Source organism: Patagioenas fasciata, chromosome 2, assembly GCF_037038585.1.
Source record: "Patagioenas fasciata isolate bPatFas1 chromosome 2, bPatFas1.hap1, whole genome shotgun sequence".
In the NCBI taxonomy this organism is placed as follows: Eukaryota; Metazoa; Chordata; class Aves; order Columbiformes; family Columbidae; genus Patagioenas; species Patagioenas fasciata.
In genome coordinates this window covers 41,172,164-41,244,252 of record NC_092521.1, presented here as the reverse complement: position 1 = coordinate 41,244,252, position 72,089 = coordinate 41,172,164, and the positions used below count along the sequence as shown (strand labels likewise).

The 72,089-nt window shown below is 39.6% G+C and overlaps 1 protein-coding gene across 1 annotated transcript; it reads right to left on the bottom strand.

Annotated features, from left to right (window-relative positions):
• Positions 1–35,107: 35,107 nt before the first annotated feature.
• Positions 35,108–56,947, bottom strand: BPNT2 (3'(2'), 5'-bisphosphate nucleotidase 2). Its single transcript, XM_065830326.2, has 5 exons — positions 56,379–56,947; positions 45,259–45,418; positions 44,426–44,521; positions 42,434–42,595; positions 35,108–40,995 (listed from the first exon to the last, which is right to left on the bottom strand). The coding sequence occupies exons 1-5, from the start codon at positions 56,763–56,765 to the stop codon at positions 40,724–40,726; spliced, it is 1,077 nt and encodes a 358-aa protein (XP_065686398.1). The 5' UTR covers positions 56,766–56,947; the 3' UTR covers positions 35,108–40,723.
• Positions 56,948–72,089: the final 15,142 nt, after the last annotated feature.

Here is a 72,089-nt window from a genome sequence, read left to right as displayed (position 1 = left end):
AGAATGTTATGATGGCCTCTTAGATAAGTACTTTTCCTTTTCAAGTGACCTTATGTACTAGCTAGCCCATTCAGGGAAAAGATCTTTAGTTGGGCTTTAATTCTAGGTAGTCGTCTCACACAAACAACTTGTCTGGCTTGAGATCTGAATTACGTGATTGTACTGCACAGCACTTCGTTGCATCCTTTCAAAGGACAATTTGTGAACCACAGTGGGAGCAAATGCTGTAAGAAAGGCTTAAAGGGAATTATCTGCTCTCAGGCTCAGGATAAAGGGCTGAAAAAAAACAGGCAGTGATTGAAAAATGGTTAAAAATCAGCTTTTACAGAGCTCTTCTTACTGCTGGCCACATGTAAACAGAGTAAGGAGCTGAATTAAAATGTGCCATGAGAAACAGTTTCAGACACTCTTTGGGCATTTGAAAGCAAATTATATTTAAATCTATTTTATGCAGATAAATGCCTTTATGCTATTAGTACCACTTGAAGCAGCCTTAGTGAAAATTTGGATCTTTTTCCTTTTCCCAAGTGGGATGTTTTGGGAGGAGGAAGAGCAAGAAGAAAGGGGACAAACATGCTTATGGAAGAGAAAAAAGCCATGCAAAAGTCATAGTCTCTTCCCTTAGACTTACTTGTCATATTATCATGTGTTCCAAATGTTAGATTAAATGATCTCTTTCACCTAAGAGGGAAATTGTTATAAGCCCCCAGAAGAGAAGTTTAGAGAGCTGCAGCAGTTACACTGTTGTTATACCTATAAAAAGTAAAGCATCCATTTCTGTGTCAATGTGCTGCTGGAATCAAATTAATGTCTGTCAAGTCAAAAAGATCACAGAACAATGCATTTATTATGAGAACCATGGGTAATGGGCATTTATCAAGCTTTTAAATGTTTGAAATGTTTTAGCATGTGGCATCACTTTCTCAGAATTCAAGATTCAAAATTAGAGATAACCAGTATGTAAAGCACCATTTAAAAACAGCCTTCTACCCAGGTTCTTGTTTTACACAGCTATCTTATCAATTAAAACCATGGTCTACAACTGTGATGGCTATGACACTTTTGAAATATTTATACACATAAAATGTGAAGATATCCTCACTTGTCCAATACTTTTTGATGACTCAGTGTAAAGCCTCTACACATACACACACACACACACACACACACACACACACAAGTTGAGCCATCACTATGAATGTGAGCACATGCTTTTCTCAACCTGCTGTTTGCTTGAATCATTCTTGCCTGTATGAACTCTCAGATTATTAAGTTCTCAAGAATAGATCCTGGTAACACAGGGAGCAAACTTAGTCAAGAACAAGGTTAGAAAACTGTGCTCCAAAATCACATTTATTTGTACCCCTAATTTGAGAGAACACTTGGCTATTATGAATCATTAGAGTAGCTTGAATGATGAATCATTAAAACATGATGACAAGAGTTATGTCTCAAGGAGAGCACAAATGTTGAGCTCTGACAAATTTTAAAGAAATGATAGTATGGTCAGGATGATATGTACTGTACTGCAAGCAGTTATGTTCCTGTGGTCTCATTTAGAATCAGACTCTGCTGTTATTTGCATTCAATAGTGACAGTTAGTGAGACTGCTTACAGAGTTGTTCTCAATTACCAGAAATAATTTTTTTAACATAGTGCCCTTTATCTTTAATTATCGTATGGTGTTTGGAGATGTCATTATAAAATGGATAGAATAAAATCCTAAGCATTGCATTAATTAATACCAATTCAATTGGGAATTCACTGCTTCCTGTTCCCTTACTTCTTATCCATCACAACGACTTTCTCAGAAGGAAAGCATGAGGTGGTATAGAGGTAGCATGGTCCTAAGCATGCAAGCTAGAGAAACAAATTAAGAAAAGGGGAACAAAGTGCTCTTGTAGGTTGAATGCGGGGCTTGCACCCCGTGTTCATTATGAACTCTTGAATTCTATGAAAGTGCAAGATCAGATTCTCCATTTTGCAAGATGGAGTCTCTACCCTGGCTTTAAAATGAAGACTCATCACCAGTATGGTCAGAGGCATAAACTTCTCCCATCCATTTAGATTGTATACAGAAGCTTGGTCAGAGCTTCATAAGCCCTAAAGCTGCATCTTTGGATAAAAGAAAATATGAAATCCAGGTACACTGTTTCCCCAAATATATTGGTTGAGTTACAATAGCATGTGAGGCTTTGGTGACTGGAGCTTTGGTAGAAGAGAAACCAGGTATAGCACAGTAAAAGGAGATTCTGCTTCTAACCTGCTTTGTAATGGGAAATAAGAAATGTCAGAATACGGATGGGAGATTGATATGGCTAAGATTAGGACTGAAAGACTGTTTAAGGTGAAGCCTGAGTTATGCTCACTGTTTCTTGCCGAAGAAGCAGACTCGTCACTAAGGGATGCACTAAGATTCTAGACGCAGCAAAGCCCAGACAGGTTCAGGAGATGTTGCAGTGGCTGCTACTGCACAGCAGTAACCCAGTGTCCTGTCCTCAACAGAGGACAAGAGCCGATTTCTGCAGATGACCCTGCAAAAAATGGGCTGTGAGAAAAACTGATAGGCCTGGTTCTTGAGCCCATTTCCACCCCTTGAATTGGTTGTCATTGATGTGTTAGTACAACAGGTTATACAGTACAGAGAGTCTCTGTCCTCTAAATCACAAAAAAAACCCCAGAAGTCTTGCTGTAGCTGTAAAAATCTTAAGATCTTTAGTGCAAAAGACCAGAACCAGTAGATCTTCAGTGTGTGAAAGGAGGACAGGAAAAGGCAGAGGAAGTCAGTCCCAACTCAATGTCCCAGGAATTTGTCACATAAAATACTCAACTGGACCTAGGAAGCAGCATATAATTTATTCTACAGAGAAGTGTGAAATCCTGGGAATTTCCCTCAGATGACCCAGACGGAAAAAACCCTTCTAGTCCCTGTATTTGGTCAGTGGTTTAATCTCAAGCAAGAGGCAGGAACCAAAGTCCCATTTTCCCAGTACCACTGACTGGCCCACACTGTGGTCTAACCCTGCTGCTTCAGAGAAGGGCAAGTGAATAAATCACAAGAGCTTTGTTATTCCTTAAAGGCAGAAAAAGTCTTCCTGAGCCTTGCAGAAGAGCAGCAAAGCACTGAAGCATGGAATTAATTATGTACGGTAATTATTTGTTTTGGCAGTCTAAGACCTGATAGCAAAGACTTTGTTCAGATAGTTTAACTATTCAATAGATGTTATTACATTCACAGAACTCTGTCTTGAAACAAAAAAGCTTTCTTGCCTCTACTACAATTAAAAAGCTGCTCCAGAGCCTTCACTACTGTGATGATTTGAGCCTCCTGAGACCAGTCTAAACTCACTCATGCTTGGCATATACTCATGTGATGCTGCAGAAAAACTGTCCTTTATTGAAAATAATTATTTTCTTTCCATGATACTTGTTTCCATAGAATATGTTTAGAGAACTGTTTCTTTATATTGCTAAGCTAGTCTGATTTTTTGCAAATGTCAGACTTTCTGTACAGCCACTGGTCCAACCAACCCTTTTCTCTTTGTGTTTGCTTGAACTGATGTTTTCTGAGCACAGGTGTCCCTCACAACCTGCTTCCACAGGAGGCAGGTTGGGACTGCCCCAAAGAAACAGAAAGCCAGGCAGTTTCTTTGATTCTGTTTCTGTTCAGTCCTGCTTTCAGCTGTGCAGAACATTGCCACAGCAAAACACGAGTGACTGATGCTACAGAAGCTGCAAAGCAAGGGAAAAATGCCCTGCATATACAGTACAGATTAACCTGCTATAGGTCCAAGACTTGTACTGAGCATAGAAACAGCTGGGGTTTTCTGTTGGTCTTTTCCATGAGCATCCAATCAGGTTTTTTTTTTGTTTTGTTTTGTTTTGGTTTTTTTTAATTTTTTTTTTTTTTGAGAAAAACAGGACTTATAAAAGGCAAATAACCAAAATTAATCATGTTTCTATTGTTCATATTTCAGAAATATACATTTTTTTTAGAGTCTTAATTGAAAGAAAACAAGGGAAACAGCCTGATCTTGGTTGCATCAGCATAAATCTTTTCCAGCTGTAATGGTGTCTGTGGAGTTTATGAAAGGCTTATGTTCTGCTGACCCCATATTTCAGTGTGTATCCTTCTGTTCTGGCCTGTCACTCTCTCCTGACATGTTCTGGTTTTCCATCTCTCACCTTCTGCTCCCTTTCTTCTCTTTCTGTGTCTTCCCCTATGCTTTCCTGACTGCAACTTCTATGAAAGTTAAAGAATTTTAACTGAAAGCATGTTGCATAATTGGCCCTAGAAGGTTACTCTTACATATGTCCAAAGAAGAAGAGTCTATAATATCCCAAGGCAGGTCATCCCAGGATTCATCCCATAGCTCCAAAAGTTTTTCATTTCGTGTCACACTCAGTCTTCTTTATGAGATTCAGAAAATTATTTTCCCTGGGTTGTCATGGATTTTGGGGGCCAGCACTGCTAAACATTCATGAACAGGCACCAGTGTGTGTACCACAACTTTACACAGTGTATACAATGAAGGTAGATCAGGTAAGTATGTAACAGCTTGTGTTCACTAGATCCAGTAACTCTGTTGTATGAACACTTTCATACAACTATTTTCTGCTGAGCAAATCACCTTTTATTCATCTCCTAGTTGGAATGAAATCAAATTGTCTGCTGTCTTCACAAAGAAACCGTTGCTCTCACTAGATTTCACAGACCTGCATGCTTGCTTATAAGCCACTGTGTCGATTCCTTGTTGATGTCAAAAAGCTTAAAATCTGTTGTTACCATCGGATCCTATCCTTTAGAAGTCCATTAGTGTTCATGAAGACATCCTCAAGGAGAGAACTGGTTTTTTTCAGTTGTTTTTTTTTTTTTTTCCACCTCTTTGATATCTAGGAGCCACATAACTCATATGCTCAGCTGCATGTCGTGGCACAAAATTTTCATGAAGATTTTCAAAAGGATAAAGAAAGATCCATTTATACATCCATTGGCATGACAAAGCCTGTAGTTAATTTTGTGTCTTGTGTAACAAAAAAGAAACAATTGGTGGTTTCATTTAGGCACAGTGATTTTTCAGCAAGTATCAGTAACGTGACATGCAAACACCCAAGTGGAAAGGAAATGCTTATTCTGATCGAAGTATGAATACGCTGATGCGGTAAACTCACTGTTAAATGCAACAGGTGTTTAACACCTTCCCAGTAAATCAAAGCCAATGTGATAAATGATTTATGTGCTGAGAAATGTTTTTTTCTGGAGCTTGGTAGGCTTGACAGCACTCTAGTCAAGGTCCGCCTTAGCAGAGATGCCATACACATGGGCAATATCCATCCCTCTGCAATGAGAAAGCAAAGGAAAACCAGGTCTGCAAGATGAATTGTTTTCTTATAAGAGTATTAATTTTAAAAGCTCTTTCATGATGTGTATATTAACATACAAGCAAGGGAACCTTACTGCTTCATAGTAAGAAAGGAATTTGTACAAGATAGTACGTTGCATAGTTGGCAGTGAAGAAACCTTTCTAATCACAAACATCATAACTGGATGCTTTTGACTTCCATACTGTTCTTTAGGTATGAGTTCTGATAATATAACCAGATACGTTATAAAATGCACTCAAGAACATGGGAATGCTTTGGAAGTAAAAAACTCAACTCCAACAGTCATGGGGCTTGCAAGTAAATGCTTTTCCTGACATTTCAAACTTTCTTACCCTGAAATGATCTCCTCCATCTAGTGAATAAAATACATTTATCCATTTATCCAAAGGTTAAAATCTCCTGCAGGTAGTGGGTCTGTGTTTGTATTTGTGGGCATATAAGTGATTTTACAGGGCTCCACTGAGTTTCCTTAGTTTGAACAGTGGTTTTATCCAGAATCTCCAAAAATTCTTGAGAGAAAGATGTATACAAAGCATCATCAAGCTGGTGGTTATCTATCAGTTGCAGTCAGAATTACACCAGTTACTGCTGTGACTCTAAATCTCCCTGAACTCCCTATTTTCACTGGAGTATTAATTGCCTGTAAAAAGACAAGACATGCAGTTGAATGACTTTCTCTGGTGGGAATACAATAGTTTAATAGCAACGTAAAGACAAATTTAATATTTCGGCTACATTCAAATAATTTTTTACTTCTACATATTTGATTTGGTTTCTTTGTCAGCTCAAACTGCTTGCTGTATGTTGTCCAATTAAATCTCCAACTTTTAAAACAAAAATTGGCTCTTTGCATTGATTCTTTAGGTGTTTTTTCACCTGAGCTACACATTTGCCATCAAATTAAAAAAAAAAAAAAAGTATCCATATATAGATAGGTCCCATCACCTCTGTACATCGAAATCCTGTCTGCTGATAAACAGAGGTCCCTAAAATGAGGTTCATCACGTGTCAGGGTTGGTGGTTTCTGCTCCCACCAGAGGGTGAGGTGCACTATCCCAGTGTGCTCCCACACCTCCCATAGGAGGGGGGCTTTCTAAAGTCCCTAAGTCAGGCTCTAAGCCAGAGGAGGTTCATACACACCCTGATCTACTGCACACATCTGCTAGGCTTTCATCCCTTCATTCGAAGTATTTCCTTGGGAAATAATTTTTGCAACTGAATGATTGCTTATACTCTATTCTATTTCTGTATCTCTCTGGAAATAGTACTGCAATTGCATTTTCATGCCTTAATATTCTTACCTTAAGTAACCTAACCTGGTGAAAGCACACAAAATTCAAAAACTGTAGAGATATTGAGAAGGTAAATGCAGTAATTAAGGGAATTTTTAAACACTTCATTTGTAGAAACCATAGCATTCGGTAGATGACCTTGTGAGTTAGGTCATTGTGCAGCTGTACATCTCAGGGGACCATAAACTCAAGGGCAGAGACTGTAGCACAAACACTGTGCAGGAGAAAACCTCTGCAAGAGACTTGTGAACTTTTTATTTACTGATGGCTTTTATTTAAATTTGTTGAAGGGCAAAGGTGAACATTTACTGAACCCACATAAAACCAGATACAAATTACCATGCAGGGAAGCTTGTCCACTGCCTCTCTCAAATTTAGCAAACAGAAAATGTTTCTCCATATGGATATTGTTCTAAAAATAACTTTTCCCAAGTAACAACCAACTCATCTGTATGTTCATTTTTAAAGTGTAAGTATTCAAAATACTATGTTTTTCACACCAGTTATTGTTTAAAATGCTGAAGATTTCTTTCATTACTGAACATATCATATATGCTTCAGTTCAGTTTTGATGCTTCAGAGTTGATGTTTGCAACCTTGACTCTCAGAGGGGTCTCTGCTGTCCATATTTTTTTATTTATTTTATTATTTATTTATTTATTTATTTTATTATTAAATGGAACCTCAGAAATAGTGGGAAATGGATGGAGGTGTGGAGTAGAAAAGGAAGCACAGCAGAGTAAGCAAAATATGGGATGTATCAATGTCAATGCCTAGATACTAGCTATTTTGCACTGCTCAAGTGTCAATTTATGTAACTGAAAATCTTAGAAAAAACCCTCATACTTTCATCGTATTTCTTTCTCTAAAATATAAATACAAATGAATTTTAATAGCAGCAGCTCTTTAAAGGGACAGCTTCCTTTGAAAAATATAAACTACTTAGCAGACAAACTCACAATTTGTCATCACTATGACTCAATAAGAAGTCCAAGAGACTGACCAAATTCCTATGTAGGGAAGTCATTGCTGTTATTATGTTATTTCAGTCTGGCAGATTTTGGAACACAATTTTCAGAAACGTGAAACAGCCTGCTTTCTTTTATTTTTCAGATTGCTACATTTAGGAGAAGCAAAAGTCTTGATTAACCCTTTCGTATTCACCACTTGTGTGTTGATAGCATTTAAATGTAAAATTTCAGGTGCCATTTTTATTTTAAAATATTTTCCTCATTAACTCTTTAGAAACTATTTACTTTCTGGCAAATTAAAATACACTAGAAGGTCAGAAACACCAATAAAGCCAGTCAGGGTTGAAATCCCTCCACCCCACCCTCATTGCTCTTGACAGCATTAAGCAAGAGACAAAAAGGCAAAATGTTAATAACAGAGTGTCAGCCTGGATATTTGTCACTAACGTTGAATGTCCTTGCTCTTGTGTGTACTTTTATCAGTGCCCGTACATTCTGTCAAACATTATCTCATCCCTAGAAGAAAAATTTGTAAGAGAAAAACAGCACAATATCACTGACATGGGAGATGTCTTCCACAAGAAAATATCCAAAGAGTGTAATTATTTTGAGATCCCCATGGGGAACCTAAGGATTTCTTCACATCTTAAATCTAGATCTGAGGTTGCATTCATCACTCCTAGCGTTGGACTGTTCCTTGTGTGTGACACAAGAAGGACGTCACTAAGGGAAAAAATGGAATTTATGGCCTATAAAGTATTTTCCTAGATACCCTCAGAGATTCTGAACCACACGAGGTTTTCATAGGAAAAGCCTGTGTCCACTGCCACTTTTCCTGCAGGTCAGAAGATCTGGTCCCACAGTGTTCAGTGTGTTCCCACTGATGGGTTATTTTCATTTCTTGTTTGAAATTTCTATCTCAAATATTTCTCCATCCAGTTAACAAAAAGAAAATGCCATATGACTAACAAGGAGCAGTTGGGATGAGTTAGTCACATCATTAGCAACCTGGTCACATCACTAACCTAGTCAATATCATTTAACTAGTCACTCCACTTGCAGCTGATGTTGGATCTCAGGCAAAGCAGCAAAACGTGTTATTTAGTTAGAAATTTTAAAACCCCAAAGCTTCAGCCTCAAAACCTGTTTATGTTCTACTAGTGCTTTATAATCTCAAACCCTTGTTCAAGAGGATGAACTTCCCTTATTTCATCTTGTTTTAGCATTTACACTACAGCAAAAAATTTTCACATCAAAGGTATATGAAATTATCCTAATCTCTGTTCTTCTCCATGTTGGAATTGCAGCTTTGCAGTTGTCCCAATATGGAGATAAATTGATTTCACGTTTGATTGCCATGCATTTTTAATGCTATGTATTTGTTTTGCTTCAGCAGCATATTTACAATAGGAAATCCTTCTGACTGTTTTCCTTTATAACCAGCAAAGCAATTACGGGCAGCAGCCCTGAGTATCCATACCACTTGTTATCCAAATATCTTGTAGGGACAGTCTAGTTTATTACTGATGATTTTAGTGTGATTTTTGTGCTTTAGGTCTCTTTCTCATTTCATATGATGGACTTTTTGTTTTAAACCCTATGGTTGCTGTAAATATCTTAAACGTACAAGTACTGATTTATTTTTTTTCAAACAAAGTGTTGAATTAGTTGAAAAAAAGATCGGAGACTTTTTATGTGAATTCTCTGAAGTCTGCTGAAATTGTTGTAGATGTCCAATGACTTCAGCAACCTCCTGATCATGTCATATCTCTAGGATAAAATAGATGCCAATAATAAAAGTAAGCACCAATATGTTGAGAGGTCCTAGTGAAACTTGCACTGATTACTATGTAAGTGCCTATCAGCCTGTCAAAATTCAATAAGCGAAAAGGCTTGTAAAACCATATCTGAGTAACAATAGATGGAAAAAAAAAATGTAAAAACTCTGGTAGAACTAGTTACAGATAGCAGTGAGATATCTCTGAGTAGGAATGGTTTGTTTTTCCAGGCTTGGGGATTTTAAAAACCAGTTCATATATTTGCCATCACTTTGCTGCCATGGAAACATTAAATGATTAGTGTACAAACAAAAAGCCTTCATCGAAACAATACTGTTAAGAAGATTTCACTGCAAATATAAACAATTTGAGAGAGGATATGTGGTACACCTTTCCTAGACACAGAATTGGCTTCTGTCTCACAGACAGAACTCCCAAGGAATAAGGAACCCAGAAGAGCAAAATTCAGATCAGTATGTGGAAGAGGTTTTTTACAATAGATAAAACCTGTGATGGTTTGAAACATTTCCATTCAACCACATTAATTTCCTCTACCTCCAAACTAGTTGGTTTAGTAAAATTACTCCACAATATTTATATATTGATTTCTAGCCCCAACTGATTGAACTTTCCAGATTTCTGGATATTGAACAGACATCCACCGGATAAGTCTTCTCCCATTTGTTTGCTACACATAGCCTGGGAGAAATACTTCTAACTTTCCCATCTAATGAGCAGATCCAAATAAAGGTTACTGCATTGTAAATAATTTCTATGACATTATAATAAGGAAAAAAATTGTTTGAAAGAAAATATATTCATGGATCTCTTCATGACTGATCTTCACCTTTCCAAGAACAACCAACGCAATGAAATACCAGATTACTTCTGAGTCCATACTGAAGCAAATAGCTCATTGTGAAGATTTAAATCTGCACTTACAACTAATGCTAAAAGCCAAAAGTCACACTATGTCCAAACATGCCAATTTCCCCCACTTGTCTAGCAGGACTAAGTTCTGAGCTGTACAGCATAATTTTTCTGTGATTATTTAGATTATATTGACCCTTGCAGACATGAAATCAGGTGGATTTGGTATAACATTGTTCAGCAGCATGTCAAATTTTAGATAGTCCACATTGGCTGCCAACAGAAGCTGTAGTAATTTTGGATGACACTGTGGACAGGTTGAGAGGGGCAAAGGAAATAAAGGTCTATTGACCTTCCTCCTAAGAGAAGAAACTGGAGAACACTAGTTAAAACTGAATGTTTCCTTGAAGAACAATGACAACAACCTTACATGAGGGAGATCCTGACTGAGTCATAGTTAGTCCCTTCTTCAGAAAGTTGCTGAGCGTGAGTGAAGATATGCTGCAGTATACTGCAGTTATACTATAGTAGTAAAAAGATATAACATAGTAAGATTAATAACTCTGTATCTTTGGAATTTCATACACATACAGGATCTGGTAATGTATTGAAATTAGTAGCCAGTGCTATGTTACTGTCTTAATAGAATAGCAACATATGCAAAGTATAAAGTTCAAGTTTTCTAGCCATGGCAGCACCCTATCTGTGCATGTGAAAGGCTGCCCAGGGAGGTTGTGGAGTCTCCTACTCTGGATGCCTGGACGCCTTCCTGTGTAACCTCATCTAGGTGTTCCTGCTCCAGCAGGGGGATTGGACTAGATGATCTTTTGAGGTCCCTTCCAATCCCTAACATCCTGTGATTCTGTGATTCTGTACAGTAAGTACATTGATTGGAATAAAAGCAGTAGACGATGTGTGATGTGCCAAGTGAAGAAATCTACTACTCCACTGAATATTGTCAACTATGTTCCTCTACCTGCTGTGACCAATGCGTTTGAATGGACCCATGTGACAGACGGCTGTGGTACTCACATGTGCCCTTACCCTCTAGAATGAACAAAGGCCAGAAAAAAAGGGAAGACTAAGCAGTCATCAGGGAGAGGACAGCAGAGAGGAGATGACTGAAGACTGGGTGTGACTTAAGTAATTTACTGATGCTCCTAAATCGACAAGTTTGACTTGCAGCAGTGACCTAAGTCATATCTTAGGAAAGAAAATGAGGTTTAGATTATTTTGTGAAGTAGTCAGTGCATGCTTTGCAAGGAAAAAAAAAAAAAAAAAGAAAGCAAAAATGATAATATTAACAGTGAGACTCCATGCATTTAATGTTCAGTTAGTAAATCTTGCAGAAGTTCAAATCAGAGAGAGCTGGTTTTCTCCTAAATTTTAGTTTTTATTTAATCATGAAGAAGGCAAATCAGTGTTATTCCATTATTTCTTTCCACAGAGACACTCAAGAAAGCTAAACTGAATTAACTAAAGATTGAAATTTAAAACATGCAGACCAACTTGCATTAGACCTCTGTGTGGTAGTGCTCAGTAACAACTTTCATTTATAAAAATTTAATTTGCTTCTGAACAATCCAAACCATTTCATCCTGAGTGAAATTTCTTGACCAGAAGTCTAATATGTGCCTCATATTCATAAATTTGGATAAATGGACTGTTCCTTCTTAGACAAGCCCTGGGAAATTAGACCTCCACAGAAAAATTTAGATTATTTCTGTAGCATAGCAGAAATTTGTGCTCAATTATTGGTTTTAGTATCTTTTTTGAGTTATATATCCTATATATAGTTCAACACGAACACAACGAAAAAAGATAATACATTAGCTCAACATCAATGGGTTGACAATTTACAGGAAAAAGACTCATTAATAGTACATGAGCAACATTTTTTACAAAGCAGAGGATAAAACATAAAGCTGTACAGATGAGGATGGACTTTACAATTCTTATATCAGGCAAAGCAGCATTAAAGGTCCATTAGGAGTTTTCTCTTGATTTTTTAGCATTTCATGAGCCATGTAAAAAGCAGACTAAATTACTTTTTAAGGACTGGCTATAACAATGACAGATTTTTATGCACATCTTGCAGCAGGATACTGTGAATGATTCTGCAGCCGTGAAAAATCTAACTACTTATGGAGACAGTAACTGCAGAAAGGGAAATGGAGTAGGATGGATAAGCAGAAATGAGAGTCAAAACCATGACTTCACTCATATGCTTACCATGCAGGAAAGTATTAAGAGCTGTGTGGTACTTGGAAGGCTTTGTATAATACAGGTCCTATAACCCAGCAATCTTTTGATTTCTCTCCTCTTGGTGATGAATATTTAGCTCTGGAACTGCAGGAAGATTTTAAACCAAAAGGCAATATTTTCTTTGAGAAGAAATTGGTTGAACATACTAGGGAGAATGTCATTATGTTGAACCCTTTATGTTAAACATTTGAAAATGATCCTGACAATCTTAATGAAAAAATATTTTCAGTGCAACATACTGCATAGCACCAAAACAATTTCTTAGGAATGCATTATGAAAACTACATGCAAAGTAACTATTCCCCAACGTACTGAGCTAATGGGAAAGTCTTAGCACCCATTTTAAAGGCATCAGGACATGATTTTCAAAAAATCTCGAAGTCTTTTTCACATGAAAGGAGGAAGAGACGAAGAGGCGCTCCCTTCTTTGAAAAGCAATTAAAGGTGGGAGCAGGGTGCCTGAATTCTCTTTAAACAAAGAGCTGATCAAGTCTGTGAACATTATAGCTGGCATGGGAAACTAACTGTCCCTTCAAACAATACTAGGTAATAAAATAAATATGTGGGCTGAAGGTAAAAAATGCCTTAGGAAATGTTTCCGACTGAGTCTTAAAACTACCTGTGTATCAGTAACCCACAGGCAAGAATCTTCTCTCTGCACTCCCCAAACTCCCTCCTTGGCAGTCCCTTGGCACATCCTGACACATTGTCCTTCCCTATACCACAGAGGCACAACTTCAAGGTGTGGATATTAAAATGCCTACTGGTATCATGGCTATGTTCATAAATCAGGGCGTGCAGATACAAGCTGCTGTACAATGGCACAAGTTTATCCCAGATTTATCTGGTCCGCAAGATCACCAGTGTTTCACACAAGAATGGAAAACATAGGAAATGGCTGTTATTTCACCTCTGATTTAGGTAGATACATGTCTTTACATACAACAATACCCAATATCTGCATCAACAGGGAACACCTCACATATTACGGTGTAAAATGAATGGGCAATAATCTGCATTTGCTCCAGGACAATTTCCCCTATGTTGGGAAAAGCCTTCAGAGCATAAAGCTGGAGCACAGATTTTCTGTCTGATCTAAGGAAGGCAAGAGTTGCTTTTTCTCTGTTAACTGCTGACATGAAAAGCCAAAATGAAGCTGTTGAACATGGTTAAAATTCAGGTTTATTTGAAAAAGGCTATCCACAGCTTTCCTTCCCTACTATACAATGATCAGTAAGATGCCTGTCCCCTGGGACCAAGTCAGCCTGGTTCTGGAGGGATCAAAGCAATAGCTTGGCTCACAATATTTGTGAGCATTGCATTTTGCAATGCTTTACCTTTAGTTTTCCAAGGCTCTTGATACTACAAACTGAATAAAGACAAGTTTAATAAAACGGAATTCCAAGCTGAATAGAATGCTGTGTCCTATTCAAGTTAAAGAATAAGAAAATACACTAATTTCATATAAATTTATTCTGTATAAAGACATTTTCTCATGCACAAGCTTGAAGTTTTTGTTACAACCTTATCTCCTAAGAGGGCCGGTGAACATAGGCTCACATGTGGCAGCTGGAGGGCTAAAGTGGCTCACCTCCATGATATCTACCTCTCCTCTGGAACGGCTGATTCCAACCTAGAACTGCTCCCGCAGGAGGTTGCCTAAAATAAACTGGCAATTATTTTGGTGTGGTTTGCTGCACTGCCTGTGACACTGAACAGCTCTGGAGCTGTCAGACCTTCCGCTGAGCTATGACAGTGACAGGGTGGCACCTCTCAGAGGGGAGCTGGATAGGCAGGTTAAGTAAGTTACTCCATCACCTGACCCAGTTTAATCCACACTGTAAAATAGCATTATCACTCAGCATTCCTTCCTTAGGCACACAATTCTTGTTGACTTCAGCAAAATTTTGCGGGAAAGGCCCATAGTGCTGTTCATCTGAGACAGGCTGCATCTACACACTGAGGCTTAGGGTGTTTGAAAAAATATGAATATTAGGACTGACAAGGGCCAAAGAACAACTGCAAGCTGAAATAGCGTGCCATCTCAGAGACAGCAATTAGATGAAAATGAAACTTCTTTGCTTCACTTCTCTCTATTTATTCTCACAACATAGATCATATATTTTTCATTTTCATGAGAAGCAAATGTCTATGCAGATAAACATCTGCAGAGAGTGTAACTGGGATGCAAGGACCCACTTTGACTTCAGATATGAGTACCTTTTGAAGCTACCAGTTATAACACATATTGTAATGGTTCAAAAGTCATCTAATGGAATCTGTGTCATGTCCTGCTTCTCTAAAGATATGCCAGCCGCTTGACTCAAATGAAAAAAAAAACCAACAGATCAAGAACAGAGAAAAACATTTCTTATTTATTCTCATCCTTTGGCTGATACTTTCAAAATTACAGCAAACTTCACTTCTCATCAGATTTTACTTGTATTATATTTGTATTCTATATTTCTGCAACAGAACAATGAAAGCAAAGCAAGTGGCTTTGAGTGTGAAGGTTGAGCTCAAACAGTTTATTCACTCTATTCCTCATATCAATCTCCTGCCCATTTATTTGAAAATGTATCCCCTTGTTCACACAGAAATGATTGCAACTTGCAGTGCAATACAGAGTATTCATATCACTTGTATTTGCATATGAACCACAAACAAAGAAGACTGTCAACCTCCATACACAGAACACAGGAAAAGCTACTCTGAATAGAAATAATTTAATAGATCAAATCCAAGTTTAAAACAATGTTCATAAACATTCCATGGTATCTTGACAGTTGTTTTTCAAGAGGAAGGGATAAATATTTTTTTCAAAATAGTTCCACAGTTTGGAGAAAAATTGCCAGTTCCTGCTGTCCCCCCCATGGTTGAGACAGGCTCTTGACTGGCACTGTGGAATTAAAGTGGTCACTTCTCCAGGTTTGAATGCACAAGGTGCATTTCTGAGAGGAAGCAATTTATTGTCAAATTTGGTTGGGGAAAGAAGAAGGAAATGAGGATTAAAAATTTATTTTCTTGGTCCTGGTATTAGTCAGAGCGATCATCAGCAGAATTTAGGAAAGGCTAATACAGTGCTTGAATCTTCCCTTATGCTTGATCATAATCAGTCTTACAAGTTTTTCCTTCTAATGGTGCTTACACTGGAGATCAAAATGGACCCAAAAATCAGCCCATGCAGAAGGTCACTAATTTCAGTGGCAGGATTGCATGGCAGTAATAGACCTGACACCAAACAGATCCCCTTGCCCTCCCCTTGCCTCCCTGATTTTTCCTCTTACTCTGCTTTTTCCAATTATAAAGATGGTATAAACACAGGACAGCCTGAGAACCACTTTCCTGAGCTGTTTTAGTCAGAGGAGTCACTACTGCTAATGCTTTTCCACTAAGACTTAATAAAATCAGTGACAAGGAATGGAAACATATAATGTCATTAAAAGAGCCTAATAAGCTTGTTGTTCTTAACTAATCATATTTTAGGATTGTTTGTGCAAGGATACATACTCAGAGGGCCAAATAAGACAAGCCATTAAAATATGCCAGGATTGTTAGTCATTATAGCAGGCCAAAATCTCTTTAATTTTCAAAATTACTTATAGAGCATGGAAGAAACAAAACAAAGCAGAATGAAAGCCGTTTACAGGAGCTGTGTAATACGTGAATGAGTGTGGTACCTTTCCAAGAGTTTTAGAAGTTAGTCCTAGCAAAGTTGCTGTTCAGTGGGTGTCATAATAGTTATTGTTCTAGGACAAAGTTTTGCCTTCACTTTATTCTTTGATCATAAAATAAGCTATTGTTCATTGCCCTGCTATTTATTCGATTCTGCTCATGATTTTCTCTACTGGAGACTTTTGTAGAAAACATAGTCATTAGCACTCCAAGAAAATTCATGTATTCTGTCTCCAAATAATATGCATTCACTTAGTGTAAAATAAGATCAACAAAAGGAACACAATTTTTAGATTCTGGTTTTGCTTCTCTCTGGTTTCAGAGTTTAAAAATCTGCTGCATGAAATGATAGGACAGAGCAGTGATTTATTTTCCAGTTCCCAAAATATGAAAATTATGCCACTTCTTCTAATAAATGTTATGAAAGATGTGTGTCTATAGGAATACCCCCAGCCACCAGGATCCCTATAGAATATGAGGGAGCTGTTACTTTGGCAAGATTCAGAGACGAATGTAGCTGTCAGGAAGCTCCGTGCTTCAACAGCTCTGATATCTGAGGTGGAGGGATGCAAAATAGCTCCTGCCATGCCAAGAATATGGGTGTTGTGAAGCTATGGGGGGGGCATCCTGACATGCCAGAGTGACCAGGGGGTCATGAGAGATCTTTCTGCACCATACAGTAGCACAATGGCAACTAAAAAGTAGTAGGGTCACCAGCTGAGTGAGCTTTCCTTAGATAGAGTCACCTCATTTTCATCTGGAAATTTTGTCTAGGAAGAATGGAAACTTTATTTATTTGGGATTCCTGGACATCCTGTAGTATCCCTGGGGAAGAGTCCCTGACTAAGCTGATGTATATTAAGTAATCCCAGAGAAATATCTCAGGTGTATGCCCACTAGGTCCCCTGCATTCTGTGTATATAACCTGTGTATGTTCAAATATTTTGTGCAGTATGTGCATGGTTACTCTAAGACATGTAGATGTCCTGGACTCACTGCATATCTGCCATAGGCATATACTCACATATTTCTATCAGAGAGATGCATAAATAAGAATGTTCTATATTTAAGTTCATAATATGCATATCTTCATATTCAGAAAGTGTGTGGGTAAATGTATGTGTACATATGGGCACATATAGATACACACATATAGGCCTTGTTGATAGTAGTTCTTCAGTTCTGCCAGAACATGAAGTACTTTGCACATGAGTATTATTCCCTAGCAGGTGCCCATGACCCTGAGCACATCGATCCTCTAAAAAGCTGAATGATTTCACCCAGGGCAGACTGTTGAAGCGGGCTGGTAATACAGCTGAAGGTAATGCAAGATAAATACTATTGGCCTAATCTTAACCTTTACATCCAAGCAATTCTTTGGACCATCTATGAGTCAAGAATTCATTCAGATTATTTCTAAAGTCCCTACTAGACCTGATTGAGCCTGAGTCACAAATTGTTCTGTGTTTCTTCAGCTAAAATTGACCTGCTTTGGTCTACTTTATATATGTCATCTTTTGTGCTCAAACCATTTTTTCTGCGGTCTCCATGCTCTATGACACCTTTTGTGTCTGGGCCCCAGTAATTCTTTTCTTGGCAAGTCTTAATACATATTTCCTGCCAGTGCACTTTCCTGCAAGCTGTCTGGGAATAATTGGGTACAAAATAATATCAGTTCCATGAAAGAGTCTGTACAAAAGGATAAGTCAGGAAAAAAACTGGTCAATTTTTGTACTATTTAAATTACAAAAAATACTGACTTAATAATTGATAAAGACATAAAAAGAACAACACCAACAAAAAGACTGTGGTACACTTGAAAATTGTCTTTTTTTTTTTTTCACTGTTTTGAGATGTACGTCATCCCACACTTTCGAGCTGTTCTTTCATCCAGAACTGACTAAACATAGCATGATTAGCTCCTTCCAGCTCAGAGGATGCATATTTGGCATCCTTTCAGAGGACAGATAATAATAAGCAACTCGGACTTTCCAAAATTAACCAGGGACCACAGTATATAGTTTACAAGTGCTACTGAGATTGAAACAGAGTGAGATTTCCAAATGCTTATTTTGGCTTTGCAGTTCACACAAGATTTTAAATTATGTTATTTAGTGACATGGCTTTTCACCAGTTTTTACAAGACACAAGTTTTTACTTTACCAGAGTGATTTAAAATAAACTGCATGTCTATTATAGTCGAGGCATTTAAAAATTAAGGATGAAATTCTGTCCTTACCCATTTGTTATCATGCTTTCTTTCAAGAGTGCTACAGAAAATATGAGAGATGATTGCAGTGATGCTTTACATCTTCTTATAGCTATTCAAATCAAAAGTACTATACCTCTTTTATCAGACATGAAGTCTGATACTGAAGTTTTTAGCTTCAAACTTAGAGTTGTCTGCTTTCTGATTTCATACATGCATACTAAATAGCAGAATTAGGCCAGGAGCATTTATTGCATTGGGTATAGTTCCCGTAATAAATATTCAAAATACTGTGCACGTAGGCAGAAACTTTCTTTAAAGCTCCAGATCTAAATAAAACAGAAGAAATGAGGGAATGCATATGTTCTTTTTTAATGTTAATTGAGAATAATTAATCCATAATTAATCAAGATGGAGAGCAATGGCAGTGGCTCAGGTTGGAAACAAAAGCCAGCTTTATCCTAGAGAATTCAGTGTTTGTTTGTTTTTTCAAATGGCTTCTTAATCTGAGTAATGTGGTTACTTGGCTATTAGTATTAGTGTGAGAAGAGGGTGGTGGTCTTAATGACAGTTCAAGGTAGAGATTATATTACTAATAAACATGAATCACCCTTTCCCCTTGTTGAATATGTTTCCTCCTGGACTGAAAACCATTAGTACAAGTATAATTGACAGAGTTCAAGACTGTGGTTCAGTCTTCCACCCCTGGGATTAGAGAGGTTAAAGGCATGACAGAATCACATACTGTTCCCCTGGCAACATTTTTGGCATTGATGCTTCCAGGCAAATGACAATACTAGTGAATGTTTAAAGAACAGGATTTCAAATGTCTGTTGGAAATACTTACCAAATCCTGTTGCTGCCTAAGGGAGAAAAATAGTATTAATAAAATACCAATATTATTAATAATAATGTTCTGACTCATGCACATTTTAATTGAATTTTTAAGTGACTCGACACTGGTTTAACTGCATGTCGTGATTCATTTTGGACTGGGCATTATAATTGCATGTGATCTACTAGAGGCTTGAGGGCTGCTTTTTCAGGGGTAGTTTTGTTTTGTTTTGCTTTTCCTTTGTTATTTACCCTAGAATCACTGAACTGATAGTTTTAATCTGGGGACTGCTAGCCTGCATCAGCCTGAGACAGAGGAAGAGGGGTGTTATTTTGTGCTTTGGCGCATGTTACAGCACATGACATTGGATATCCTCCCTTGTGTCCATCCTCACAAGCATTCAAGTCCTACCTGTTGTGAGTTATGCAGCAGTGGTCTCCCCAGAAAAGCTGGATCTGCTTCTGGGCACTGAGGCTGGAGCATGGAGAGAGCAGAACTTTCTCCAGCCCCGAACCAGCATCTGTTGACCTACACTTGAGGAAAGTCTCTATAAAAAAGCAACCTCAACTAAACCATGTCAGTGGGTCTTTGTGGGAGGGGTAAGGAAAAGGCTTCCTCACCTGTTTTCTTAGAAATCCTACACAGTTGGACAGGGGGCCTCCACCTTTTGAAGCCAGCAGGAAAAATTTGCTCCTTCCTCATGCTATGGGACAGTCCCGCTGCGCAGCTTAGGGAGAACCCCCAGTGCAAAGCCCTTCCTGCAGCAGTTCATGCTCATCACAGATACCAGGGACATGACATTGGTAGCATTTTTTCTTGGTCTGTTCTTTACTGAATAAAGCCATTTGATCTTTTGCACTGTTTACTGGTTTAGCCTTACTACAGAGATCTCATTGGCGTGTTACCTGTCCTCCTTCACTACCACTGATTACTTTTCAGTTCATAAGTTGCTTTCCTGCAAGAGTATAAAAGATCACTTTTCTCCAGTAATGCTGAAGGCTCGACACAAAACTTCGTTGTTTTTCGTCCTTTAAAACCAGCCCAAAATACAAAAAGATAAGCAAATAAAATAGAGCAATACCGCAGAACTGAAAATGTTGATTAAAACAAGGAAAGAATGGAGAAAAGAGAAGTTAAATTGTAGGGAACAGGGAGCTGCACAACTCTGGGGCTGCTCAGGTAGAAGCTTTGTCACCCATGGACTTTGAGCTGATGCCAAAATCCTTACAACCAAGTGAAAGGTGACAGCCAAGGTCTGAAACATAAACAGCACCTCTTCTCACTGCAAATTTATAGCAGCAATGAAAATGATTGAGATAACTTTGTACTGTTTTTTCCAAATAAAAGAAAAATATGTAGTATTTTATTGAACGTACCCTTTTTGTTGTCCCAGTGCTGTTCTTCATTGGTAACTCCAAGTGGCAGAGAAATGATCATTACAAGTTAAAATGTTATTTGTGAAATAGAATGTCTGGCACAGTGGGCAGATAAAAGTGTGTTTTGTCAGACCCTGTGGTTGCTTATATCACTGCTTACGAGAGGGCTGTTGGGAGCTAACAGCATATTGAGGGAAACATTTCTCAGGAGTGCTCGGAGTTAAGGACCCCAAATCGGACTATTCACCACACAGTTTTGCCTTAGTGCATCCAAGGGTTTTCCTCCGTAGATGTGGAAAAGAGAAAAAGCTTATTCTTACAGATCTACAGCATGTTGACCCTTCTGGGAAACACTGCAGTCACTAGACAGCTTTTTGTTAACTCTGAACCAAAACCCGAGCTACCAAAGGAGCAGAAACTACTAATTATTGCTCAACCTTCAGAAATAGTTTCATAAATGAAAAGCAAGTGCTGAAGTGCTTAAGGGTTAAAGTGTTATGAGATGTGACTTGAGCTGGTACAGCATTGTATCACCATTGGAGCATACCAACAAGCTCCCAAATATTTTGACATCTTGACCAAGCATACACACAAATTTGTCTGCTTAAAATCACTGCATTAATCCAGCCTCTGGGCAAAGGTGACAAATAATACTGAAACAAACAACCATACTAATTACTAATACTTTTACACAGTAAACAAGTACATATATAACAACATTATTTTTTTCCAGCCCCAGAGCCATTCTTTTGCCTTGTAACAATGGTGAAGTCACCATTCTAATTTGTCTAACTTGAAGAGAGGTAACAGTATTATTTATGGCAGGTAGATGTCAAGAATTTTGTTTTCCGACTGGTATCCCACAGTTTCATGTGGTATGGCGTTTCTGCGTTGAAAGTCATGCTTGTCACCCCTGAGTAGGAACAGATCCACCCGACATCTGGATGCTCTGTCACCTGTTCTGCTAGAAATGGGTGATGAGGAAGAGAAACAGAAACTCAAGAGCTGTGACACATAGTATACAAAGTTTTCCTTACTTTGAATTAGAATCATAAGAAGGCCAAGCAGAGTCAAAACAAATATTATAGTCTATGTTTTAACATTTTAATTAAATACTCAGTAAACACTGTTATATGCTATTTGTTGGAATCACAGTTATTTAAAACTCCTGTCTTTGTAGCAACTTTACTCTAGGAAGTGTACAGGATTTCCAGTATTGTACAAAGTGTTGATTTTACATTCTATTTTGACACAAATGTTCGGCTTGGGACTTGCCTAGACAGAGGCATTAAAAAAAATTAAAACAATCAGGCTAATGTAGTGAAGTTAAAGAGTTTGGGAGCCTTGAATAAAAGCTTTCCTTTTAAAAGAAGCAACATTCCCTCCCAAAAAAACAGACACAAACCAAACGAAAACATTACCACACTATAACGTAATTCTTATATTTAAATAATCCTCACTGTGGTTGTTTTCTGGTCAAACCCAGTTTATCTTTCGGAAGGTCTGTGGGATTTTTTAATCGCTTTTTGAGCTCCTGTACAAACTTTTGTGTTAGAGTTTGGGCAGTAAGTAATCAAGGAGAGTTGAAGTGATGAGAGATTGGCTTCACTCCAGCTGAGTGGACAATTGCATCAGTAGAGCAATTTTTCCTAATTGAAGAAAAAGATGAGAGGTTGGTCAAGCAGCAAGAAAGAGGAAGACATCACAAATCCAAAATGTTAATTCCAGACCCACTGATATATCTCATCTCTGACTCCACAAAAATTGGGGGCAGGGGAAAGTCATCCAAAGGGTGTATTCATGGCATCTTGAAAACTATGACAGAAAGGGAATGAAAGTAAAAAAGGGGCTACTATTCCCGTCTGTGCCGTGATGCCACCCAACCTCACACACACAAAGTGGGTACCTGTTGAATTAAACCATACTGAAAGACCTCAGAGGAAGGACTGGTCTCAGGATGCCAACAAGACAGGACTTTCTTTTTGCAGAAGGCTGGTCTCTGGCTTTGTGATTACAAAGTAATTTCAAGCTTTACTGCACGGTATAGGTCAGGCAATAAAAATAAGAATGAGAGGAAACTTATAATATCTCCTCTGTCATTTGAAGCTGGTGCCAAGGCATAGAACTAGTAGTCACAGGTGGGTTTCTAGGTAGAATGTGCATCCAGTATACTACTACAACTAGACTTCTAAATAAAGTAGATGTTGATCACTGTAGAAGCCTATGGTTGCCTTTTAGTTACAAATACTCATGAAAGTATTTAGCACTTCTGGTATTAAAACTTTAGGTTTGCCTCTGAAGGTCTTTCCAATAGTAAATACCCATAGTTTCCTTCTGTACTCTAGCAAAGGAAAAGTTCTCCATCTTTGGGATGGAGATTAATTGCCATAATCCATCTCCAGCAGAAATGTAAATAAGGTGGACATAAGTTTATCTGGTTGAAGGTGACATATCTCCTGATACAAAGGTTCTCATGATTCTTTTCTGAGGAATACGCACGATTAAGGTTTTTCCCTCTTCTAGCAGGCAGTCCCTATTATACAGAATTTTTCTGAAATGTGAGGAAACACACAACATGCAGCTGTCAACAGCAGGCAAGCTGTAAGGCCAGTTCAGTCTTGTTCACTTACAAGGTTACATGGGGAATGAAATGGACTCCCAGAAATTCCTGGAAGTAACCAGAGAGCCAGCAAAGGCAAGTCAGGCTTGCCAGGGTGCAGGTGTGGACACACACAGCGGCACAGGTCCCAGTGCTCTTCCCATACAAGAAGATTGTGCCAAGCACCTTATCCTGGCAGGAAAACTGTTGTTTGCTGAGTTTGCCTTGCCACACACAGCCAATTTCCACACCCAAAGGGAGCAGCATCGGTGCTACAAGGCAGTTTGCCAAAGAAATACATATCAGCCTGGGAAATACCCTTGAGAGAGGTGTGAACCTGGGCTAAATGTACTCCTTTCAGCAGTGGAAACAGAGGTAGTTAATGGGAGCAAAAAGGGTTAACAATATCCCTGGGGTTTACGGGTCAGCAACTAAGATGTCCATAGGGTTTCACTGAATGCTGTGGTGACAAACCACTCTTAAGTCACTATGGGGATTACAGGATCAGATTCTGCTTCTTGTACACAAGATGGAAGACCTCAATATTGCTCAGGTTCTCAGATCTACCACCAGACTCTGTCTTGTATCCTGGCGAGGAGGAGAATCCAGTTTAAACCAGGTACATGGATGGTACAGCCCCAGGAGGCCTGAGGGCTGCAGGACAGTCCTTCTGCTGGGTCACTGTTGTGTTCTGATTCTCTTATTTTAAGACAAATTTCTTGTTCCTTGGGCTCTCAAAGCTCTCCATGATTTGTTGTGAGCCAGGAAGAAGCAACAAAGAAATTAATGCCTTACTCATATCAACAACTGAGTTTCTCACATTAGCCTTCGCCAGCAGTAAATTATAAAACAGAAGTTTGAAAAAAGCTTTTGCTGCCTTTTAGCAAGCCCTACAGCTGCATTCCTGAATCAGAGGATGGTGTCCTGCTGCATTAACATCTGTGCAAGAAACAATCCCTCCCACTCACTTCAGTGGGGACAGTTTTCCACATGAGATGTTCTTTGAGCTACAGCACTGATTTTGTTATGTTTCTCTGAGAGCACATTACGGTCCCCACAGAGGAAGCAGGTCTATTATTAGATTTCTGTGCCAATACACTTGTATTTCTAAAAGAATAAGAATATTAACTTGATGGCGTCAGTAAATCTGATGGCGTTAGAAGGACCTAGTTTCTAAATTAAGCTTCTTCATAGAAGAGACTGCTTGAAATAACTTCTGCAATTTTTATCTTTAGTATTCACCTCTCTTGTCAATGTATGCATTTGTAGTCTCTTCTCCTTTGCAAAAGACATCTTGAATGATTTTTAATCTCTCTGAAGCATGTTCACACAACCAATAGAAAGCAAAAGCAACAAGCTTCTGTACATCTCCCACCAGATACTGTTAGAACCCCTTTACACGTGGCCCAAGATACAAGAACTTTCAGGTTCTCCTGAGACCTCGAAGATTTATTTAAAAGAAGTTCTATTTGGAGAGCTTGGTTGGGGTCACGTTCATCTCCATACATGTCTCTTCTAGAAAATATTTACCTGAAGTTCTGACTATAAGAAACATCATGCGATAATGCAGTCACCTTTGCCAGCCTGTTTGTGTGAGTGTTTTATACAAATAAAGGTTTCTAGATATTAACAATGCATCAGTTCTGCTGAAATTAAACTTCTGTGTTCCTCATCAGTCATTTCAGTGAAAAGGCACCTGTGTAACAGTTAATCAGTATCTTTTTAAATAACACTCTTCTTTTTAAGTCATAGTCCTGACATCCCAGCAGAAGGCTAGGGAAATTCTTATGAAGCCAAACAGCACACTGCAGTCCGAAAGGAGAACCAACCTATGAGCATCCTATTTCCAGTTAGTTTGCCTTCATTCATAACAAATGCTAAGAAAAGAAAAATACTGCAAAACTTATAGTTTATAATATAGGAAAGCATGAGGTTTATTTTCTTTCTCTAAATAAAAAAAAAAAGTTTGGTGCAGGATAAAGTTCAGTATTTCAGCTTTTACTGATAAGGCTTTGACTCCATCGGGAAGCTGGAGTTGTTGCTAGCACCAGAATGGATTTATGACGATACTCTACTCCCTCCCTGTGGCAAAGTTTGATAGCTCACTAGTCACACAGCAATATAGAAAGGAATGGAGGTTTGTACTTCTGCTTGTTAAAGAGTTTTAATTAAAAAAAAAAAAAAAAAGGAATTATTATTAAGAACAGTTTCAGTGGCATTAATCATTTCATTACGGTCATTTATTTTTATTTGCATCTTCCACCTGCTTCAAAACTATTTCAGTCACCATATATTGCACTTCAGGGCAGGTTTTTGAAACATTTCCTGCTACTGTACTTCCAGACTTCAGCCTCACAGCTGTGTGGAAGAGGAAGAACCACAGGGAGGAGGGTTTGCACTGTAGGTGGTGGCCTTCAGGAGCCCCCACCTTGCACCCAGCCACACAGGGGGCTGAACGGGTCATTGTTGCTTGTGTTGGGCTCGTTGATTTGGATAATGCTGAAACCATGTGCCACTGCTGCAGGGCCTGAGATGGCACATCAATGTGACATCCCACTGTGCACATTGCTCTACTGGTGTGGTGGGACACCTGGATGGGTGTGGTGAGGCAACAGGATCGCTGTGGTGGGACACCTGGACCAGCACAGTGGGGCAGCCAGTTGGGGTTCTCTGCCCTGGTGCTGCTGGCTGCAGCAGATATGCTCCTCAGCTCAGCCCTGTGTCAAAGCTAGAAGTAGAATAATAAAAAAAAGAGGCAGCCCCAGAGAGCTTTTTCCAGGTTCTGTGCTGAAGTGTTTAATAGGAGGTCTACCCAGGTGTGTAATTTCCTTTTTGCATAAGGAAACTGGATCCCAGGATGACAAGTCAGTGTTTTCCAGGGGCAGAGAGTCACAGATAAACCATTCAAACAACCAACTTCTCTCTATATGAAGAATCCCAACAACCCACAACCAGAAGGCAGAATAAAACATGATGACTAAAAATACTTTAATTAAACACATCTCCAAACATAGACATTGGCAACCACTCTCTGCTTATTTTATGTTGTTGCTAGAAGATAGTGTTAAATTTTAGGCAATGTAATGATATATTTGTATAACCTCTATTTATTTATTTTAAATGCAAAAAATTTTAGTTTAATGTCATTACTCTCTTCTGACTATGAATTTTAAAAATACCTGAAATACTTTTTGAGGAGTAGATTCTCTATAATTTATTAAATCAAATATCTCAGATTAATCTGAAAGTATTTTATGTCTCCAGAAAGTGCATATGATCATAACCTAAAAGTCAATTATTACTGTATCCCAAGAAACATAACATATTGGTATTTTTAATAATGCAAGTAAGTACATAATTAAAAATGGAGCTGCATCAGTTTTAAAAATCTAGACCAGCGAAACTCTGACATTTTATTGCCTTTATTGCAGAGATTTACAGAATAGTTTTGTCTCTCCATTTCTTAATGTCTTAGTCTTCTACATCATCTGTTTTCACATAAGGGTTTTTTTGTCTTAACTGCACTAGACAGGGTATTTACAAAATAAGAGGTGCTGTTTCAGCCACTGTTGCTCACAACTTTCGTTTCTTACTTGAGCCTCAGTGTGGGCACAGATCTGAGGAAGATGGAGAAGAACATGGCACAGTTACTATCCTGAGCAGGCAGAACAATATCCTGAAAACACAGGAAGGTTTTGCATTGCCATTGCAACGGAGGAGGCAGCTTGCTAGAGACATGTTTTGGAAATCCTTAACTGGCTCAAAAGAGGAAGAGAAGAGGCTTGATTTTTGATACTGCATGGTGATGAATCATATGATTGAGAAAATACAATGGACTTCTTTGCAGACCCTAATGAGAAATGAAAAAAGCTGGGACATTAGAAATAATGTATTTTAATCAACACTTAAATGAAAGGTGGTCATTTAGGGAGATTCTTGACTAGCTATCCAAATCGGCAATAGTAAAATTAGAAAATATTCTGATAAAATATGTGCATGCTCATTGTGGCAGAGTTGGGAGAGGTGAATGGGAAAGTACTCCTGGTTGTACAGGGTAGCGAACTTGCCCAAGGTCACAGACAGGAATGTGAATCTCTAAAACTGCAGCCCATTGAATTCATGTTCTGACTTTTTTGTGAAAGTCAGAACTTAACGTTTTGTCAGCACCCAGGATCACATTGTTCTTACAACTGAAGCTGAGAGACTGCCAGTCCAAGCTCCGTTGGACACCGATGCTGCCAGATCACAAGCCCAAATTTGAATCAACAACATATTCAAGGACTGGATGGTCAGCCTGGGATTTTTCAAGAGTAGCACTGTGTAAGGATTGCAGAAGCCTCCTCACACAAGCATCTTCCAGAAGTCTTCTTATGAGACCAGTCATGAAGCTATAAAAATGATCTATGGTCGATTCCTAATTGTTAGTATATTGAACTCTTCTGTCAAGCAATATGAAGGTGAATCATTTTCCTAGACTGACATAATATAGGTGCCAGGAGAGCTATACATTGCTTCTTTACTTCACTGGAAATAGAAAAAGAATATGATCATACAATTGCATTTCAGGAGCTATGAGCAAAAAGTGACAGCAGGTCAGAGTCGTGCAGGCAGTTTTGTGGCAAGTGAGAACAATCCATCCTGTTCCCTCCTTCTGAGTGACTGCCTGGCCCTGACCTGAAACATTTCCCTATTTTCTGTTGGGTGAGTTTGTCGGGTGTTGCCCTGGAGAGCTTAAACAGCTCTGCACAGGGTCAGATGAGTGCTTGAGGCAGCAAGAAGGCAGAGGAGGGAAGCAGCAGATGAGGTCAGATGGGTTTAGGTTGCTGTGGCACCAAAAGCTTAATCTACAGCAGAGCAGCACCTGCTGCGAGGTGAGGCTAAGGGAGGGAGGAAAGAAGATGTAACAAGTACAAGGAAGTCTGACGCCATCCTTTCCTCTGTGTGGCAAGGAGTTGACCTGAAGCCTTTGCTGTCTTTCTGAGGGCATTTTCCTGGAGGTTTTCTTTGTTACATCTGCCTTGTAGAAATGGAGGGAGAGTAAACACAGCAAATATCCCAATGAAAGTTAGTCTCAGCTTCTCAGCTGCAGTGTCAAACCACATTTTCCTTCTGAGGGCTGTGCCTGAACAACTGGAATATTTCTGCTGGGCATGTGTACTCCACATAGCACAAAAAAACCTTCTATTAAATTCCATTATTTTCAACTAAGAAACAGATGAATTTTGAAATAGTCCCAGATTTGCCTGTTCTCCTTTCTTACTAATTAATTTTCCCTGCTAGTCTTGGCTTAGATAAAGTTTATGGAAGTAACTGAGTTATACAGACACTGTTAGTAAAGGACATATTTCTGTAAAAGGCTGAAGTTCATATACACTGTTCCTCACATTCTTCTGAACGGCTAGGCACTGTTTAAATAACTGATGAGAAATTTGCATCTAAAAACAAAACCAACAACAACAACAAAAAAAAAACCAAACCAAACCAAACCAACAAGAAAACACACACACAAAAAAAACCAGCCAACCAAGCAACAACAACAAAAACCAGCAAACGAGGCAAATATCAATCTGATGAAAAATCACTAAAAAATCCTGGGAATCAGGTCTCCTGTGAAGTTTTAATTCAGACCTCTCTCCTTCTTGCTTTAAGCTGCACGTGTCTACTTCCATAGTCATCCTCTGCTGACTTGACCCATGATTTGAAGAAACGCTGTACACTCATGGCTTTAAAGAAGGCAGAAACACATAGAGCCCTGACAGAGGATGTTCCCCACAACTAGTTGGACCTTTTAAAGCTTAATCTCACATGCTCAAGGAAAATTGGGAGGAAGTGCTTTCTAAGGGTCACTAGCCCAACCTCCTAGAAGGTTGCTCAAGTACGATTGTCATCAGCTCTAGATCTGGTTGCTTGTAGCTTTGCCCAGACAGATCTTGAAATCCTCCAAGTCTGGAGACTCCATAACCTCTCCTGGTACGTATTACCCTCACAGTGAAGAAATTTTTGCAAATGCCCTTTGTTACACCATCTACCACTGCCAAGAAGAGTCTAACCATGATATTTTTGTAGCTGTGCTTCAAGCTGCTATCAAATTGCTCCTCAGCCTTCTCCATAGTAAACAAGCCCACTGCACCTTCAGACTTCCCTGGTACATTGTGTGCTCCAGGACTCTGACCTTGTTAGCAGTCTCCTGCTGGAGACTCCTCAGTTTCTCTGCAGGTCTCTTGCAGGAAGGTGGGTGCAATCCTGGGCACAGTGTTGGGGTATGCTCTCACTATCACCCAGGACAGGAATAATTTCCCTTGATCTACTGGCCACGATACACCTGGCATGTGTTTTGACTGTTTTACAATGAGACAGCGTTTCTGGCTCATATCATGGTGTCCACCACGAGTTTGCTTTTCTATAAAAGGATCATTCCTTCACCTCACAAGAAAAAATAAAAGCATTGGGACATCTTTTTTTGACACTTGGCATTTATTGAGCGACTGTATGACACCTTAGCACTCTCAAAAAGAGTAAAATGTAACAGTAAAACTGCAGGTAAAGCTTAAACCTCATTGCCAGAGCACAGCAATGAGCTTATTAAGATTGACACAGGTATACATTTTTACTCATTTTTAAAGTTGTCATTGTAGTGTGCTCTAAAAGGAATTTTCTAAACATAACTCAAAATTTTCTAAATCAAAATGCAGGCAGGGGAGAACCAATTCTCTGTGAGTGCACAAGCCAAGTCAGCTCCAGACTCCAGGTATATATCCGCAAAGAGGATGAGCTGCTAATTCCATGCAATTTAGTCCTTTCAGTGAAAACTGGAGGACATGCTGCCCTTTTAGATAAATGCACTCCTGCCTCTGCTGCTTCTGTCTATAGCACAGAAGGAAAGAGCCGAGACCATTCAAGTTCACCTAACATCACCCAGTTCTTTCCCAGTTAATCTTCTCCCAGCACTGCTTTCCTCTTACCAGGTTACATACATGTATTGCAAACTTTGCAGAAAAGAAATGAAGCCGCATTTTAGAAAGGTTTTGATTTTTAGATCAGATATAAGTCATTTAATGCCCCACAAGAAGACAGAGATTGAGAACAGATTTTGTCTTTAAATCTACTTTCACCATCATAGAAATTTTCCACAGACTTGTTTCTTTTCCTTTTTATGTGCAAAGTATTTGGGGTTCCCAAGGGCTCTAAGAGAAAACAGAAAAGCAGTATTGTCTCTGAAGTCTCAGAGGTCTGACAGCTTTATTGATAAAAATGCTCAGAAATATACCTGTTCTACCATCCACACAAAGAAGGGAAACTCAAAAATTATCTTGCCAAAAAAAGTTTTTTCTAAGACAAAAAATGGAACATCATGATTCAGTTTTCCTTTAAATTGCCATCAAGAATTTTCTTTTGAGGTACTTCTGTGGGAATCCACCCTGGAAAGGTTTTCAAAAGGCTCAACTATTTGCAGTTCTCACTACAGACTCACAAATTGTTCCACTGCAGCAATCAGCTCCCATCAGAAAATACTTTTAAGAGCCTTCAAGACATGAAAAATTCCTGAGATAAAACTACTGTTGCCTGCATAAACAGCAAAGGTTTCCACTTTGGGGTATGAGAAGAAAACATGGTCTGAGCCCACCATATGTCCTGCAAACCCAGAAGGTGACTTGAATTCCTACCTAATACAATATAGTTATGCCCGTTGGCTAGTGCTCAAAACTTTTTTTTTTTTTTTGGGGGGGGGGGGCAGAAATGGCTGTACTGAGGCAGTAGGAAATGGATGTAATCCATCTTCTCAAGTGCCTCAAACCTGAGATGCTCCACCCACTCCATAACTCAGGGCACCCTAATAGCGATGTAGCCTCCATCCCTGTTGTCTGGGCAAAAGATTGCTAACACTCAAATGCCGAGTCTCTATATTTCAAATTATTTATTGGCAAGGCAGCCTTTTTAAAGGACTACTGCAACGAGCCACTTAAAACATGAAGCATATGTCCACATTGATCTGAGATAGTCCCTTGTCCGTTTTTGTTCCATACTTCTTGAAGGCAGAAACATTAACAAAAGTAGAGAATATGATATTTGCAATATTGTCCAGATTCTTAACTTTGAAAAGGTTAGAAAAAAAAATTAAAAATCCCCCCCTCCTCCAACAAACAAACAAAAACCAAATCAACAAACAAACCCAACAAAACTTCATGGCTGAAAAGGGAAGACATGGGAATAATCTGTTATTGTCAAGAATCTTAATATTTAATATAATGAAATATAAGATTTTTCCATTAAGAGAAAAAGATTTCTAGAGATGCTGCGAAGACTGCACTGTTGATTTTGAAAATCTTTATTTCATATTATTCATCCCATTTCATTCTATAGGGTCACTCATGAACTAGGACAGAGCAGACAAATAAGACAAAGAGATATGAGCAGGTTTTCCAACACTGAAAGTATTTTTGAAATATTAATTGTTCATTACAATTTCAAACAAACTCCCTGTGCTTTGTCTATTATATATTTACAGTATTATTCTGAAATATTGAAGCACACAAGAATGAACACTGCATTTTTAATTCATTTCTATGTTAACGGATGCTAGTTCAAGTGAAAAAAACCCACCCAGACTAAACCAAAATGCAGTGGCTAGGCTATGCCATTTTTCTGTTTTGACTTAAAGGCAAGAGTTTTATGAAATACTAGCTGTAGAAATTTTCTTCTTGGTTGTCACTATGCCATCATCATAACCTTTCATCTCATTTTGATAAGAAATTTGTAGTCTAAGTACTTGATCTGAGTCTATCTAAAATAATCTCACTGTCATCTCCACTTAGATCCTCCTCTGTCTCTCTCCTTCTCTTCCAAGTGTCCTGGACATGAGACTCAAGCCACAGAAATTCAAATCACATTCCCACAAGTGATTGGAGTGAGACAATTCAGGAATTATTCATGGAGTTTTTTCCCCCTTGACTGTAGTTTTTAATAAGAAGGCTGAGTTTCAAATGTGTGAGTTTCAAAATTGGGTAGTAACTGTTCTCATTTTCCTTTTTCTAGTGATTCAGCAGATGGGGCCTGAGGAAAATTGCTCCTCTCTTCCCAGCAAAATCTGTGCCAAGCTGAATGCAGCAGGAGTCATCATCATAACAGGCTCCTCACCAGGGAAATGATTTTCCATAGCACTTTGTTTGCCCTACTGCAAATTTCTGCAGGTGAAAGTATTAGACATGGAAACAGAAACCCAGAGGATGTTATTCAGTAATGACTTCTCTCTGATGACCCCAATTAGCGCACAGAATGACGAACTGCCACCCCCAGCCCTACAGTCACAACACATGCAGAGCAAAGCTCAGCCTAGTCCTGACTCAGGTAGTCACGGTGGCAAAAAGTGCCTGTGATGAGCACAGACCACGAGAGATTCAGTGATTCAAAGCATTTCAGTTGATGATGAGAACAGCTGTCCAAAAAACCAGAAAGCTTGTTATTTTTTAAAAAACAATCAAACACCAAAAAAACACCCACAACGTAACAGAGGCTTTCTTTTTTTCATTCTCTTTCATCTCCCAAAGTAGCTAAGGAACTTAGTTTTCCTATTATTTTCAAGTCTTGTACTTAAATATGCAGCTATATGTAATTAACAGAAAGAATTACTTGCACACACAAACGACAGCTCCCAAACCAGAAACATATTCTCTGCTGGATGGAAGTTCAAATGATATAAAAATATATGGCAATTTATATTAGCTAGAGAACCAGGTCTTGCTATTTTAACAGTAGTAAGATGGAGTGTTTCGATTGCTTAAGCAACAGAATAGGCTTTTTTATTTCTAAAACTAATTTTATAAAATTTGGTCTAGTGAGGGAGCACCTAGATTTTTAAGAAAGAAACCAGGAAAAAAGTGGGGGTTTACAGAGTCTCATTGAGTCTTGTGTATGTTGGGCAAGAATAAAGATATTATTTCCTTGAGACTGACATGCAGAAGTTGCTGAACTGATGGAAGTGGAGGAGTTGCTCCTCTAACAATATTAGATATGAGCAATTAACTTGAATTGGCAAGTGGAGTTTATGTACTCAAAATGGCACAAAGTTTGGATGTACAGTTGTCACAACTGACCTTATTTTCATGCCTTTGAGAAGCAAAACTGCTAGGAAACAAGGATGCAGACAGATACTTTCACAGGAAGTTCACACCATGACTTTCAAACTCTAGTTAGAGATGTGTGTGAATGCATGGGTTAATTTTTGAGGAGCCTGGAAAGAGCTATTAAAAGAAACTATATTGCCAGTATCTTAAACCCACTGTACATGAAGTGTGCACTTTTACTGCAATACTAAGTCACATCAAAAATACAAAGAAAGCATGCATTAGAAATCACAAGCAGCTGCCAAATTGAGCAACAACAATTCAATGCAGCCCTCTGGATCAGACCCTAGAACTCCGTGGGTGCCTTCTTAACTAAAAACATGCACCACATTGGAGAAAAAACGGTGAAATACTTTCCTCCAAAAAGGAGATAGGCATGAGATAACCATAGTTCTCCAAATCTTTCTGGCTCTTCAGGGCATTCATGAAAAGACAGAGCCCTCTACTGGCCTCTGTTTCTTTTTCCCTCCCAACTCCTTTAGCATTAGGGATACAAATGTCAGTGCTGAAAGTTATTCTGGTATAGATCACCTTCTGGGTCTAAATCTATCAGGATGGAGTGCAATTCAGGTTCCAAAAGCCATTGTTATACCCGCATAAAACTGTTCTTGTAAAATAAGATTAGTGTCTCATCAGAATAGCACGCAGATCTCTGCCAGTTCTGTCCTGTAAGAAACATTAGATACAAAAGATACTTTTGCTAAAATCATTGAAAATCTTAGCTTCTGATGACAACATTTCCACCAGATTCAGGTACTAATATTTCAGAAAATGATGGCAAGCATGTTAAAACACTTGCCTTTCCCCTAGTACAGAATCCACATGTATTTGATCCTCTTTATTTATTTTAGTTGAACACTATCCCCTTGCAGAAAGAGTGTGCCCTGTGTTACTTGCTCTCTGGAAACACAAAAACACCAAAATAACCCAGCCAGGGTGGAGATGAGAGGAGCACAAACATGATGTATTCATAACTCTACGATATGCACGTCCCTTTGGAAGAAAAAGGTGTATTTTAAAAAATGTGTAGTTTCACTTCAGTCCATATCCCTAACAGAATTACTACAGACTAGCACAATGCTTGCTGTACTTTTCAGTTAGATCATACCACCTAATCTGGAAGAATTCTTGTATTTGGAGTCATTTTACTAAAGATGTGTGATTACTGAAGGGTCACCAAGTTTAGGCCCAAAGCAGAGATGATGGGCAAAATACCATATTGATGTAGGACATTAAAGCACCTTTCAACTTATTCCATGGTTTGACTTAGAAAGAGTGGCACACTAATAAAAAATGGATAGCAATGGTAGTTACTACTCTACTACTATGATTCTTATGGAAACAAGAGACTCAAGCAGAATGAAGTAACATAATTAGGAAGAGTCCTGGAGTTGATGTTGGAAGGAAAATTTCTTCAGATCCAAGGAACAATGCTAAGCAATCATTTTCCAACACACAAATCCACCAACTTTCACTATAAAACACATATGAAAGCAAAAACAGTGGAAATCTTGGATTATGTTTATCATGAACTTGTCTGGACCTGTCAGTAATGATAATTCCTCAGTCAGAAAGTCATGCACACATACAATGGACACAGCACAGCTAAAGTAGCCTGACATACCTTTTTTTTTTTTTCCCTTTCTTTTTCCAGTAAGGTATCTGGTGTACAAAGAAACAATAAATACCCAACAGGAAGACATGATACAGAAAAACATCCTCACAGATCAGTATTTTCAGACAGTTTATTTATAGAATTGTTATTTCAATTTGGCACACAATTGGAAGATGAAAATACAATTTGGTGGGACAACAGGAAAAATGCCAGAGTGCTGCTGGTCCTTTGGGGAGAAAGAAGAAATGTGAATTACAAATAAGGAACAACTGGTGTTGAAAACAATACTATCTGAAAGCAGGCTCTATCAGCTGTAGGTCATAAAAAAAAACCTGAAAGACTTAGAACCTTGAGACACTGGGATGATGTTTCCAGGTTCTCTAGTAACACAGACTGAAGCTGCCAGAGGCGAGCTTAACACAACCCAGGTTGTTTGCTCTATTGGCAGAAGCTGAGCTCTTCAGAACTTCTCTTAATTTACTTTTCATGTTTTATCTGGCTTGCTTCTGCTCACACTGAATTCAGTGGGAACGCTGCTACTGACTTCAACAAAATCAGGTCTTTCACAGAGGGCCAATGCAGCCTCTTTCATAAGCAACAAAGCTCTGCACCCAGAGGAACAGAAATGCCAAATGCTTGTAACATGACACTGAGAAGCTGTTTTCTTCTCCTTTTTTAAGACAGTTTAACTTCCTCTTAGTCCATTTGCATCTTTTCTGCATATTCAGTACCACCAATTACATGAACCTTTCTTCAAGATGCCTTTATTTTGTTGGCATCTATCCCACTTTTGGTAGGATCAGCACATTAGACTTTGGTCCCAAACACTAACAGCTTGAGACTAAACTGGATGATTTGCTGGTGTGGCCCTCTCATTCTGGGACTATTTCCACCTCTCATCTTCTGTTTATCTTGTTCATGTGGACTAAGGTAGGAAAGAGAAATGAGGTACAGCAAAGAGGGAAAAGTGACTGCCAATTGCTGGTTCCAGAAGGAGCCTCAGAGGGAAACTGGCTGAACACTTGTGAACCTCTCTCATAAGAGCTGAAAGAGCTGGTGGGGCATCTGAAAACCACAGAATATAAGGCTTCAACAGCTTCTTGATACGACCTGTGAGTAGCACAAGCTGCTTGTGAGATGGGAAGTCACTGGCAGCAGGTGTTCACACATCATTGTAACAGCTGCCAGAGAGAAGGTGCAGAGCAAGTCAAGCAATCTTTGAGTTTTCAGAGTTACCACAGTCTTGTCTCAGCAAGTTACATTCCAGTGAATTGGATAAAGGACAGATTTATCTTTGAGAATAGCATGGTATTTTGGCAAAGTGAAATCTGTAATTGTTTGTATGAAAGGGCCTAATCTTCTACAACGAAGCTCAGTGTGAATGGCCTGACAGGAAGCCCCCCACCCAGACTCTCCTCACCCCAAAGTAGTCTCCCCCACCCTTATCCTGCTTGGGCTTAAAATCATGAAGGCATTTATCTGTGGTCCATTAAATCTTAACTGTATGGTTATCTAACCCCTGAAGAATGAGAGAAATGAAACTATCAATGTAATTTAAATCAAGAAATGGAAATAAGTGTTCTCCAGCACACCCATCTGCCTCTTTCCTCTCCACTTCTCCAGTTTACTTTAGAAAACAGATCCACGAAGGGGTTGGGCATAACCAGGGAGACAGCCTACAAAAGCAGTTTGGCCACCAGAGAAACTGCAACTGAAACGACACCCACGAGACAGCGCAGCAGCCAGTCTCAGCTGGCAGAACAGACAAGAGGCCCAGCACAAAGCTCGGTCCCTTCCCATTGCGCTGTTCCTGGGGGGGGTGTGGACCCCTTGTTTTACACTGTTAAACCAGGAGGACACAGTATTGCACAGCTGCTGTACGGCTCCAACAGGTAACATGATGCTGAAAAGATGTTGGGGTACATTTGTTTATAAACCAAAAAGCAGTGATGAACTGCAGTGCTGGCTTCCCTACATATCTCCGATATCCAACCACTGTGTATTAAAAACCAAAACAAGCCCAAACCAAACAAACAAAACCAAAACACACAAACCAACCACAAACCACTATGTTCTCACACCTAAAGCCAATTAGAAAATCTGTCTACTCTAAACCAAGCCTATGAAACAACATCACTAGATGACTTCTCAGCTTCACCTGTATGCCTAATTCATCATCTGAGTAAGCTATCTTCGCTATATTAATTATTATTACATGCTCTGTAGATCAGAGAAATCAACATGTATAAATCAATCTGTAAACATCTGGCAAATAGGTTAAACTCAGTATCGGTAACAATATTCAAACCCATTTACTTCTTTGTCCATTTATTTTGAAAACATTCATCCAAGGAATGCAAGTTAGGACTCTTGATACAGTACTAGGTATCATCCATGCTACCATCCACTCTTTTTAGCAGAATGAAAGAGAAAATACACATGGCTTTATAACAATTTCACTTGCAATTACCTTAATCATAAAAGCCACTCAAACAAAAAAATCCACCCTTGGAAAACCAATGCTAAAACAATACATTCTCTGCCCTTGTTTGGAGTAAAAATGATATTGTGAATTTTTTTAATTAAAATTTTTAGAAAATATATACTTCTGTAGGAATTACCTACACTCTACAATTGTTTTAAGTAGTGTCCCTAAAAATTGTGTGACAGTTTAAGTGGAAAAGGCTAGAATGTAAAGAACAAACTTCTAGCCCAGCAGTAAGACACATGTACATTATTATTTCTTACCAGTCTGGGCATAAGCGTAAGTCACATCCATGCAGCTGAGGCCAAACAAGTATTCCAGCCAGAATAGCAAAATGTTCTATCATGGACTGTAAACACAGTCAAAGAAATGGCATATACTGAGTGTTAACATTATACAAACAGATACTGAAGTGCACTGGCACATGTGCACTAAGCAAACACTTTTGAATACTTGCTGGTCTGCATAAGGGTTGCATTCATTGTAAAATGATATCAGAAACTGATATTCACCAGGTGCTTACCTATTCTCATATCAAAGCAGCTCCTCTTTAAACTAGACACTTCAAACACCACCTTAGGCCTCAGCTATGGGAAAGCTGTACAAACTGAGGTTGTATCAGAAGTAATTAACTGGGTGCCTCACTCTCACCTTCTCTGCATTTTGACAAGAAATGAGGTTGGGCCAATAAGGGTCCACTGTGAAAGGTGTTGAACACTGAGGCCCATTGCAACACAGCATTTTAGGATATAAACGTGTCTAAGCAAGCACATGTCTTCCTAATGGAAGAAAAGGTATTTTACCCAGCACACGGGAGGAAGGAAAGGAGGGCTGAAGCTCTTCTTCATACCTTATCTTCCTAAGGAAAAATAATTTAGGCAAATGCTTCTGTTTACTGCTTTATATCTCCAACTCAGATGGCAAGTAAGCCCTCGTGCGATACACAATGTTATCTTGTTTTCCATTTCTCATACAGAAGCTGTCTGATCTCAGCTTATGCAAGAAAGTGACAGAATCATCCCCAGAATAAAAGCAGTCACATTTTCAGAAGGTAAGTTTACACATGATTTCAGCCTGAATCTGAAACCACAACCTGCCACAGACTTTGTCTTAATTGCCTATTTAAATATTGTGCATTCAACCTCTGTGACACAGTTAGGTTTATATACCAGACTAACTATGACTATTCCTCATATTTTAATTTTAATCATTTTAATCCACGCTCTTTAATAAACAAAAGAGCTGCTTTTTTTTTTTTTAATTAGCTTTAAGTCATTTTAATCAGCCTGAAAAAAAAGCTGCAGTCTTTTTGTAAAATATTACTGAAGTCTTAATAAATATCTGGATTTTTTAATTCACTGAGGTTTGGAAGATCAAGATTTTCAAAACAGATCGGACCCTTTTTAAAAAGGGCACATGCTATGACAAATATGTGAATGTAATAGTTTATTGAATTTAAAAATTGGCAGTTAAGTTGCTTTGTGTATGTTCTACTTCTGTAAAAGCTACTTTCGAACAACAGCAGCAATAGTGTCAATTTTGGAAAAACAATTATCTAAAAAACCTACCCGTATCAAAAGGCTAGTAGGATTAAGCTTCAATCTGCTTTGCCAGTAAGTTACCAAATAAGAGTCTGCATCTGTAGTTATGCAACAACTGAGGAGTTCTTTTGGAAATGTGAATGTTAATCTAGAAGTTAAAAGAGGTATCTAGACACGCTCCTCTACTGACATAAGGAAAAAAAAACCCTGTTCTTAGAACAGTAGCATGATGAAAGAAGTTAAGACGAAAGTAATTCAGAATTTCCTTTAAATAGCCTAAGCTTATACTGAATAAATTTTGAACATAAAACATCTGTATTAATAAGTATTTTAGCTTTCTTGAGGAGAGATAAGAAGCTTATGTAGCAATAGTTCAAATAACAGCTACATTTTAACTTTCTGAAACCCTTCAGAGGGGTGCAGAGAACAACACAGGTAGTTACACTATTGCAGATAGAAGTCCACATATTTTAGAGGTGCAACAAATCATCATTTGATATCAAAGGGCCCATGTCCTGTTCTGTCTGTACTGGATTGACAAAGGGCATTTTTCAGTGAAGTTTTGCAGACCCTGCTGTACTTCAAGCGCCACATGTTCTTCATGCTTCTTTGAAGAGATTCAAGTTTCAATGGTCTCTATGTAAAGAGTTTTTTCTGTTAAGAGCACGCCTTAACTTAAAAAGACAGAAAGTTATTTCTAGGCTTGTAGAAAAATTCCCAGCTTATCTCTCATGTTGTAAATAGAAACAATCAATCAACTTACTATTTCTGTTAAACTCATTCCATATGACTCTCTCCAATGGAAAACACAACAGAACCCAAAACAACAAACAAAAAAAACACAAAAGAAGAGGCTGCTTCTGTAGGCACAAACACCAAATGATGAACGAATCCTACGTTAGAGAAAAGTCTAGCATGCATCTTCAACACCATACGCAGAAATCAAGGACAAGAAGTAACTTTTAAAAACTATACAGGGCAATGACACCTTCTTTTAGAAAGCTAAATGGAAATAATTACACTGATTAATAAAACACTGATATTCACAACCCATCCAAACTAAACTGGTTTACATCTTCAGGAAAAAAGTCAAAATAGTACAGAACATTTCCTTTTTTCTCTTAAAAAGCAGAAGGAGTGCCACACTGTCGAAGATAAACTGTCGCTGCATGTAAGTCTGTGTAAATCTTGTGCTTTCCGTCCAGGGGATACAGAACACAATGTCATGTTTCCTGCTAAATTCTTAACAGAGTTATCAGATGCCTAAACAAATCAATGTTTTTTTTCTACTTAATTCATTATGGAGTTGCTACAACTACAGTACCAAGATGCAAAAGGTTCAAAGAAATCCCTGTGAGAACTATTAAGGTTATTTTATGAATCAATTTGGATTTTTCTTTAGTTTACCTATGTTCACAAATAGATACTGTATATGCACCTTGAGTACAAGAACTGCATGAAAAGAATCTGAAAAAAAGAAAACATGGAAACTGAGGTGTGAGGCAGTCAGTCCCCTTCCTACTTCTGATTATTATTATTTTATTCTTTTTTAAATACCACCACTGAAGAAACCCAATGCATGATACAGTCCCCAAACCCACACCAAACTGCTTTGCTGTGCACCTTTACCAGCAGGTTTTCACACCTGCTTCTTCAGAGAGAGCATCCGAAGGCTACAAAAGCATGATTTGTACTTCTCCATCAGTTTATTTATGTGATGTTTTTTCCAGATCTGGAAGTTTTTCAATTAGTGCTTTATGGTTCATGTTGATACTGGCTATAAGTCCTCCCTCACTGCCATCTGAACCAGTGTAACTGATTTCTTCACCAGTCAAGGTAGTCATATGGCCACCCAGTGCTCTCAACACTGCATTGCCAGCACATATGTCCCATTTCTTAATGTAGGTGACATGGATATATACATCAGCTTCTTCCTGATTCTTTTCAGCCACGTCAAGGAGGGATAACACTTTATAACCTAGAAGAAATGGGTAGAAGGCAAACCGAAAAGTTAACTGAAGTTCTCCTATTCATTAAAAAGGATAATTCTACTAGTAAATGTTAATAATATGTGCATGCAAGACTTAGGAAAGTGACATCATTAACTATATCATGCCATCCAGTATTATGGCAAAGGCAACAATCAAATTTCTCTGCCCTCTAACCTGCAGAGAAAATTTGAAAAAGGACCTTCCTCCTGCCTCAAGATATTTCCACTGCACCCCAATTAAAGCCTTGGGTATTTGGGACACATTATTTTTAGACAGCCTTTATCAATAGGCTATATAGACTTACCTAGAGACATATTAAAGGAACAAGACCAGAAACTTGAATATAGTTTTACTCTTATGTTCACTTATTTATTTCTCAGTCTCTGTATTATGCTGAAGTCTGCCTTTCCCCCACCCCTTGCTTTTTATTACAACAGAAGGAAGATGAATATACCACTCTTTAATAAAGCAACTCAGCCCATGGCATTACCATTTATCATACATTATGCAGTACAAAGTCATTGCTCAAAATAGTATTCCTTCTTTTATAGAATATTTTCAATTTCTCCACTGTTCAACCAATATCCTTGTTTCATTTAACTGTTCCTTTCTTGATCTTATACAGAGTCGAGCCCTGGAGAAGATCTACTATAATCAGTTACACGTTCACTTCCTTTATGGTAAGAAAACTTGTTTAAATTCATTGTCAAGAAACTAAACAACCTGTAGGGGGGCTCTGCCTTCCCATACTAAAGACACAGAAAAATACATTTCCGTAAAATTAAAACTTTGCATGTCTTTCCTGAGACTTTAAAGAGCTATTGCTTCACACTATTGCCTCACATATTTGCATTCTGTCAGTAACATGTACAAGGATATTGTGTAAGCTTACAAAAAGTAGGTAAAATCTCTTTGGACTGAATATGAGGCAGATAAAAATGGACTTCAGTGACACTAGTTTTCTCTTTTGACATAAATGCAAGAAATAGCACCAAAATTTAATGGCTTTTGCTAAAACATTGTTTAATTAAATGTGTTACTAGTTAACTACCAACCAACAGATTCTCTTTCGTGATTCTCTATTTGGTCACACAACCCTTTTTCCTCCGCGGAGGCATCGGTGCTGTCAGTGAACACACATCGGCGTGTTCAGTAAGAGGACCACAGTAATATTGCTAGTCCAGGCTTAGATTCACTAACGTACTAACTTGAGGAGAGCCTGAAGCCAGAACTAAGTTTGCATATAGGTTTCCATACACAGGAGAAACTATGTCTATCATCAAGTGCTTGCTTTTAGGGATGTGAAGAACAAAAGGTAAGAGGAAAAAGAGGAGATGTCTCAGCTATATCATTTGGTCTAATAACAGTTATCCCATTAAGTCACTCAGAAGCAATAAAATGGGCAGGATGCTTAAGGAACCTCACCTGCTCCACCAGCGGGGATTATCGCAGTCTTATTTCCAAATGTCTGCTTTGCAACCTGCTCAACTTTTCCTGCATGGGAGCGGGATACAATAATCCTTGGATTTTTCTCATTGTAGGAGGAACGAGCTTTTACGTTTGACCCACCATCCACCATTGCCCAGGCTACAAGAGAAATGCAAATTCTGTTAAGATTTATAAAAGGCAATCTCTGTTCAGTGTAAAGATAAGAGGATACTTATCTGAGAAAATACAACTGATGCCTCTGACTTAATTTCCCTCCCTATTGTAAAAGGGAAAGTTAGGGCTGACAGAAGGAAGGAGTGCATGCCACATGTGCACACGAGCAGAAGAGAAGCAGTCACCCCAAACACAAACTTCTGTGCATATGGCATTATTCCTTACCTGACTATTATTCTGTGATACTTCCAAAAAAAAACAGAGTAAGAGGGGAAAAATCCCAGGTAGTAATATTCAGAACTTGCAACTGGAAAGCCACCAAAGTTAAAAGGATGGCTCTGAGTCAAAAATAGATCAAATATTTCCTCAAATAACATTTTTATAAAAACAAAAAGCCCCACTACCCTTCAAAGCAGATAGCAAAAATGTTATTGAATCATTTTGTTCAGAAGGATAGTAATGCTAAGGAAGGAATAGCTCAGGAGGATAGTAGTGCCAAGGGAAACATTTGATGGTGTGTTTCAGAGGACTGGCTTTAGAATACACAACCTCCCACTTGTTTCATTGCAAGTTCAAAGCCAAGCTTGGTAGGTGGCACTCCCTAACCATTAATATGACATTTACTTAGCAGACTGATCAGCAATTTCATGTCAGTGGAGAGCCAGACTGTATGGCAACAGACCGAGTTATGTGTAATAACAATGCCGCCCGCCCTTTATTGCTTTGTATTTGTGTGATAGTATAAGGAACAATCCTACTCATAACCCACTCATATTTCCAGCTTGGCAAATGAAAACTCTTCACATAGAATGACAGAATTCATTGCATCCCATCTGATGTCTGAACATTTCACATAAGGAAATAATTTCTCAAAATTACAGTGCTAAAAAAACCCTTTTCTTCAGATAGATGTTGATACCTGGAAAAATATGGTCCAAAAAACCTCCAGATCCTTAAAGCATATTAGCATATAGCACATACTTAAACGACTGGAAATTAAGTTCATATTTAAAGACAGTACCTTTAGCACAAAATATTGAGCATTCAGTTGGCAAAAAAGAGAAAAAAAATAAAAAATACATTTACTCAGTCTTAGTTTCTATGCCAGAGCTACGGCATAACTTCACAACTCTAGAGGTCACTATTGCCTAAGGGAAAATGAGAAAAGAAATTCTCATTTCAAATATATAGTAAGATGCAAATACTAAAACTACTTTGAAGCTTTCAGAAGTGCATACACATTGCCGAACTTGCAGCTATCCTCACTGATACATCGTTAATACTAAAGAATTAATTAGTTCAGGTTTATGGCATTAAAAGCACATCAGATAATCAATAAGACTACGCTAGACAGTCTTGCCTGTTACATACAGAGAGTTGCCATTAAGATCTTTAATCTATCTTTGTTATACACACTGAATAAGCATCAGCTCCATGGACCCACGTTCCTCAGCTGAATAAGCCAAGTACTCTTCTGCTAAAGACTAACAGCACACATAAGACTGGTCAGTATGTGCAGGTTTCACTTTCTTCTCTTTGCTATAAGCACTCCAGCTGAAGGGATCTTAATTTGTACACATATTTTTGGTTAGTTTATTTTAAATTCGTCATTTTTATCTTAAACAAAGGTGGCATTTTCCTTTGTGGTTTTGCAGCACAGAACACATTTGCAGCTCTAATTCTGAGATTTGCAGCAGAGCTCTTTTGCCCCAGGTACTATTTTCTTATTTATACCTACAGATGTTCTCACAAACATTAAATTTTAATTAACGCTATGACAGAAGATGTTAGAAATACGTGAAGGCATAAAGGTACCTGTATATGCTGAGAACGGCTTGTGTATCACTCCTATCACTGGTTTACCATTTACAGCCACACAAACCATTGTCGTGACATACTGTCGAAGGTTTTCTGTGGGCAAAAGGAGAAAGTGAGCACATGTACAGCCAGATGCCAAGAACACAAAGAGAAAGCAGACCTGAGATTATAGAAATGTTAAAGGATAGTCTACATTCTGTCTCTTACTATGTAACTTTTTCTATCCTTGCAATTTTCAATATTTTAGAGACACTTTAATTTTCCACCAATTTTTCCTGTTCAGTAGACGTAACCTATACTCCTACCTGGTCTAACGTAAACAGCTGTGTCTTACACAGCACGTATTTTCATGGAAATCTGTGCCCCTGTATTCTCCCTTCCCTGCCCACCTCCTATCTTTTGTTGGTTCAGAACTGATTATTCAAATACCAAACAACATTCACCTAAACAGGTTATTGTATCAATGGAATATTTGCAAAAGAAACCCCACTTTTTCCTGTTTGCTCTGCAGTACTTATCAGCAACAATTTTACTTGGATTGCCTTGAACTGTTTATGTGACATCTTAAAACATTTGGGAAAGGGAAAGATTGAATTATACACGCTTTTTTGAAAAACTATAATGATTATTTTTTTATCAAGTTAAAGAGAATATTTACTTAGTATCCCCTTTAAATAAACAAAAAATATTCTGAGATATTTAATGTTGCCACTCTAGCTTTGACATAACCCATTTTAACATAGATATCATTTTAAATACTTAATATTTTGTCTCCAGTATAAAAGGCAAACATCAGAATTACACACGATTTGTCAACAAGAATCAGCTACCTGTGTATTCTTGTGTAGCATCTAATGGATCGATCCAGACAGTTACACTTTCTGCTGGCACCTCTTTAGGCTGTATTTTTTGCTTTATGTCTTCAGGAATACTGCGATCCCAAGAGACTGTCTCCTGATCAGCTGTATCAACACGTTCTTCAGAGTTTATCTATGATTAGACAAGAAAAGCAGTTGCATTAATTTAACAGATACGGTAACTGTGGTACTTGGGAAAACTACAGGTTTGCTCATCTCTTTCCTTTCTCCCTTCACCTCCCGCTACATGTGCATGAGTTAGTAATTTTTCAGCACCTCACGAGCTGTTACCATCATGCAAACAAGCAATGGAAAACCACAACCCAGAATTTTGCTGTGAGCCACACCACAGCTGGACACTTTATTTGGCTGCAGCTCTTCCTACTGAATGTTCTCACAGTATGAATCACAGGGTATTTTAAATGAAAAGTTAAATGCAGTAGCTTTGAAGACTAAAAGTAGAAAAGCTGACTTTGGAGAATCATGCGGTATACAGATACAGCAGGGTTCTTATATTTCATTTATACAGATCAGTAAATGCATACTGAAAATGTATAGATATTTTATCAACAAGTATTAGGTTGGTGCAAAAGTAATTGCAGTTTTGGACTGTGAATTTCAAATAATTTTAACACGGCTGAATCACATCTCTATTAATCAAAATAAGAACCATTACAATCAACACACTTTTGCCAAAGAGAAATAAGTTTGTTTCTTCCTGTAGTGTAAAAATCTGCGCTTTGATATTCAACAAACTCTTGAAAAACATTTTCTGCATCCTGCTGGTTGTGGAAGTGTTTTCCCTGCAAAAAGTTGCTGGGATGCTTGAAGAAGTGGTAGTCGGTTGGTGAGAGGTCAAGTAAATATGGCAGACCAGGAAAAACTTTGTAGGCCAATTGGTTAAAATTTTGAAGTGTTGGTTGTGCAACACATGGTCAGGTGTTTTTGTGGAGAAGAATCGGGCCCTTTCTGTTGACCAATGCCGGCTGCAGGCATTGCAGTTTTCAGTGCATCTCATCAATTTGCTGAGCATCCTTCTCATATGGAATGGTTTCCCTGGGATTCAGAAAGCTGTAGTGGATCTGACCAGCAACAGACCACCAAACTGTGACCAGACCTTTCTCTGGTGCAAGTCTGGCTTTGGGAAGTGCTTTGGAGCTTCTTCTCAGTCCAATCACTGAGCTGGTCGTCACCGGTTGTCACATAAAATCCCCTTTTCGCCACACATCATGATCCAACCTACAAATGGTTTGTTGTTGTTGCATAGAAGAAAAGACGACACTTCAAAACAATGCTTTTTTTTGATCTTCGGTCAGCTCATGAGGCACCCCCTTATCAAGCTTTTTGACCTTTCCAATTGGCTTCAAATGCCGCACGGCTGTAGAATGATCGATGTTGAGTTCTTTGGCAACTTCTCGTGTAGTTGTACAAGGATCAGCTTTGCTGATTGCTCTCCATCGGTCGCTGTCAACTTCCAATGGCTGCCACTATGCTCCTCATCTTCAAGGCTCTCGTCTCCTTTGTGAAATTTCTTGAACCAGTGGTGGGTGCACTGCACATTCATTTGCAGTTCCTGGGCCAAACGTGTTGTTGACGTTGTGAGTTGTCTCTGCTGCTTTACTACCCATTTTGAACTCAAATAGGAAAATTGCTTGAATTTGCTTTTTGTCTAACATCATTTCCATAGTTTAAAATAAGTACAAAATAGACAGCAAGGAATAAGTCAGTAGCAAAAAAAAAATAAAACAAACACGAAGTGAGAAAAGCTAATTAAAATTATGTATAACATAACCACATTTATTTAAGAATGTATTTCAATATCAAATAGCAAATTTCAACAATGCAAAAACCACAATTCCTTTTGCACCAATCTAGTATTATGCAGACCGTAGTATTACTTGGGATAGTAGGAATCATAGTATATACTCCTGCTTCTGGCACTGAGTTACAACAAGCAATTTAAGCAGCTCAACTGGATGTAACCATTACACAACTGCCAGATTAATGTTATTTTACAAACATGCTAATAACATTCCACATCTGTCTTTAGGGTAGGTTGGCCTAAGGATCTAAGAAAGCCCATGAAGAACACTCAAACTACAGTCAAAGGTCACATTTAAGCCTATTGTCACTTGCTGCCCAGCTTAACTAATTATCTTCTGGACCAGAGGGCATGTCAGTATGTTGAACAGAGTTTGGTCCAGCATCAGAGCACAAAGTCCCAATCTGTTAAATGGAAGAATGTTCTGCAGAACCCAATACAATGTTGGTGTGATTGCAGTAGCAAGATACTTTTGGATTGCAAGAGATGCAGTGAGCACAAAACACTGTACATAACGATCTTTCATGTTACACAATATCACGTAACCCAGCAGGAAGAACAACTTGGGAAATATGGATCAACCTGCCTTCACTCATCCATGTCAGCTTATTACCACTAAAAACATGGTTTATAGGAGAGCTGTAATGCAACTGGACACAAGCAGTGCTAACGGTAATTCAGACAAACTCATCTCATTTACTTTTAGCACCTCAGATGCATTAGGAGATTAGTATTTTTATGCTCCTTCTACCACCAGTACAAAGGAAATCATTGCTACTGTGCCTTTCAAGCTTCAGCCTGTGTGAATCCTTTAGAAATGCATCATCCACTAATTACTCAGTAGGACGACGATGCTTACAGCTTAGACATGTCAGCTATATGTCTGAAGTTGATTGTAACAAATCTGGCTTTTTAGGACACTTCAGAGCATCGGGACCACAAGGTTTTTGATTCTTGCAAACTTTAAAGGAGGCTTCCTCTAATATAATTCTAAAGGCATGCCAAACTGTCTAATTCTGATGTCCAGTCAAGGCAAAATAGTAGGTGCAGATGGGATGCAATGTATCTACAACCTAGAACCACCGATTTCCCTTTACTTGCTACAGATGGTATCCAGACTGCTGGCTCAGATTCAGATATCTGACTGCTAGAGCAGATAAATCCTCTCTAACTAAAAGAACTTATTATAGATGTCATAAGGAACTGACACCAAAGACAATGAAAATAAAGAAATTATCAGACTATATTTGAATGCTATAGACTTTTAGTCATCAGGACTCTTACATAACTCACATAATGACAACAAAAGATACCACCTCAGCTGTAACAGATTATCAGCAAAGGGTTAAGGGCCATCTTCTCCAAGAGAACTCAAGAAAGCAAGCAGAACTGCAGCAACTCCAGCCACACATCATAGCTGTCTTCTCACATAAAACCACTGTTTGAAGCACTGTATGCCAAAGAGTCCTTGAAGTTGCCATGACATTCACAAATTAAACATCTGTCACTATACAATAAACCTGACGACTGTGTTTTCCCCAAGAGGAAAACAGTCCTGCAAAGTCAAGATGACTTGTCCCACAGACTTGGCAGCCTCAACACAGCCCCTGGGCAGTGTAAGTTCCGCTACAGCATATTATGCACCACCGTAAAGAAAACAAACAAACAAAATACATTTCCTCAACAGAAGGAAGAGGCCTCCAAAAGGTTAGATGGTTGGAAACAATCCTCAAAAAGAAAGAATATCTAGTTAAACCTGATGTTACAGTACACTTTAATTAAAAGACTGAAACTATACAAAAGGTATTGTTTGCAGAGAAAGACCTCGCGGTTCAAATTTTGTAACAGTGGTCACGATGCTGCAAAATTTATGATTGTGAGTAGTCTCTCTCAACAGCCGTGACTGAATTCATCATTTAAAGAAAAAGCAAACTGAAGAAATATACGCTAAAAAAATTAAATTGACTATTCCATTCAAATACTTTTAAAATAAACATCAGTAAATGCAAATGCAACGCTTTTCTTAGAAGGTGTTTGGTGGTGTGTGAATTTTACTTAAATGCATTACTCCCCCTCCTTCCCCACATCCTTATTCATCCCAATACTCCAATAATCCAATATCTTGGAAAAAAGACGAGGTAGCACAGCTCTCAATTCCTGAGAGTATCAGTAACTCGACCTGATAATTAAGTCTTCTCAAATCCAAATCCCAGTGCTGTTTTATTAGAAAACAAAACGAGAACACCACAAATACTATCCTATCTGTATTATAAAGAAGAAATACTAACTAAGCTACTCAAAGTAAGAAAAGAAACAAAGCAAACCACACACCAAACACAACACAAAACTACAACGAAAACCCCACAATTCATGTAACAGTAAAAGATAATATTCACTGGTCAGAATACAAATATAAGAGTATTCCAGCTACCACATTTCAAGAACAGAGACTAGCACAGGTTGCCCAGAGGGGTGGTAGATGCCCCACCCCTGGAGACAATCAGGGCCAGGCTGAATGGGGCTCTGAGCAACTTGATCTAGTTGAAGATGTCCCTGCTTATTGCAGGGGGGTTCGACTAGATGACCTTTGAAGGTCCCTTCCAACCCAAACTATTCTATGATTCTATGATTCAATGGATAAGTCTATTGATTTTAATAGGAACATGAAAATGAAAAGCCTGGAGGCCCAGACAAAACAGCGTGCACAGGGGAACGCTAATAAAACACTAATAGATGTTTGACTTTGTTTTTCTGTTTCGTCAGGGCACTAACTCTGCATGACATACACAGCGATTACACAACATAAGCACTATGTGTAGCCAAGGTTCAACCTTAACTTTGCCATTTGTATTCATGTGACAGCGGATGGAGGAAGGGAGTGGATGGACAGAAATAAATACAAACATTTACAAACAATAAACCAAAAAAATATTCTGATACTTTCTTACTGACTGAGAGATGTCCTCTGTGGACAGTGGAAGATATTTTATCACTATATGTAGCCCCAGGACTAATGTTCACAGTAACCAGTGGAGGATGCCCACAAGTATGCACCTTGAAAGGTGTACTGACCTACTGAGTAGCCACATGGGACTGTGCTTGATTTGCTGTTATCTGATGGTGTTTCAGAGATGTTACAACTCAGGGAAGAGCAGCTCAACCTGCAGCCTTCAGGGTGTCCCCTGCTTAGGAGCCAAGCCTCACACCTCACTCCTTCGCAGAGCGACATGCCCTTACAGCCCCTCTGCTCCAAGTCAGACTATTTCACCTCTGTTTGCTCAGCTTCTCTCTGTTTTTTCCCCTCAAATGTATCAGAGGTGAAAGCTGTCTGCTCTTCTTGTAGCATCTGTACATATACAAGTCATGTGAAGGAATCAGATGCCAAAGCCTCTGAACATAAACACCCACTCGACAAGTCAGGACGCATATACATGCACAACAGGAGAGCATTCCCCAGGAGATCAAGAAGCGGTCAAATCACCGTGCTTCCAATAACTGCAGAAAGTATCTGACTTATCCTGCTTACAAAAGTGGGCTCCAGAATCTGCTGCAGAAGGAAGGACTCACATCCACACCAAGACTTAGCTCACCTGCAGCCAGGACCTCTCCCAATCCCTCCCTTCCAGCTTTTGAATTTGGGGGTGGCAAGCAGCAGTTTTCACTATGAACAAGAGCTGCTTCCTCAAAGTTTATGTTACTTGACACAGAAAAGAATATAACCTCAGAAATCAAAATATCACTTCCTTTTTGAAGCTTAAAATGCCTTTAAGCTTCAAAGATTTGAATAGCAGCCTTGTCAGTATAGTAAAAAATTCTAGTTTTATTCAATGCACTGACTTTTTTAAAAGCAGCTGCTTCCTTTGGATGGGGTTCTTTCCCCCCTTAGAGTACCACGACATACTAGAAAGGAAAAAATGAGCTTTTATGGGTGATCTTCTTCATGCCTTTCAAAAAATGTTCCTCTTGCTGGGGTCCAGATTTCAAGGAGTTCTAGCAGGGTAGATTTTGTTATGAAAGGATAGAGAGGACCTTGCTGAATCACATGGTTCTCTAAACAAATAGCTTGTTAAAAGGTAATAAAAATATAAAGTATATTTGTACATAAATATGCAAAGTATAAAAATATACTAATATATAAAATAACATATAAAAATGCTGATCTCATGTTGTCATTCATTTGAAATGAAAACAACAAATACTTGATAACAATGCTATGACACAGATAAATGTAGTACAGAATCCAGAGACAAGTTCTGGAGCCTCCTCTAGCATAAACTACATCTCCATTTATTTTAATGACAACGTCACTCCATAGAGGAACAAGATGACAGGACGTGCAAAGAAGAATATGGACAAGTCCAAATGTTAAAAAGCTTGGTCGCTAAGCTGGCAGGAAGCAGAGTGAAACAAACAGGTTTTCAGGAATGCTAAAGACATATCAGATAACAACTCTGCTTCTACTGACTTACGATTAATAGAAGTTGGTGAAAACAACAAAAGCACAACAGAGGCAATCAGCATGGATCACAGAATTCACAGAGTTTACACCAGTAAACTGTTGTAACAATTAGAATTTAAAACCTGTTAAAGTAATAAAGCCACTCGCTCATTGGCTCAAATGTTGTTTCAGTAGACAGCAAAATTCTCCATTACAATTCTGTACAGACGCAAGTCTAGCAAAAAGAAAGGGATGACTAGTTTGTCATGAGTTGCAACATTACTTTTTAAGAAAACATCTAAATAAGAGCAATACAGTAAGTAACACTGAGAAAACTTTTGCTGTTTGTGAGTGCCTACACTACTAAAGAATTCTAGTCTCCAAATGCTCAAGATGACAGATTAAACACCCCTGGTATACAAACAAACCAAATGAACGACGTGTAATCACATCTGAAAAGATAATCACAGACCTCATTACCATAAAGTTACAGGCTTTAATTGCATTTTAGGTAGAGAGAGCCAGCATAAGTCATGTAGCATCAATCAGAACCCACGTTAAGAGATGCATCTCCAGACAACACCTATTACTGAGATTTCAGATTAACATTCACACTTCTTGCTTTACTTAGAAACATGTGGGCAGTTACTAAAATCATGTAGGTCAGAACATTAATTTTGTTAAAAAGCCTAAGACCTGAGGATGCTGTTCTCCCAACATGAAGAGACAAAGCAAGTACTGAACTTATTCAGCAAATCCTTCTGAAGTTTAAGTAGTATTTTCGTTTTGTACACCTACTACTTTAGCATCTGTCTTTCCCACAGAATCAGTATCGAATGCTAGCGCTTGCCATCTCAGATGAAATTCCAGTTTTCCAAGTATGATAGCTGGCACTGTGGTCAAAGCCTCTAAACAGCAGGTTTAAACCTAGAAAGTACTTCAGGTAGGTTGATTAAAAAAAAAAAAAAAAAAGTGCTTGGAGACATTAATCTTCAAAAAGTGGAATTAATTTACAAGAAAATCTCATTAAAAGTAAAACTGACATGTTCTTGAATTTCCATTTCAAACACTGACACTTGATTCCAGCACTATCATGCACAAACTTGAAATGAGGTATTTATCATCTGTCTTAACTGTGGAAGAGAAAGAAGAACATTCGATCAGCACAGTGGCAAGACTGATAAAAAGATGCTTGAAGAGGAAGACTGGGGCAGAAGAAAAAGATTTCCATCACAGTCACAATTTGAAAAAAAAAAAAAGGGGGAGGTATTTCTCTATTCACTGTTTACACTGGAAAACAAGACAGATAGCTGGTACAAATATAGAACATAAATCAATAAGACTGATTCCTGTGCAAATAATGCTAGCATAGTGCAGAAGCAAAAACAGCAGAATTCTGTGGGTCACTTCAAAATTGGCTTTTTCACAGTTGAAGGACAGAGGACTTCAGCCAAAGTGCTGGTTTAAAGAACACATCTTCCTCTGTCAATCACTCCTGCCTTTGTGAGCAAGGAGGGCTGCTCCTTCAGGTGTTCTGACACAGGCCATAACGTGAAATAAACCAGGGTATTTGTAGATCACCTTTATTTTACATTTTTACCTCTTTTACCAGGTATCACTGCTGAAGCCCCAGTATCATGAAATCATCTCTCCAAACAGTGAAGTTCTTCTGGGCAGAACATACCAGTGTTTCTGGCCAGTCTCTAACTGGATTTAGAAACACTGCTTTCCCAGCCCCCTCTCCCCGCCAGCAGCAGGGAAGGCTCAAGCACCCCCTTAATCCCCCCACCTGATTCCCATCCCAGCCCTTCTTATCACATCACCACTGTGCTAGCACAAGGAATAAATGGGGCTGCATGGAGAACCAACTAGGAAAGTAGTGAAGTAACCCAGAAAATATAAATTTAAAAATTAAAAGGAGAAGAGGGGGTGCTAACAGCTGGATCAGAGCTTCAACTTGTTACCAGCATGACAAATAGATGAGGACAACACTCCAGCAGTGCAGGTGCAGCAAACGCCTTAAGCCTGTAACTGCAGCTGAGGACTTTGTCAAGAGAAAACACTGCATATATTTTAGCATTAAATGTATTTTAAAATCAACTGCACAACTACACTTCATAGAAGACGTGTGCAAATAGTCATTGCTGGATGTTGAGTGTGATGAGACAACAGTGGGTAACGTGAGTTAGAAATAATTCACTTGTTCCTTCCTCCCCTACCTTTTTCATGCCTGCTTCTGAGGGATATAAACAACAATACTCGATACATTCAATCTGCTACACAGTGATACAAAAGAATTAACCTGCTCTTCTTCAGTCTTACCTAACCTAGCTGTGCTAAGTCTTGAACTGATGTAAATGCATCTATTTATATCAAATAGAGCAGGTGATGTAAGCAGTGAAGTTCCTCTTGCTCTGTAGAGTCAATAACTTTACTTAAAAGACAAACACAAAACATTTTCTATGTGTGTGTTTGTTTTTTTTTTCTCTCTTCTCCTCAGATTTTGAAAGCTTTTTTACAAATCACAACTGTCAGGATTGTAAGGCTCTTTTCAGATTTACTTCAGCTTTCACAAGGGAGAAGTCTTACCCTTCCATCTTCTCTTAATAATCACACCTTAACCTTAAGAGAAGATCTGCTTCAGACAGCTGGTTTGCATGCTTTCCCTTATTATGTCCAGCAGCACAATACAGGCAATCCAAGGCTACTTGTGGACTTAAGTTTATTTCCGTCAAATGACTTCTCCCCCTGGTTATTTTTAAACATTGGAAAGCCATAGTTATTCTTGGAGGATAATTAATAGATCATTTCCTTTGCATTATAGGCATATTTTGGCACCCAGTTTTTGTGCTGGTTCATTCTTTTCCTGGCTGCAGAATGTGGCACTGATTTAAATGTTAACCTAACCTCTGTTACACTCAAGGACGTCATGATGCAAGTAAATAAGCATTTTGCCTAAGTTTACTCTTGGAATTCTTTCAGTTTTTGTTTGACAGCTTTTGATAGCAGCATCTTCTCCAGCAAGAAGAGAAGAGGGGTTTTATTTGACATCAGCAATGATTTTATTCTAGAGCAGCCCTCTATACACAGGGATAAGGTGACACTTATAAAGTATGATGCTTCTAGAAGGTGCAGTCTTATGCTACCTCATATGATAAAAGTGTCTCAGGAAAATATCCATGCTTTAGAAAGCATCATCTATTTTTAAAGACTAGCAGTACAAGTCAACTATAAGGAAAACAAAAAGGAGTACAGAAGTTTTTAAAAAGTAGATGTTCAAAGATAATGCCCTCTGAGAGGAAGAGACACAAGTCAGACTGTCACTGCTGTGCATCCCAGGCAGCGGAGCAGAGCTTACACACGTGACCACAGACACAGAACAGGCAACACAGTTCACTGAGCTCTTCAAGCCCAAACCAAATCCCCAAACTCCTCTAGAAGCACAGACAACTCTTGTATCTAAAACTAATGAAGTGTTTCTTTCTGTGGAAGTGGGGAAAGCATGTAGGTTTCAGGCAGTGATAAAGGTATGCTGCAAAGCCAAGCTCCATGAGGACAATGAATAGCAAAAGAGAACAGGGGACAATGCTGCTGCTTCTTCTGTTAGCGTAGGGCTTGAGAAGGTGGCTTGCCACTGACAGAAAAGCCAGCAATCTTCACAACAGAGCCTTCACAATCTTTCTGTAGAGAAAGGTTAACCACATATCAAGTTTATTTCAAATACTGAAGAATTTGGTGTTTCCTTTAGATTTCATACTCAATGTGTTCTTTATAAGACTTAAAAAAAGCCAAACAAAAAAACTATACAAACAAACAAAAAACCCAACACAAACAAAAACAGCAAACCACTTGAGGAACTTCCAAAACAGCCACTGAAAATTAACTGAGTAGTAACTAAACTTCATCAAAAAATAAAATCTACACTGCTTGTTCTTTCAAGCTGTCCAGGAAAAGGACACAATCATCACCTTTGAAAAACAAACTTAGGATTTTCCTTAAGTTTCAAGTGACTGTAAAAAGCTAAGAAATTCAATATCAAGAAACTGAAAAGAAGTTCTTGTTTAGTAAAGGAAAAGCAGACAACCACCAAAAAGCCCAGGAGTGCGGTTCTGGTGTGGATGCAACCTCAAATATTAGACCCAGATTTTGGAGGTGAATGAGAGCAAAGGGAGGTGTATACCTCTGAAACAAAAATAAATTCATTTTGTTCACGTAGACAGCCATCCATAATGTGACACAATTGTTAGCTTATCTGCTGTCCCAAAGTCACGATAGCTAAAAACTGAGGTATCATAACACTCTGTTACTAAACCTCTAATTGTCAATACCTCCTCCTTGCTCCAGGCTCTCCCTATAACTTAAGGCAGGACGGACAAATGAGAAAATAACAACATTGCTAATCGCAGCATCTTAAGCATATGCAGAAGTGGCACTACGAAATTACCTCTGTCCTTAACCGGACAGCACGTAATTCACGTCTGTGTCCCGTCCCGTCCCCGTATCAATTCAAACGCACACTTTCACCTTGTGCGGCTCCAGTTACACACAATCCAACTCCTTCCCCTGCAACCCAACACCCACGGCGACAAGCGTGAGGTGGCACTGCCACAAAATCCGCGCGGGGGGAAGGACAAATGCAAAACGAGGGCAGCTATTTCCCGTCGGCCGTTCCCAAACGGAGCGCCGACACGTGTCTTGCCGCGCACGGCCGAACCCCGACGGCCCGGGGGCCCCGGTACCGAGCGGCCTCTGGAGCTCCGCACCAGGGGGTCGCCCGGCCCCGGGTCCGCATCCCCTCCGTCCGCCCCACGGCGGGGGGGAGCCGGCACCCACCTGCACGGCAGGGAAGGCGCTCTTCAGCAGGTAGAACATCCTGCGGTTGGAGAGGAGATCGCCGCTCGTCAGCTGCTCCTCGGCCCCCTCCCGCGTCTTCCCCTTCGCCTTGGCGTTGAGGACGTTGCCCTCCCGGACCCGCTTCACCTCCTCCCCGCCCCTGACGGCGGCCAGGACGGACACGGCCAGCAGTTCCCGCAGGTCCACGACGCCGGCGGGCGCGGAGCCATGCGGGGTCTCGGGCCCACCGGCCGCCGGCTCGCTCAGCATGAAGAAGGCGAAGCGGCCGGCTAGAAAGCCGGAGTAGAGATGATAGAGAACGCCGAGCCCCAGCAGGCAAAACACGGCCATGCCGAGCGGCGAGAGGCGGATCCCCATGGGGGCCATGGCCGCAGGGCAGGGGGGCACAGCGGGGCAGGCGGGCGGCGGTACTGGGCGGTTACTACAGCCCCATAGCGCCGCCGGAGCGCACCGCTTCGTTCCCTCCGCTACAGCGGCGGACCCAGTCCGGCTCCACGCTCCCCAGCGGGCCGGCGGGGAGGCAGCGCCGTCTGTATCCGGGTCAGGCGGAGGCGGGGCCCGCCGCTCGCACTGAGCATGTCCCGCCGCTCGCACTGAGCATGTCCCGCCGCAGCTCGGCGGGCTGGGTTTCGTGGGGCAACGCTGACCCGTGTGTGGCAGGGCTCTCTTCTGCCAGTGTCCCGGCAGGAGGTTGGAGGGAGGAAATCCCTCTGTTTCCTCAACTTCCCCCACTGGTTCTCCTGAAACATGTAGTTTGGGATGGGTGTTTGCTTTACCTCCTAGGCAGCAGGAGTGTGAGGAGCACTCAGAGCTGGGGCTGTTGGAGTTGCCCCTGCCTGCCCCTTGCAGCGCGGCCGCCCCGCCGGCTGGGGCGGGAGCCGGGCGCCGTTCGACAGGCCGGGAAGGAGCTTTACATTGCAAATTGCAGTTTGCATAAATTGCCGATTAATTTCTGAAGATTTGTTGGTTAACGGCTCTGGGCATCTCTTGTTTTTCACGGGCTGTTTAGGGAACTGTGGGACTCTCGGCCGCTTGTGCTGCTGGAAAGGGGCTCGAAGTTAAAATTTCCATTCATTCAGCAAAATGAAACAAATCCAACAGTTTTCTCGGCCAAGTGGTGTGCTAAAGGCCTGCATGTCTTAATTTATACCTTTTCTTTACACCTCGGTTGGTTTGGGGGAGTGTGAAACAGCGTATTTATGACTGAGATGGACATCTAGGGCAGAAATGAGGGAAAGTCAGTGATTTTTTTTTTCCTGTTTTATAATTTATTCTACTAATTTTGAATCAGTTATATCAGAAACAAAACAATGAAAATAATTCAGCATTGTTTGAGTTAATTCTTTACTCAAGCAATATTCTTGTCTGTTGACGTACATGTGCTAGAAACAAAGCTTGCTCAGGATTCGGGAAAGAAGTAATTACTAGGGTTCAGGCAGCATAACCATTTTCCTGGGATCTTGTGGATGATTTTTTTTGTTTTGTTTGGTTGATTTGCTTTGGTTGTGTTTTTTTTTGGTTTGGTTGTGTTTGTTTGTTGGTTTGGTTTTTGTGTGTGTGTGTTTTTTTTGTTGTTGTTTTTTGTTTTTGTTTTGTTTCATTTAGGGAGTTAAATTTGTGTAATCAAGAATGTGAAAACTAGGAAAGACCAAAATTAAGTTTTGTTTTGCAAACTGAAGTTGCCGTATCATCTCTTCTGAATCTCCATTGTATTGGTATCTTCAATTACATGGCTGCAGGATCAGACCAAAGTGCATGTGTATATGTGGGAACTGCAAAGGAAAGAAAGGACTGTAGAAAGAGAAAGGGTTACATTTGAAATGAGATTCAAAAGAGTTGGATTTTACTCTTATCTATGCTGGGATTTCCCTTTATATGCTATAAAGTGACTACTGGAATGCCTGCATTTTCCAACTTCCCATTCACTTTAAGACACAAGGTTTTATTTTCTTTTTTTCTATGCCGTTGCTTGTTTGGCAGAAAGGGGGTTTAAAAGGATACACTGAACGTTTTCCTTCATATTGATTCCACAATTCAGCATTTCATATACTAATAATGGTAAGAAACTGCTCAGCAACACAGGGTTGATATTGGAAAAAGAGCAAACTTGCGTCTGTAATGAGCAATGAATGTAAGACTAACAACCAGGCATGCTTGTAATGTGTCACCTTTTAAAAAATGCTGGGCAAAGTAGTCAGCAGCTGTGCTACCTGATGTTATCAGTAACAGTTTGTCTATGTTCAGTAAACAGAAATTTCAAAGTACTGGTAAAGGAAACCCAGGAGAAGAAAGAAAACCTGCAACTTTTTGAACTGGTTTCTTACTTAACGGAAAGTAAGTAAAATACTAGGCTTTTTATTCCACTGAAGTGTGCAAGGCCATTACAGAGGCATAGAAAAATGATGGATTACTTTCTGCTAACATTTCTATGCCTACCGTAAATATTAACAGCAATGTAAACTGTGAAGAGGACAGTGCACAGAGAGCTCTCTATTTTAGTGGTACTATATGAACCATCTATGCCAGGTTTCAGAATAAACAGTGGTTATTACTGAATGCATTTTCATAACTAATAGACATCCTGTTCTCCGTAACAATCTTACTCTACCATTATAATTTTTTTAACGTTCTCAATCTGGCACCTCCTATGCTGTTTTTCCAAGATCCCTAGATTGTGTTCCTCGTGTTTATCCAGGGTACTGTTGATTTCAGCTGGGCTCCAGAACACCACAGAGTTGTTTGAAGTTTGCTTTATGGCTTCAACCTGTAGCATGGGTTTCCAGAGACCATGATGTAGGCACAAAATGTAAACAAAGCTGGAAAATCAAAAAAGGTGTTTTGGTTCATTCCTAGCAAAAGGAGATTTATCTCTTTACATGAGGAGTGAGGTAAAAATTTAATGGAAATGTTCCTTTTGAAAGTATAAAATTATTATTTTGGAAACTTTACTGTGGGCCAGATGATTTGATGCATTTGGAATAATAGTTTAACCTGAATCAAACCAAGTTTTTAAACATATTTGTGTTTTTGACAGGAAAATCACATCCATCTCTAATACTGAAGTGTTCCTTAACTGAGTGAAAAAAATAAAAAGAGGTGATTCCATCCAACCGGAATGAAAGATTAGGATGCAAATCTCATGTAACACATATCCCTGTTGGATCTGTGCCAGCTGCTGTCTTAGGAGTTAGCTTCATGTGAAGGCAGCCCTGACCTTGAGGACCCAAACAACATGCTGATGTGCTAAAACTAATGTGACCCTTTAGCCTCCCACAGAAGCAGTCACTGTAGCGGGGCTTGGCAGAGCTTCTTGAACGGGGTGCAGTGTGCTGGGTGTGAAATGCATTGCTTTCTGATTCACCTAGCTGCAGCTGCACATGACGGGCAATGAGATATTGCAGTCTGATCACCACAACATTAATGAGATGAGTGGTGGTGACTTTGGCAGAAGGGTTGTGCTTTGAGTTCGGGGTGCTGACAAATGAAGGGGCCGCTTACTGGTAGTGAAAATTCATTAACAGAGATGTCCTGAGCACCGGGTGGGGATCCTGAGGGAGCACATGGAGGAAGGGTATGTAGATACCAGTAACTTCTGACCATGGCCAGGGGAGTCAGTGCTGGAGAGGAGGGAGCTGCAGTCACACAGGAAGTCCCAATTTGTGTAATGGCCATGTGTGGAGCATGCCAGAGTACGGAGAGTTTGATATCTCTGGCTTGTAGAGTCTACGCCAACAATGTATAACCCAATGAGCTCCCATCCTTGTCCAAACAGGCAGTTTTTTTGTCAGCAGTGCTCTACAGTGCAGTATATCGCCACAGTTGCTTTACCAGCACCAGTGCTGACTCGTGGAAAAGCAGGCGATGCCCACATCTTCCACAGCTCCAGCCATGCGAGGAGGTTAACAGGGCCTGTTGGCAGCAACAGAAGTGCAGTGTTGCTGGTTGTTTCCCCATGACCTCTGTGTAACCCAAATGGTTTATGAAACCACTCATGAGCAACCTCGCTGAGCGTTGGGTTTTTGTGGCTACAGCTGCAGTGTGTCTGAGGGAAGAACAGGGAGTCCCGCAGGGTCAGAGCTGAGTTTGATCTGCAGTGCATGAAAAAGCTCTGCTGTGTCTGTGCTTCTGAGAGGCCAAGGAAGAGCAGATGGCTGTCAGGTGGGACCAGAGTACCCGAGGGGAACCTGCTGTGCAAGTGCCAGCACGAGCTCCAGCCCTTTGCTTGTCAGAGCTGGGAAAGCAGTCCATGAGGGAGGCCAATATTTACTAGTGAGTGTAAAGTCTTTTGTAGTGTGGGGTAACTTTCTGCTGCATTGAGCATTTGGTTGGTGCAGTGTGTGTGTGGGAGCTGTGAATGATCATTGTTGGATTTTTGTCACTGGGCTCTTCCTTCTTACCCTCTGCTTTCTTTTCTCCTTGTGTTTTCTGTAATTTTGCTTGTAACACCACCTCCTCCAGTCTGGTTTGCAGCAGCAGTCCCTGTTATAGCTATCTCTTACATCCTGGCTGGTTCTGCAGGGCTGTGAGCCTCATGAGGGTTGTGCGGAGATGTATCAAACTTGATATTTTTAAAAGGCTTTATTTAAATTAGTATGTAAAATAAAAGCAGAATACTACAAGATGCATGAAGCATGAACGTGGACTAAACAGGGCAAAGAAGATGGATTAATGACTCTATTCTAGTGTGTATCCTAAATAGGGGTGGTATAATGCTTCTACTGTGCTTTTTGCTACCCACTCCTCAGCCACAGCATGAAAGTAAGTGCTCAGAGGTTTACATGGGAGAGGCATGTAAAGCTACAGCTGTAGGGGCTGCATGAGTAGTATAGAAGATAACAGTGAAATGGTAAGATGTGTACAGAAGGATTCCGTGACTGCTGTAGGGCCCTGATTAGATGACTTCTGTTATCTGTTCACCTTCTCAGAACAACTTTATGTTTATATGTAAGAAACAGAAACTGTCTACTTGCCATATGGCTTCCCATGGCTGCCATAGAACAACCCATCACTGGTAAGAGCACAAAAATCCACTTCTCAATTTTCTCTCAGCACTACTGCAGTGTCTTCCCTGCCTTCACGCTGCTACAGATTTGCCATCTGAAATAATATGCATTCTTGGGGCAATTTTGGAACTCACTGAGAGAGACAGGCTGTGTGAAATCTCACTCAGTTTTACTTGCCGTGGTCTCCTGTGGAAAAGACAGACTAAACCTTTGCCTCTGTCTGTGGGTACTGACACTCAGTTTTTTTATAGTTGGTAACAAAATGCCAACTAGTAAGACCCGTGCCAAAGTGCTAACGGTGCAGGTTAAATGGGACAGTTATTAAAAGCATGGGACCAGCTGCAGGATGGGTCTGGGGCATGGTGAAGACAGCAGGCCTGGGCACTGCTGGAGATGAGGCATCCTGAGTTTGTTAGATCACTCTGTTGGTTACATGCCGAAGGCCTGGCTGCATCCTCAGGAGAGAAGAAGGGAAAACAGCTATGTTAGGAAAGGTCCCACAGAGTTAATTTCTTATCTGGTCTTGCTCCTGGATCTGCCTTACGCTCCTGTAGGAACTGAAGAGCCCCTAGGTACTGGTAGTCCAGCTTTCTTCAAAGATTTCCTTCCCATAGCAGTGTAATCCTTGGCTATGGATGCTTCCTTTTCCTTGATGGAGAAGAAATGGATCCAAATCCCAATATAGGAAGGGGCCATAATCTGCAGTGCATGTGGGAATTATGTCTGTATTCCTCACCAGGACAGGATCCAGCTCCTGGAGCTTGCAGCAGGTCACCCTGCCAGAACTAGAGCCGTCATGGACATGCACAGTCCCTTGGTATGTGCTGTTTGGAGCCTGTCTTCTGCATTGCTCCAGGTCCAGTTAGCGCTGACACTGAGATGTTCAGCCAGCAGCGATGCAGCAAAGCTCCTCACTGTCCGATTGCCAGGAGAGATTGCTTCGCCCTCCTACCTGCTCACTCCTGTGAGCATCACGGTGCACTGAGCTGCATCCAGGCAATACTGCTTATGGCAAGTCTGGCTCTGTGCTAGGGCTTGATTCTGGCTTAGTGGCAATGCCAAGATTATTAAATGCAATACCTGTGATTCAGGAAAAGGCCTAAGGGAAAGCAGAAGAGCCCAGTCCAAGAGAGGGCATCCAAGGTGAGAGACAGATGCAAAGTGGCATGCAAAGTGTGTGAGAGAAAGGGAGCTGTCTGTGGTGAGGCTCCAGGAAGAACGAGCGTGGTCCAAGTCTGTGTTTGCAGAAGAGCAGCTGCAGCCAGGTGCTCTGAGCTCAGGAGTCAAGGAGTGGGAAGGGAAGGAGAAGGGGCCTGAAATGAGCCGTGGGTGGTCTGGGGAATTCTGATGTAGGCACCTGCAGCTTAATCTGATCCAAAACTTGTTTACCAAAAATGTTTGGAGCAAATTTTAATGGACACGGTGTTTATAAATCAGATCAGCACTTATCTGACTGCAAAGGTTTTAATGTGCTCCTTTAAGACCTTATGTCATCTTATGGGTACAGTCAGACCTGGTAGAATTAGGGTAGAGTTTCACTACCTTGTTGAGTCACAGATTTGTTAATAGGCCAGTTAGGTGCAGAGCTTAGCAGCTATTCTGAAAAAAAAATTCTCAAAGGAAATGAAAACGTCGTCAAGAAGTCAAGTGTAGAAATACCTTCTGAATAAGTAAGAAATTAAGAAGTTTAGAAGAGAAAAGACCCTTAGAGGATTAGAAGAACGAGCTTATCTGTGAAAGCTTATGTGCTATATAAAAAGAGTTACTGTAGATCCAGTCTAAGCTATATGGTATGGAGGAGACTTCAACCACAGGAAATATGAGGAGGGAAATTTTTTTATATATATTTGATCTTGGTGCAAAAAGCTTAAGCACTTGTAACTCTGTCAGTTTTGGATGCTATACAGAGAAATCCTTTTGTTTGGATTGTAAACAGCTTGAGAGTTAAATGTGATTTCACTGGTAACTGAACTGCAAGGCGGTGGAGAATCTGAACCACAGTGCACTGGCATTTCAGCTTAGGAAGTGCCCAGCACTCCAGCACAGGCAAACTGTATTGATGCTGTATGGAACAGTCTGAGAGAGTGCTATAAGAATCAGGAAAAGCAGAAAAGTCTTGTGGTGGCAGTAAGGAAACTGCTGTGTGGTGAGGACACTGAACTGCAGGAGTGTTAAGGGAGTTTGTGGCAGCTGTCGAGCGCAACGTACACTTCAATCAAATAAATTACCTAGCTTAGCATGGAGTAAAGTTTATGGGTCCAAGATAAAGATATTATATTAAATAACCTGACAGTAATTTCTGGTCTTAAATGCAAAATCTTCAACTCTGTAAAGTGACTAAAAATGCTGTCAAATTAGAACAGCATTTACATATTAATTGGAAACACCCATCAGAGTGAAATGCCAATTTAATTTATAAAGGAGTAGATGACTATATATAAAGTACAAGGCAGTGAAATGTCGTATTTCACAGCTTTGTGGAGTGTCCTTTAAAACTCTGTTATATATTGCCTGAGAGGTTTAATTGCTGATGGATTCTAATAGACTCTTCTAGAAAGGGTTGTGGTGGTAAAATCCCCTCAGCTATGTGGAACTTCATTTTAACACTGCACTGGTTTACAGAAGCACTTCCCAGAGCTGTCATGATAATTCACAAATTTCCTGTCCATCCAGACAGCCTATTATCTGCCTCCAGCACCGCAGAAAGCTTCAGAAATTACACCGAATGTTAATTGCTCAGTAGTTTTGTGGCAATCACAGCTGAAGGGTTTTTTTGCTCTGCTTTCCACCCATGCCCGCTCATTTCTGACCCCACATTCCTCCTCTTCTCCCATTTGTACCAGCACAACTATTCACAGAGCACTCCTGCAAACTGGGATGGTGAACTGAGCCAGAGTTAAGGCAGTTTCATGTCTCTGTGTGTACTGCCCACCTGAGATCTTCAGCTTTGTGCAAGCCCCAAACTACCTGCTCTTGCAACGTGCTGTCCCCTACTGTTCCCACCACCTCTGTGCAGGCTCTCCTAAGCGCAGCCATGGCCTAGGCCAGGGAACTCATCCATCTGAAAACTAGACTGGCAAAACAAACAGAAAGCATAGGGCATGGCATAGAGGTCACATGTTACGCTGTTCTTTTGGATGGCAAAATTGATTTTTTTTTTCCAGGATTGAAGTTGGCATGTCCCGAGGAACTGTATGTCATGTCATGCCATGACATGGGAGTGAAGGTCAAGAATACTTAAAGGCTCCTTAGTATTGTCTCTGAAGTCTTTTATTGTGAAATTGCTTCCTGTGCTTCCTATTGAAGCTTCCAAATAGCTCTGAAGAAGAGTGCTAATACCCTTAGTATAAGTGCCTGTGCTCTTCTTTGAACAGCTGAGGTTACCTCAAAAGGAAGTGATAAAACCTAGGTCTTCCCACAGTTAATCCATTTGAAGAAGTCTCGAACTCTAGTCTACTTCAGCACTCCTGGCCTCAGCCCTCAAAATTAACATTTCAGGATACTCGTGCTTTGTGCTTGATGAGAAACAGTCAAGTGGCGCTTGCCTCCTGGTTGTGGACGCTTCTCTGCAGAGAAGGGAGAGGATCCTGATCCAAAGCCTCCCAGGAGACTTTGCCTGGGAACTTGTCATGAAGAGATAATGGAACAGACTTTTGGGAAAATTTTGGTTCGAAGTTCAGGAGCTTGGACAAACTCCATTATTCCCTTAAGCAGCTCTCTAGTTTGTGGCAATGAGCAAATCTTTGGTTCCTCTACTCTGGCCTTTTTTTATTTGTTTTTGTTTGGGGGGAACACAGATATTACTGATAATTACTCAGTTTCACTGGTCTCAGTAACCACTCATCAACCAATCAATTATCTCATAGTGAGCATTGTAGAACAGCATCAGCTCCAAGTATTAAGTAGGAGATGCTTATTTTTATACATGTTCTTAGTCAAAAGCTAAGCACAAGTGTCTGTCCTGTATATGAGCTAAAATTATGTTCATTTCTTAAGTAATTTACAGGCCAGTTTCCACTAGTACAAAATATAATAATATTGCATGAGATTGTAGACAGGGATAATAGTTAATATGTCATTTACTGCTTCTAAGTTTGGTGAGGTTTTTTTTTTTGTCCTGTAGACTGTCCTTAACTGAGTAATAAACTTCATAGTCTTGCCTTTAATGAGAAGATCATTAAGTGTAGGAATGTTAAATTAACTTGCAAAAAAAAATGCTTCATTTGACTGCTATGTACCAGTCTGTGTTCACCTTGAATTTTTGTGTGTCTAGAGACAATAGCCAGCTGGCAATGTGATTTAATGGAAACTACATGTTGTATTTCCTTGGGCTCTATTGAATATCTCATAGCTTTTCTCTTTACTCTGCTGCTGCAATTCTGCCAACTGGAAAGTAGCATCAGGATGGTTGGGAACAAAATTTCATGTGAAAGGATCATGTTTCTAAGAAGGCATTGCCTTCCAATTTGAAAACTGGATTGTGGCAATTAGAAAAGATGCACACCAGGACGCAGACAGAGATTCACACACAGACAGAGATCTTGTTCAGGAAGGAGCGCAGAGCCGGGCAGAGCAGAGAGCTGAGCTAGGCTGAGGCCTTCTTTATTAGTCAGTGACAATTTATAGGGTTTACAGATACAGACCTGGACTAAGATGTTACATAGGATGTTTTTCCAATAATTGTTACTAAAACCACACCACACTGATGTTATCTTGTTTCAGTTACATTCCCACTCATTCACTGACCAGGCCCAAGGACATTTACGCATCATACATATAGGGGCTGTTTTCCGACCCGAGATATCATTCTCCCTGGTGTGGGCTATCACTTCTTACACTCATAAAAACCGTACTTCTGTATAATCTGTCCAAGGCCCTTTAGCTGGAACTGCTGTTCCCACACTGGATGAATCAATTTTATTTAGTTTCCATTCTTATATTCTGTGAAAATTAATGAGAATATTTGTGAGATTATTTGGTGGCGGGTGATATTTCTCAGGTACTAGCTTGCCAACTATTCAAGAAAATTGTATTCTTTTCACTTTCATGTCAGCAATGATGACTTAAACATAACTGTTATGATAAAGTTATACAATGATGTGTAGTATGTGTACTACAGCTTCTGTTATATTGATAATATTTTCTATAAGCGAGTCAGCCCACTTATGCAGAAATATTGTTCTAAATATTGACAATGGACTTCATTCTTTCCTGAGCCTGAATTCCAGCTCCCTAATAGCCTGGCATCACTTTCAAATTAAGCGTATCAGCTTAGGTCTATATCAGCTCTGCATTTGGGTGCACACTGTCCAGATCTTCTCACAGCCTCCGCGTTAGTTGAGGTTGGCTTGAGCCTGGAGCAAACCCTGGCTTACCGAACAAGGAGAATGAGGCACAAGGAGGATTCAGGCAGCGTGGGCACAGCCAGGGTGAATTGTGTGGTGCAGCAAACCAAAGTCCACACCCAGAAATGACAGTAGAGATGTCTGAGAAGGAAAGAGAGCGGAACTGGCACGATGGCCTCTCTGAGTCTAGTTTACTCTTCTGTAATATGGCTGCTGAGGTAGGCTGGAGGTGCAGCTCACATGCTGGCTACTGCCAGGAGAAACACAAAGGAGGGTTTGTTTGCAGCCAGAACCTGGTGCTTGTGCACCACATACTCTTCAAAAGGGAAGTGCCAGTGTTTCATTCTTAATTTGCCAAGAGCAATAGGTCTGATGGCTACTGACTAGTCTCTTTGCTCATCATAAAGATTTCTTTAGCGTGTGAGAGCACTCTGGTTTGCTTGTTTATTTACATGTGAAGTTTCTTTTATAAGAAGTCTGCAAGGGTTGAGTGGATACTTTGCTGCACTAGCAAAGGTCTTTGTTCTGGTTCCATGTAATCAGGAGTACTCCTCTGCCCATCGGTTTTGATGTGAATTGAAGATGATCAGTATGACAGAGATCCAGTTAATGGTTAAAGAAGAGACTCTAGTTAGCTTCCATTCTACTCTTCTCTATATTCCACGATGGATATCATACTCATTATAAAGAGTTGCAAGGGTATATTTATAATGGAAGAAGTGAGATTAAATGATCACAAACTTAATCACAGTATAATGCTCTTCTTGAAACCCATGGTAATTATTTGCTTTTGGCTTTACCCTTCAGCTGCACCTGTATCTCGTTTCTTATCTTCTAACTCACCTAATCAAGTCCTCACTGGTTTACCTTGTTATTATAATAATAAGAACAATACTAGTTTTGGTCCTGTGTGAAATATTTATCTCTATTTTTTCTAATATGATCCTGATTAGAATACTTGATTTCTGAAACTTTTTTTTTTTTTTTTAAATTGTGAAGTCTATGAGTTTAATTAGGAAAATTAGGAGATTACAGGTGAGATTTAAAGACTATCTAGGAAGACATAACTGAAAGAATAATTGCTGTTTTGTCGTTTTGATACTTGCCTAAGTGTAAGACTAGGCAGGTGAAAAGGAGCAGTGGGAAGAGAGGAGGACGTTAGCTGAAGGATGAAGAGTACAAAATAGCAGTGCGTGCTGTTCTTAAGTACTTATGGGAAAATTTTATCTCTGTAGATATTAAAAGTTGTGACAAACACTTTACTGAAACATTTCTAAGTAAGTAACAGCCACTCTGTTAAAAATGCCATCCTTCTGCTTGTACTAATATTGTTATTGTAATGCATGCCTAATTGTGAAGCTCTATTAAGAATGGTGTCTTTTGGGTTTTTACTAGCAATGTGCAGACAATGCCTTTCTCCCAGTTTCTAAGAGAAAACTGTGCACTGCCATGGTATCTTCACTTCAATGAAATGTCTGTGAGCAGAGATGTTCTTGTCTGTCTATCCTTTGCCTCAAAAGGAGTCAAACTGCTGGCTACCTTCCTTTGTTGTTTTTTGCATGCAAACGTTCTTCCATTAAGATTTTTGGAAGTAAGGATAGGATAAAGATAGGAGTGGCACAAACTCAGGCTCTCATTCCCCACAGAAGCAAAAAATGTGCTCAAGACATAAGGCAATGTTCTCATGACTGTGGAAAAACATATTTATGTATTCCAATAAAATGTTCTGTTTAACAAGGTAGAACTGCATGCAGGGACTGCACCAGTCAAGCGGATGGCTTTTTCAAAGAATCTTTTGATATTAGTAGAAAAATTGTTCCAAAACAACTACGTTTTGTTTCAACTTTGCTATTTGGCATTTTATGTGTAGTTGTGTTACTCACAGAATACTCTAGAATAGGAATATGGATTTTTATTATTAATATTCTTGTGAGCAGTAAGAGTAGGAATATTTTTTAGACTAGAATTTGATGCCTCTAGACAATCTTTCCTGGTCAGGCAAATAAAATACTGTTGATTGATACATGTATATTGACATTAAAAAACTTTAAATATATATATATATATTTTAAAGTGTGCTTTTTCCACATAAAAATGTGGAAATGTGGTGTTTTTTTTTTTTTTTTTTTTTTTTTTTGCCATTGTCTTAGTTATTTTTCTGCAATTGCCCCATGTTAATCTGACTTTTACTCCTGATAATAGCTGTCTGCAAACAAAATTTGGCTAATTTTTTGTTAATGACAATGTTTCTCTGGAATAAACTGAAAGTCTTCCAAGACACTTAAAAAGCCAAGGCCTCAAGCACATTGAATCCAATGCAGTAAAGATTTCCCCCACAAATCCCACCTTTTGCTTCCTTTTTTGTCGTAAATTAATCTTTCCTGGAGAGCAAGACATGTCTGTGAAAGTTAAAATTTATATATAACCACCATGGTTAAAATGCTTTGCATCTCATGCTAATCCTTTTTTTCAAATTCTAAAATATTACCAGTGCACTAGGAAGCCCTCTGTGTGAAATGTTGAGTTTTGAAGCAAATTAACAGCCAGGGAACCATGAGATGTTTGTCATCATTTCAGAAGGAGAAACACTAGTTTTCATGTGGCTCATGCTGCTCAGTTTCATGTACAAGATTGCTGTGGCAATCAGACAAGCACACACTTGGCAAGTCTCTAACCAGCCAAATTCTTGCATTAACATCAGAGACATGTAGTGTTGAAACTCACACAAAAATGTTAGGTTGTGTTAGAAGCTGAGTTGTCATGGTTTAACTCCAGCCAACAGCTAAGCCACATGCAGCCAGTCATTCACTTTCCCCTGCAGTGAGGTGGGGAGAGAATCACTTGTGGGTTAAGACAAAGACAGTTTAATAGGCAAAGCAAAAGCCATGTACACAAGCAAAGCAAAAGGAATTCACTCACTACTTCCCATGGCCAGACAGGTGTTCAACCATCTCCAGGAAAGCAGGACTCTGTCACGTGTAATGGTTACTTGGGAAGGCCAACACCGTAATTCTAAACATCTGCCTCCTTCTTCTTCGTCCAGTTTTATATGTTCAGTGTGGTGTCATAAGGTATGGAATTTCCCTTTGGTCAGGTGGGGTCAGCTCTCCCAGCTGTGTCCCGTTCCAACTTCTTGTGCACCCCCAGCCCACTCACTGTTGGGGTGGGGTGAGAAGCAGAAATGGCCTTGACTCTGTGTAAGCTCTGCTCAGCCTTCTCTGTATTATTAACACTGGTTCCAGCATGAATCCAAAACATAGCCCCATACTAGCTACTATGGAGAAAATTAACTCTATCCCAGCCAAAACTAGCACATGAATACAACCAAATACGTGGCTCCAGACTCTAGATGTATCTCAAAAATCTGAACAAAAGGAGATGGAGACAGACTGATAGTGCTGCTCAGGTATTAAAAGCGTGTTACGCACCATATTCTTGTTTGAGCAAGAACCTGTCAACCTGGAATCAATAGCTGGGTATTTTTGCCTATTTTGTGTTCAGGAGACCAGCACCACGCACAGATACTGCTCAGCTTTCTTCCTCAGGACTGCTTTTGTAAATAGGGGCTGCAGAACTGGGTCCTAAACATGCACCTTACAGCATAACCTTGAACTTTTGGATATTGATGACAAAGAGGCAGGGAAAAAGCTTTTTGTTTGTAAAAAGTGTGGCACTAAAGGCAATTTTATCTAGCTGTGCTACTCCCACTTTTTTTTTTTTTTTTTTTTTTTTTTTAATGCTAAACCTTTAGATTGACATCTAGAGACAAGCAGTTAAAAATAGGTTACCTCAGCAGTGCCTTCCCACACAGTAAGAGGTATCCTTAAAGGGATGACCCAGCAGTGTTGGAAAGAAATCATAGAATGTCCTGAGTTGGAAAGGACCCACAAAGAAATGGAGCTTTATGCTTGGTTTCTAATCTTTTCTTACGCGCAAAATATGTGGAAATATATGTATGAATGCTGTCTTCCAAACAATTCACATAGTACTTTGCCAAAGTACTTTGCTTGCAGTTCCACTGCTGTATAGATATAATCTCCCACAGAATTTATTTCTCTTCCACTGTAGTGTAAGTAATGTATCATTTCCATGAACTTTTAATTTTGTGCAGATGCACTTTAAGATATTGGGTAGTATTTCATCAAGTTGCCAGTTACTTTGTTATTGTTGGTCCCTAATTTTAGGACATTGTATCCCCTAGGTTGCAAAGTTACCAGTCTGCCAAATACCTATTTGTTACTGATGCTGTATTCCTGGTTTAATGATTGCTTACCCTATTACAGCAACATTATTCAGATCATTTCTGGGCTGTTTGCTCCTGGAGCTGTTGCTTTTCAGTGCACAGCACTAAATAAATTGATCTTCTATACCCCAAAATACAGTGGAATAGAAGATTAAACTGAGATGTCGTCATTGTATTAATTTCCCAGGGAGGAAGCAGTGAGTTTACTTGAATCAGACTGTCTGCTGTTGCTAAGATACTGGCATATGAGCAAAACTTCATGGTCAAAAAAAAAGTGAACACATGTGAAAGAATCAGCCCTAGGCACTCAATCTCTTCCCACAGTAGAAAGCTATCATCCATCAGCACAGTCACCAGAGGGCTACATACACTTAACAAGTACTTTAACATACTGGTGGTGAAGCTGAACAGAGGTGTATTTGTCCAGAAAGTGTTTAACGCAAATGTCCACGTGTAAATTTGTTACACTTCATTGCCTAATCTAAAACTGGTTTAGCCATTGCTTCAGGGATCTCTCTCTTTATACGTATGTAGGATGTATTACAGAGACCGTAACTGATGCTTCCATTTGTTGTGCATTCAGACTTGCTCCACAGGGCAGGGAAGAAATTCTGGAGCAAATCAGAGTCCAAAGTACTGACTGGAAACCTTTTCTCTTGTACTCATCAGAAGTCTCCAATATTCTTAAGAATTAAAAGCTTATAGCTATTAGACTACAGACAGCACAGTTCGTCAAAAAGATTCAGTAATCTGTGAAGTGAGAAAATTTACTAATCTGGCTTTTTGCAATACAAGCAAAGACAATAACGGATCTTGTTCAAGCAAACAAATGATTAAATGTGACAGTGCACATTAAGCATTGGGTGTGGGAAATAGTCAATACTAATGGAATCCAGTAGTGGAAATATCCTCTGAAGCATCTGGTAGTTGAGGTGGATTGAAAACAGTGAAAAGATGGATACAATAACAATCCGGTACTGTGGCGAACACTAAAAGCCTTCACAAGCAGCAGAAGGATTAACAAAAATAAACAAATCACAGGCTGTGAATTAATGAGACTTCAGTAAAGACAGATGCTAAAATGACTGAAGACGTAAAC

Excerpts from the sequence above, each read along its gene's own strand:
- BPNT2 (XM_065830326.2), bottom strand. The coding sequence starts at position 56,765 with ATGGCCCCCATGGGGATCCGCCTCTCGCCGCTCGGCATGGCCGTGTTT. Across the intron at positions 45,419-56,378 it reads GCGCCTTCCCTGCCGTGCAG|ATAAACTCTGAAGAACGTGT; the intron begins GTGGGTGCCGGC and ends GTCTAATCATAG. Across the intron at positions 40,996-42,433 it reads AATCCCCGCTGGTGGAGCAG|GTTATAAAGTGTTATCCCTC; the intron begins GTGAGGTTCCTT and ends CATTTCTTCTAG.